The 68,126-nt window shown below is 50.5% G+C and overlaps 5 protein-coding genes across 8 annotated transcripts in view; 2 read left to right on the top strand and 3 right to left on the bottom strand.

Moving 5' to 3' along the window:
• Positions 1–15,576: 15,576 nt before the first annotated feature.
• LOC134053981 (omega-hydroxyceramide transacylase-like) lies at positions 15,577–20,879 on the top strand. Its single transcript, XM_062509358.1, has 7 exons — positions 15,577–15,674; positions 16,449–16,544; positions 17,196–17,261; positions 17,766–17,975; positions 18,056–18,116; positions 18,560–18,685; positions 20,806–20,879. Exons 1-7 carry the CDS (start codon positions 15,669–15,671, stop codon positions 20,877–20,879), a joined length of 639 nt encoding a protein of 212 aa, XP_062365342.1. The 5' UTR covers positions 15,577–15,668.
• Positions 20,880–21,198: 319 nt separating this feature from the next.
• Positions 21,199–31,028, bottom strand: PNPLA1 (patatin like phospholipase domain containing 1). Its single transcript, XM_062509357.1, has 12 exons — positions 30,827–31,028; positions 27,849–28,081; positions 26,660–26,725; positions 25,105–25,317; positions 24,618–24,678; positions 24,398–24,538; positions 24,044–24,137; positions 23,662–23,775; positions 23,241–23,293; positions 23,091–23,147; positions 21,546–21,550; positions 21,199–21,285 (listed from the first exon to the last, which is right to left on the bottom strand). The coding sequence occupies exons 1-12, from the start codon at positions 31,026–31,028 to the stop codon at positions 21,199–21,201; spliced, it is 1,326 nt and encodes a 441-aa protein (XP_062365341.1).
• Positions 31,029–35,125: 4,097 nt separating this feature from the next.
• On the bottom strand, positions 35,126–38,462 carry BCL2L14 (BCL2 like 14). 2 transcript variants are annotated; one of them, XM_062509498.1, is made up of 5 exons: positions 37,618–38,462; positions 36,882–37,013; positions 36,347–36,408; positions 35,830–36,087; positions 35,126–35,591 (listed from the first exon to the last, which is right to left on the bottom strand). In XM_062509498.1, the coding sequence occupies exons 1-5, from the start codon at positions 38,453–38,455 to the stop codon at positions 35,544–35,546; spliced, it is 1,338 nt and encodes a 445-aa protein (XP_062365482.1). In that variant the 5' UTR covers positions 38,456–38,462; the 3' UTR covers positions 35,126–35,543. The 2 variants fall into 2 exon arrangements, with proteins under 2 accessions (XP_062365482.1, XP_062365483.1); XM_062509499.1 differs by having other exon boundaries at positions 35,126–35,588.
• Positions 38,463–44,114: 5,652 nt separating this feature from the next.
• Positions 44,115–50,029, bottom strand: ETV7 (ETS variant transcription factor 7). Its single transcript, XM_062509533.1, has 8 exons — positions 49,965–50,029; positions 48,069–48,186; positions 47,643–47,807; positions 47,287–47,394; positions 46,217–46,405; positions 45,799–45,941; positions 45,346–45,446; positions 44,115–44,902 (listed from the first exon to the last, which is right to left on the bottom strand). Exons 1-8 carry the CDS (start codon positions 49,968–49,970, stop codon positions 44,791–44,793), a joined length of 942 nt encoding a protein of 313 aa, XP_062365517.1. The 5' UTR covers positions 49,971–50,029; the 3' UTR covers positions 44,115–44,790.
• Positions 50,030–51,173: 1,144 nt separating this feature from the next.
• KCTD20 (potassium channel tetramerization domain containing 20) overlaps positions 51,174–68,126 on the top strand; it is a 30,254-nt gene continuing 13,301 nt past the window's right edge. For 2 of the 3 annotated variants that reach the window (XM_062509390.1, XM_062509388.1), the window contains exon 1: positions 62,330–62,422. In XM_062509390.1, coding sequence (XP_062365374.1) covers positions 62,412–62,422 — 11 coding nt within the window. In that variant the 5' untranslated portion in view covers positions 62,330–62,411. Of the gene's footprint in view, positions 51,240–62,329; positions 62,423–68,126 lie in introns of those variants that run through there. The other variant, XM_062509389.1, reaches the window with a different exon arrangement.

Genomic DNA, 68,126 nt, shown 5'->3' with positions numbered 1-68,126 from the left:
GTGCCAGCACTGCCAGCTGTGCCTGCATCCCACAGGGCTCGTGCTTGGCTCTGCTCTGTGTATTTATGTCAAGGCCACGTTGGAAAGGGCTTGGAGCAACCGAGGATAATGGAGGTGTCCCTGCCCATGGCAGGAGTGGAGCAGGATGGGCTTTGACGTCCCTTCTAACCCAAACCATTCTGGCATTCTGTGACCTACTACGAAATAGATTTTGTGGTATAACAGGGCGATCCAAAGGGTCCACACAGGGTTAGGAATCTCTTCTAGGCTGAAATTAAGTTGTGCCTGCCCAAAGACTTTCCAGCTGGAGGTGATCTCCTCAAACATCTCCTTATCCTACCCTATAGGAAGAAGTGGGAGGAGATGAGCTTTGAGGTCCCTTCCAAACCAAATCCAGTCCCAGTCCGGGATTCTCTAAATCCTCCATGATTTGGGAGCACCAGCACAGTGGGTGTTCGTGACAACTGGCCAGGCTTCATCACATGCATCAGACACGGCCTGGGCGGTGCAGAGAGAATGTAACATCACTAAAAAACCCAAAATAAATTAATGACTACCGCCACAAATTAACTACCCACAAATTAACAAGCCTCACCCGCGTTTCCACAGGTTCCCACAGCGCATGCGCAGGCGCGGCCGCCATGTTGGTGAAGGGCAGGAGTGAGGGAAGGAGGGTCCGGGGGGCTGAGGGGGGGGGAACGGCCGAGCCCTGAGAGCACCGGGAACGGGAACAGGAACGGGATCGGGAACGGCCGAGCCCTGAGAGCACCGGGAACGGGAATGGGAATGGGATCGGGATCGGCCGAGCCCTGAGAGCACCGGGAACGGGAATGGGAATGGGATCGGGATCGGCCGAGCCCTGAGAGCACCGGGAACGGGAATGGGATCGGGATCGGCCGAGCCCTGAGAGCACCGGGAACGGGAATGGGATCGGGATCGGCCGAGCCCTGAGAGCACCGGGAATGGGAATGGGAATGGGATCGGGATCGGCCGAGCCCAGAGAGCACCGGGAACAGGATCGGCCGAGCCCTGAGAGCACTGGGGACGGGAACGGCTCAGCCTTCAGAGCACCGGGAATGGCCGAGCCCTGAGAGCACCGGGAGCAGCAAGCCCTGACTGGGGCAGCTAAACCCAGGGAATAGCAGTGAAATGGAGATTCACCACGGAGCACCTGGAGTGAGGCCAGGCTGAACGGGGCTTCAAGGAACCGGAGATAGTGGAAGGTGTCCCTGCCATGGACAGCAGATGGAATGAGATGAGCTTTAAGGTCCCTTCCAGGCCAAACCATTCCGTGCTCACACGGCTGCCCTGGGCAGTGACACCATCACCTCATGTCCCCGGGTGAGGTGTTTGTCACACAGAAACAGGGAAAAGGTTTCTCTCCTTAATGCAGAACGTAGGAGAGGCTGGAGGCTTGTGTGCCACACTCCTGGTAGAAGGAAAGCTAAGTGTGTTGGGACATGATCTAGGAGCTGCTAAAGCCACGGAAATGCCACTTAGTGAGGCAAGGTCAAGGGTGGATCATTCCCACTCTTTCCTTTCCTACTTAGAATAAAGGTTGTCAGTGACATCAGCAGCAAAAATATCACTTCTGTTGTCACCTCTGCTAAAGTCTGTGTCCTGGTCGGAGGGCAGGGATGGTGCTCCCGGGGCCAGTATCAGCCCTTCCTGATGAGGAGGCGACTGGGATGTGATGAGACACAGAGCAGCCAAGAGGCAGCTGAGGGACCCAGGTGAGCACACACAGGTGAGCAAGGCCCCAGCATGGGCAAGTTCAGAGCCCAGCCGAGCCACTCCTTTATTCTGCTGCTGTTCCAGTGCACTAAACTGGGGAAGTGCCATGGAAACTCCTTGATTCAGCAGGGACTGTTTAGACACAAATAATAAAACTCAACCTTGGTCACACCTACTCAGATCACCTGGATTTCTTCTTCCCAAGGCCCACCTTTTTGGAGCCCTGGGTAACTTGCTCTGACACAAGCTGCATCCAACTAAGATTTTTCTAACTCCTTGCTCCTTTTGGAAGACACCAGGGACGGTCCAAGGCCTTGAAAGCCAGGGAGACGTGGCACTACCTGCTAGGTGGGAATAAACGGGGGGAGTCTTGGCTTCCCTCTGCTTTTCCACAGTAAACACTGTTTACTTCTTGGCGCTGCAAGACTGGGTAAGAAGGTAAAACAAAGGGATTTACAAAGTATCCCAGTATTGCCGAGCTGCAATTCATGGGCTGTGTGGCGTGATCCATGGGTTTGGTTTGGGATTGGAGTGCCGGACTTGCCCAGCTGTATTGGGAAAGCAGTGCAGTAATGTGTCACCTTACCAGTTCCCTCTTGTGCTGCTAACTGAGGGCAGGAGGGCTTGCAGCCCAGGCTTGAAGCACTGGGAATGCTAGTGCTTCCAGGAGACGGGCTCTGGTATTTCCCCCAAGCCATGGAGTTGGGCATAAAGGTTTTCCTCAAGCTCAAGAGCTTTGTGTGCCTCCCCCATGGCTTCCAAATGCCACTTCCCTCCTGCTTCCAGCAGAAGCTGCTTCTGAAGTTGACTCTTGTAATTGCATTTAATGCTTAGGGAATCCTTGCACTAAAGAGTAAATGGAAAATTATTTCCAGTGCATTTGTCCTCTTGAGTAGGCATGCAATGATTTCTTCCTCTTGTGTCGAGACTTCAGGTTTATTTTGGTGCTCAGCAGCAGGACCTGCAAGGTGTGTGCAAGGAGCTCAGTGCCTTGGCTCCTGGGTGGTGGCAGACACTGCTCCCTTGTGGAATGGGGACTGGACCAATCCTGGGCTCATGCTTTGGGGTTAGTGGAGCCCACATGTCCAGCATGTCCAGCACAGCCACTCTATCATCCTCTGGGCTGTTTTGCAGCCCCCTCACAGAGATCGGGGCTGCATCCAAATCCCTCCAGCACTGCCCTGGCACACAGCAAGAGGGAGAGGAGCATCTCCTGGTGGCTTTGGAAGCATGTTGCCTGAAGATGTTGGCTCGATTTCCGTGTCTGTCACAAGAGGGGTGTCCAAGTTGTTATTGTTTGTGCTGGCCACTTGCCTCTGTCCTGCCCAGCTCTCAGTGCTGCTTTTCCCTCTAGCAGCTTCTCACCCAGAAATGTCCCACACAGCTGCAAATCTAAGAAGGCTTTGCATTTCTGCGTGGATAACCAAAAAAACCCCCTGTGTTTGTCAGGCTTTTTGCCTCCTTCTTTCCTTCTGTATCAAGCTGTCGCTCTACTGAGCCCTCAGCCATGTAGGAGGCAGGTGAAACCACAAGTTGTTACCTGGACCCTGTATCTTTAACCTTTTGCAAGCAAAGTCCGGCCCTGGAATTGTGAAACAAGGAAAACAACTTGGGGTTTGACTTCTTTAGTAACCCAGTCACCTTCTGCAAGTTCTGTTGTGATTTCTGTACTAATCCAGCCACCTTCTCCACTCCCTGTGGTGGGGTTTGGCAACTCACTGCAAATGGGGCAAGAGAGTTTTGAGCAGTGGCTTGCAAGACTCTTTCGTACCAGGGAATATTTGCATGTTCCTACCGCCCGAGAGGCTGGGATTTTGTGCTGGAACTCCAGGGTATCATTGAAGCTGTTTGCCACTTTGGGAAGCAGCTTTTGCTTGATAAAGACTCAGTCCTGGGACCCACGGGAGCCCTGGGCTACTCCCCCAACACACCAGTGTGACATGTGGCTGTCCCCATCGCCTGGGGCTGCCAGTGCTCACCTCAGACACCCTGCAATGCTGTAATCTTATTTTAATGAGCATGAGGACATCACATCATCCACTTCTGCTCACTGCCGCTGTGTCACTGGACGTTTGGCTCACAGATTTATATTTCACAGACGCATATAAGAGTGAAAGTGTGATTGGAAAGAGAACCACAGCTGAGGGTTGACTGGCTCTGGAAAACCCATTGAAGCTGTTGGACGGCTGTTCTCTTGTTGTTGGGGTACTTGCAGTTAGCAGAGATGTTGAAAATAAGTGGAAAGGAGGGAAGACCTTACTCTCTACTCTTTAGAGGTGTTAGTTTCTCGGTTCCGTACGAAGCTGGAGTGCTTTTTGCTTTGCAGAACTTGTCCCCTGATATACTGAAATCTGCATCCAGGGTCTATGGAGCATCATCGGGATCACTTGTAGCTACAGCTGGATTGTGTGGATGTGATGTGGGTAAGGGTTACAGATTTCTGTTTATTTTGTGTCTAAAGAGATGGAATATCTGGGAATTTTGGACTTGCAAAAGATTTTTGTTTCATTGCAGTTACGGTAGTTCCTGAGATTTTTTTTCTTTATTGGCTTCTTGAAGAGTGGAAAACGTGGGTAAATTGAGCAGCACAGAGAAAACAGAGTGGATATAATCATTGCATCTTATTAACTGGAATTAACAGTAACCCTATCTAATAAAAGTAACAGAGGTGCTCTCCCTGATAAGGCATTTGGGATTGTTGGTGGATTCCCAAAACAGTGAGGGCAATGAAAACACATTAGCAGGGCAGAGATGCAAAGCTTACAGGAGGAAATGTTATAAAAAGGCCTCCTGTCAATTTTCTCCCCTATGTCCAGAAACTTATAAGATGCCTTGTGCAGAAAATGGGGAGAAATGGGGAAAGAAAATAAAATACTTCTGTCTTCTGCAAGATTGAAAGTCATTGGAAAACTTAGGTCCACACATTGGATCTTTGGCCCTAATGAAATCAATGGCTCTAAATGAGCATTTAGCAGCGGGATGAAATCCTCCTTTCCCAGGAGGATGTGCAGCACAGAATGGACTTAAGTAACAATTTTAGAGATGTACAATGATTGCTTTGCTTTGCTTTGCTTTGCTTTGCTTTGCTTTGCTTTGCTTTGTTTTGCTTTGCTCTGCTTCAGGTGAGATAATTGAGTGTGCCCTCAGTCGTGTGAAAACGTATCTCTGGGGGCTGGTTCCTGGAGGACAGATACCTAGAATTTTAAGAGATGTCTTAAACAAATTCTTGCCTCCAAATGCCCACGAGCTGGTGTCTGGAAAGCTGCACATTATCCTCACCCGCCTGCACGACTGGAGAAGTGTGACCGTGTCCGAGTTTGCCTCGAAGGAGGAGCTGATTCAGGTGGGAGCAGTCACAGCCACCCCGTGAGGGAGGAGCTGGGTGACATTTGCTGCCTGGCCATGTCCCACAGCACAAAATCCCAAAAGGGTTTGGTCTGGATGGGACCTTAAAGCTCATCCAGTTCCAGCCCTGTCATGGGCAGGAACACCTTCCACTGTCCCAGGTTGGTGTCAGCCCCATCCAACGTGGCCTTGGATGCTTCCTGGGATCCAGGGACAGCCACAGCTGCTCTGGGCAACCTGTGCAGGGCCTCAACACCCTCATGGTCAATATTCCCAATATCTAAATCTGCCCCTTGTAGTTAGAAATCATCACCCCTTGTCTTATCCTAACAGGCCCTGCTCCTTTCCACTCCATGCCGTGATTTCTGTCCTTGTCATCCTCTGAATCCAGACAAGCTGAAATAATTTTTAAAAGTCAGCCCTTTTGATTGCTGAATTATCCCGAACATGCAGAGAGTGGATTGAAGCATTTCCCAGGTTCCCTTCCTACTTCTGTGCCCTGCCTGTGGGTATCAGACATGGTCTGGTGCCCATTAGTCAGGGGTGCACAATAACCCCTGTGTTGGCATTCACAGAAGAGCCACCCCTCCCAAAGGCAACAATTTCTGTGGCTCTTTGCTCACCCCTGTCCTTCTCATCTCACCCACAGGCTGTGATATGCAGCGGCTTCATCCCATTTTATTTTGGATTGTTCCCTCCAAGGTTCCGTGGGGTGGTGAGTAGCTTTGTGGTCTAGAGGCCCTATCCCACCTCAGGCCCTGGGCCCCTCCAGCCTCTGTCCTTTCTCCAGTGGTGGCATTAAGGATGTTTCTACCACTGTTTGCCACCAATTTAGCTTGAGGCTGCATTCCCCCAGTGTCTGCAGAGGGAAGAGCAGGGCCCCAAAACTCGAGCTCAGTGCAGACAGGACTGAGCTTCTCACAGAATTGTCCGTCTTCCCCTGTCCCTGGGGTTGTCTCAGCTCCCTTCTGCTGCACTTTGCTCCCAGTTTCATTTCAGTAGCTTTTGGCTGGAAGGGAGGAGGCCGGGTGTGGACCTGGAGCAGGGGAGCAGTGGGTGGAGCAGTTCCCTGGAAGGGGATCCTTGGAGCCCCAGAGCCTCAGCTTGCTGTGGGCCTTGGGGGGAAGGAGGCCCACATTTGTCCATGTGAACAGCTCTGCTCGCTCTGTCTTCTGAGGGGAAGGCTCAGGAGCCCAGGGCTCCCTGTTTTGTCTCCCAGTGCTACGTGGACGGGGAGCTGGCCATGTGGAGAGCTGACTTTGTGTCCCGCACCACCATCACCATCTCTGCCTTCGCCGGCGAATACGACATCTGCCCCAAGGACGGCCCTGCTGCCTTCTTGACCTTCCAGATCTCGGACTGTATCTTACTGATCTCAAAAATGAACATCTGCCGGTTATTGTACATATTTCTGCCTCCCTCGCATCAGGTGAGCTGCTCCTGCAGGTAGCCAGATCCCTGAGCTCCCTGCAGCAGCCCAGCTGCCCTGACTGCCTCCTCCCCCTGCAGGTCATGGAACACTTTTATATCCAGGGCTACCAGGACACGGTCTCCTTCCTACAAAGACTGAGTAAGTGACCGGGAGTGAGGCCAGCTAGGTTGGGTGCTTCCATTATTCCATTGGTTTGCTGGCACAAAGTAAGAGATGGTGCCCCAGAGTGACTGGGAGAGGGACATGCCTGCATTCCTGCCACTGCCAGGATTACTTGAGTCCTGGCCTCTCCTGAAGCTGCCCCTGGAGCCACACTCCCCTTTTCTCTGCCACACTGGGCATGACAGAGCTTTTTGCCAGGGAACATAGGGGCCAGGACCTGTAGACAGAAGCACAGGCTCAGGTGCCCTGTGTGGAGTTTGATCCGCCCCTGATGCACAGAGCAGCAATGTTTGGGAATCCCTGAGCCCTGGCGTCCTGACTGTGTCCCTGATTCCCACTCAGCCCAGGTCATGCCTCACACTGCTGCAGACCTGGCAGTTGAACAACAAGCAGTGAGAGCTGCAATCTCTTCCCACCAGGGGATCTTCAGGTGAATTACTTCGAGGGCTTCACGCTTTCCTTGGCCAAGGAATTAAATCAGAAAGCTGAGGAGACCCTGCACCTGAAGCCACAGTTGAGGTTTCTTCACTCCAGAGCCAGCGATGGTGAGGATGACACCAAAGAGAATCCAGGGTTCAGCCAGGCAGCAGGTGAAGAGCAATAGGAAGCCCCACACCACCTTGCCCACCCCCAGGAAGGTAAAGAACCAGCACTTCCTTTACCCCATCCGTTTTCAAGTGACACTTGCCCAGGGCTGTCAGTGCCCAAAGAGCCTCTGGGGCAGGTGAGAACATCAGGAATGGGAGAAAGTTCCCTCTCAGGCCAGGGGTTACAAGTGAGGCCTCAGACTGAGCCCTCACCCTTGATTTGGGTGAGCAGGGAGCACTTCATCTGTGGCAACACAAGGCAGGTTTAAATCCTAAACTTCATTGTCTGCAACCCTACACAAAATAATGCCCACTGCCATTTTAGTTTTGCATGGAAATCCAGCAAATCCTCAGCATTTCAGTTTCCAGTTTGTTGTCCCTAAACAATACAAAGAAGCACACGATGAAATGCAATCTTGCTTTCAATTTTACTCTTTATTTTCTCTTTCCTTCTGAGTCTTTCAACATTTCAGAATTTATCAACTTAAGAAAAGTTACATAGCCTTTTCAACATGATGATTATTTAAAATGTGCCACAGCAATGAAATGAAAAGTGGAAAATGACACAGTCTGCTGTATCTAGGAGGCCCACAACAAATGAGGAATGTCAAGGGGAAAGAATAGGACTGCTACCATTCCAGATCTCAAAAGAGAAGTTTGGAAAACATAAAATGGAAGCCAGAAAGATATTTCCTTTGAAAACAAACCAAATGCAGATCACTAAGAAATGCAGGACACAGTGCTGGGCTGTAGAAGTTGCTTCCCTGGTGGCTTTTTTTAAAGGTTCCACCAGTCTGAGCCATGTGGAGCTTTTGGAAGCAACAAGGTGGGAACGAGTTTTCTTCCGATGTTGGGCAGCTCTGGGCTATCAGCAATCTGTGTCTCAGGTTTGCAGCTGGGCTGCACCGTTTCTGACCAGCCTCAGGTGAAAACTTCCTCCTGTGGGAGGAATCCAGACTATTTGTTAGGCCAGAGAGCAATCAAGGGCTGAGTCCAGGCTCTCAGTCTCCAGAGCAGAAGCACACCAGATATGCCAGTCTGGGAAGGAAAAGCCCTAGTGGTGAAGGCCAGGAAAAGGCTCTTTTACTGTTTGTCTGTGCAATGCCACAATAGCATTGATGCTACCAAGGCAGCAGGGGGATAAACCTGTGAACAACTTGTACCTGATTTCCTGAACAAATGACATTTCCGGAGGACGAGTGTCTGGAGCCTGCAATCCCACAAGGCTCAGGCTGCACTGGCAGGTGATCCACAAGCACTTGCCTCTTATCCATGGTCTCAGCAGGACCACTGCACAAGGAATTGCACCCTCCTTAGTACCCAGACTGGAACCAGAGTTGGCCGTAAAGCACCTGCAGCCAACAGCCAGAGCTACAGGCAGGACTGGGCACATGCTTGGCTTTGTTGGGTTCAGTTTCATGGATCACACTCCAGGCAGGACTCATCCCTCTAGACCTGCTGTGGGATCCAGCTCCAGTGGGAGCTCTGCTCTCTTGGGTTGTCTCCAGATCCTCATCCCACCCACCTCAGGCTTCACATTTCCGCTGAGTTTGAAGCAGAATGAGACAAGCAACAGGACAGGCAAACAAGGGTAATATTTTGAGGATACCAAAACCTGCTGCCCTTTAGACCACAGGAGGAAGGCTAGCAGCTCTGCCCAGGCACTTGAATCCAGTTTGTCCCACAGGAACTGCCAGAGGTGTCTGTCAGACTGACCAATGTGGTTTTATTCCCTTTAGGGCCAGCTCAGCCACACGGGAGCATTTCTCACCCTGCTGCTGCCTTTGGCCCTGTTTGTGCTTTAAAGAGGCAATGAGCAACTTGGAGCCCAGCCTGAAGGCTGAGCCTGACCTGCCCCAAGGAGCACATGGACTGTGCCAGCAATGTCCCAGCACAGGCAGGGCCACAGCCCCCGGATGATTCCCATGATCCACCCCTAGGGGAGGCATTCCAGGCTGTTCTATCCTGACTGGCTGCAGCTGAGGTTTCCACTTGGCTTCCTTGTGGGGAAACAAGCTCCCGCACGAGAAGATTCCAATCAATGCCAATTTTGCCTCTGTCCATTGCCTCTGGCAAAGCCTCCGTTGCCATTGGCTCCAAGCTCCTGTCTCCAAGAGGAGACAGCATCAACTCTACCTGCTTGAAAAGATGAGGGATTAATAAAGCAAAACGCAGCTGATTTGGATACGGAATTGTTAAATACTTATTCCTTGCTCATTCCTGCAGGTTTGGAGCAGGAGGGTTCTGCGCTGAGACCATTCTCGTTTGGGGATTCCTTGCAGATTGATTTTTCTTCAAGTTCTCAAAGTTTTACTAATTGTTTATGATCAAGCACCACATGGGGCAGGTGGGATACACTGGGCAGTTCAAACTGTGCTCCTGTTTGTGGTTGAGGTTTGCAGATGCATTCCATGCATTTGGAAGTGAAATTTCTAGCTGAGAATTTTCTGTGGGGGATTTTGATGCCCATTTCAATAGGCAAAGTACCTCAGGCTGACTGAAATGGTGGAAGCCTGCCTGGAGGTGGGGATGGTGCTTGCAGCAGCCTGGAGAAGGAGCTGTTGGATAAGTGGGAGGGAGCAGAGGTGCAAAAGCAAATGATGGGCTGATTGTGCCTGCCTGGCAGACATGGGTGCCTCTGAGCCTTCCACTTTGCCACTTTGTGGCTGGAGCAGCTGGATTTGAGCAGCCTGGCTTTGGCTGCGGTGCTTGAGAGGTGTGAATCCATCCAGGATGGATGGAAGACAGGAGCAGACAGGATCCAAGGCAAATGGGCTCCATCCAAATGGGCCAGAAAGTTATAAGGGGACTGGAGTACCTTCCCTACGGAGACACACTGAGAAAGCTGGGCCTGTTGAGCCAGGAGAAGAGAGGGTTGTGTGGAGACCTCACAGCCCCTTCAAGGAGCTAAAGGGGCTACAGGGAGGCTGGAGAGGGACCCCTCATCAGGAACTGCAGGGACAGGACTGGGCTCAGTGGCTGCCCACTGCCAGAGGGCAGGGTTAGATGGATATTTGGAAGGAATTTGTGGGTGTGAGGGTGGGCAGGCCCTGGCAAAGGGTGCCCCCAGCAGCTGTGGCTGCCCCTGGATCCCTGGGAGTGTCCCAGGCCAGGTTGGACACTGGGGCTTGGAGCAACCTGGGACAGTGAACGGTGTCCCTGCCCATGGTGAGGGGTGGAACAAGGCGGTCTTTATGATGAACCCCTTTAAACCAAAACATTTTGGGATTCTGTGATGTATTTTTGAAGTGATTTTCTGGTATAACTGGGTGATCCTAAGTGACCACACAGGGTAAGGAATCTCTTCTAGGCTGAAATTAAGTTGTGCCTGCCCAAAGACTTTCCAGCTGGAGGTGATCTCCTCAAACATCTCCTTACCCTACCCTATAGGAAGAAGTGGGAGGAGATGAGCTTTGAGGTCCCTTCCAAACCAAATCCAGTCCCAGTCCGGGATTCTCTAAATCCTCCATGATTTGGGAGCACCAGCACAGTGGGTGTTCGTGACAACTGGCCAGGCTTCATCACATGCATCAGACACGGCCTGGGCGGTGCAGAGAGAATGTAACATCACTAAAAAACCCAAAATAAATTAATGACTACCGCCACAAATTAACTACCCACAAATTAACAAGCCTCACCCGCGTTTCCACAGGTTCCCACAGCGCATGCGCAGGCGCGGCCGCCATGTTGGTGAAGGGCAGGAGTGAGGGAAGGAGGGTCCGGGGGGCTGAGGGGGAGGAACGGCCGAGCCCTGAGAGCACCGGGAACGGGAACAGGAACGGGATCGGGATCGGCCGAGCCCTGAGAGCACGGGGAACGGGAATGGGATCGGGATCGGCCGAGCCCTGAGAGCACCGGGAACGGGAATGGGATCGGCCGAGCCCTGAGAGCACGGGGAACGGGAACAGGAACGGGATCGGGATCGGCCGAGCCCTTAGAGCACCGGGAACGGGAATGGGATCGGGATCGGCCGAGCCCTGAGAGCACGGGGAACGGGAACGGGATCGGCCGAGCCCTGAGAGCACGGGGAACGGGAATGGGATCGGGATCGGCCGAGCCCTGAGAGCACGGGGAACGGGAACAGGAACGGGATCGGGATCGGCCGAGCCCTGAGAGCACAGGGAACGAGAACAGGAACGGGATCGGGAGTGGGAATGGGATCGGGGTCGGCCGAGCCCTGAGAGCACCGGGAACGGGAATGGGATCGGGATCGACCGATCCCTGAGAGCACCGGGAATGGGAAGGTGATCGGCCTAGCCCTGAGAGCACCGGGAACGGGAACGGCTGGGCCCTCAAAGCCCCTGGAACAGGAATGGGAATTGCTGAGCCCTCAGAGCACCGGGAGTGGGGATGGGAACAGCTGGGCCCTCAGAGCACTAGATTTGGAATGGGAACGGCTCAGCCCTCAGCACCGGGAATGGGATCAGACAGGCCCTCATGGCACCAGGAACAGGCATGGGAATGGCCAAGTCCTCAAAGAACTGGGAATGGGAATGGGAACAGGAATGCAAACGGGAATAGGAATGGCCGAGCCTCCAGAATGCCAGGAATGGGAATGGGAATGGGAACGGCTTAGCCCTGAGAGCACCAGGAGCAGCAAGCCCTGACTAGGGCAGCTAAACCCAGGGAATAGCAGTGAAATGGAGATTCACCACGGAGCACCTGGAGTGAGGCCAGGCTGAACGGGGCTTCAAGGAACCGGAGATAGTGGAAGGTGTCCCTGCCATGGACAGCAGATGGAATGAGATGAGCTTTAAGGTCCCTTCCAGGCCAAACCATTCCGTGCTCACACGGCTGCCCTGGGCAGTGACACCATCACCTCATGTCCCCAGGTGAGGTGTTTGTCACACAGAAACAGGGAAAAGGTTTCTCTCCTTAATGCAGAACGTAGGAGAGGCTGGAGGCTTGTGTGCCACACTCCTGGTAGAAGGAAAGCTAAGTGTGTTGGGACATGATCTAGGAGCTGCTAAAGCCACGGAAATGCCACTTAGTGAGGCAAGGTCAAGGGTGGATCATTCCCACTCTTTCCTACTTAGAATAAAGGTTGTCAGTGACATCAGTGGCAAAAATATCACTTCTGTTGTCAACTCTGCTGAAGTCCTGGGGCTCTTACCTTGCTGCTGGACACTGCTCCAAGTGGCTGGAGGAAGAAATTTTGGAGAGGGCTCTGTGTGCAGCTTGAATGAGCTTGGCCCCTGCTGACTGCTGCCTTTGGTCCTGAGCCCTGGCCAGCTAAAGCTCCTTCAGCCAGGGAAGTGCATTTTGAGCAGCCAGACACTGTCTAAGGGGACCAAGGCTGTGGCTGCGTGTAAAAACATCCAGGGCATGGCTTTTCCTGTGTTTCTCAGGTGCAGGAGATTTGCGAGGGCAGCAGGACGTGCACAGCTCCCAGCTGTGATCCTGCCCACACAGCACCAGCTCTTCTTTGCCCATGTAGCTGTTGGTCAAGTCTGTGCCAGTGCTGGAAGTCTGACAGCTGCACCTTGGCTTCTGGGGTAATTCATTGTCCCACAGAAACAAATTCGTCCAAGTGTTTCTCCTGAAATGATTTGCACACCAGAAGTGGAAGTGGGTTAGCAACACACTGCATTCCCAGAACGGGGCAGCCCCGAAGTCACAGCTTTTTCATTGCAGCAGATCCCAGAGTGAAATGCTTTGGTGCCAGCTCACTGTTAAATATTCCACTTTGGGGAGATGAGAGAGCCTTCTGGTAAGTGCCAACCTGTCCCTGCTGTGTCCTGGCTGAGCAGCTGAGGTGGCTCCTGGTTCATTTGAATCCCACAGGAGGAAGATGTTATTTGGCTATTGCCCTGTATTGTCAGGCATGCAGATTCCTTTGTTTCACTTGCCTCATAGAGCTTTCAAAGTGGCCCAGACTGCATGGTCTCTTTGCCCAAGGCCAAGCATGGCTTTGTCCCCTAATCTGGGATGAAGAAATGAGGGACAGATGAGCAGGGTCCCTGGGCTCACAGCGGTTTCTGACCTGGATGGGGGGAAATGCCAAATGACACGAGGGTGTTTGACCTGGTAGAAAAACTGGTCTAAAAGCCAGGGCATCACTCAGGGGCACACACAGTCTGTGTCCCATCCTGGGGCAGGGCAGAGAGGGGCCATGAAACAACTACTTCATTTCCCAATTATTGGTTGTGCCACCTCGGTCACACCTACTCAGATCACCTGGATTTCTTCCTCCCAAGGCCCACCTTTTTGGAGCCCTGGGTAACTTGCTCTGACACAAGCTGCATCCAACTAAGATTTTTCTAACTCCTTGCTCCTTTTGGAAGACACCAGGGACGGTCCAAGGCCTTGAAAGCCAGGGAGACGTGGCACTACCTGCTAGGTGGGAATAAACGGGGGGAGTCTTGGCTTCCCTCTGCTTTTCCACAGTAAACACTGTTTACTTCTTGGCGCTGCAAGACTGGGTAAGAAGGTAAAACAAAGGGATTTACAAAGTATCCCAGTATTGCCGAGCTGCAATTCATGGGCTGTGTGGCGTGATCCATGGGTTTGGTTTGGGATTGGAGTGCCGGACTTGCCCAGCTGTATTGGGAAAGCAGTGCAGTAATGTGTCACCTTACCAGTTCCCTCTTGTGCTGCTAACTGAGGGCAGGAGGGCTTGCAGCCCAGGCTTGAAGCACTGGGAATGCTGGTGCTTCCAGGAGACGGGCTCTGGTATTTCCCCCAAGCCATGGAGTTGGGCATAAAGGTTTTCCTCAAGCTCAAGAGCTTTGTGTGCCTCCCCCATGGCTTCCAAATGCCACTTCCCTCCTGCTTCCAGCAGAAGCTGCTTCTGAAGTTGACTCTTGTAATTGCATTTAATGCTTAGGGAATCCTTGCACTAAAGAGTAAATGGAAAATTATTTCCAGTGCATTTGTCCTCTTGAGTAGGCATGCAATGATTTCTTCCTCTTGTGTCGAGACTTCAGGTTTATTTTGGTGCTCAGCAGCAGGACCTGCAAGGTGTGTGCAAGGAGCTCAGTGCCTTGGCTCCTGGGTGGTGGCAGACACTGCTCCCTTGTGGAATGGGGACTGGACCAATCCTGGGCTCATGCTTTGGGGTTAGTGGAGCCCACATGTCCAGCATGTCCAGCACAGCCACTCTATCATCCTCTGGGCTGTTTTGCAGCCCCCTCACAGAGATCGGGGCTGCATCCAAATCCCTCCAGCACTGCCCTGGCACACAGCAAGAGGGAGAGGAGCATCTCCTGGTGGCTTTGGAAGCATGTTGCCTGAAGATGTTGGCTCGATTTCCGTGTCTGTCACAAGAGGGGTGTCCAAGTTGTTATTGTTTGTGCTGGCCACTTGCCTCTGTCCTGCCCAGCTCTCAGTGCTGCTTTTCCCTCTAGCAGCTTCTCACCCAGAAATGTCCCACACAGCTGCAAATCTAAGAAGGCTTTGCATTTCTGCGTGGATAACCAAAAAACCCCCTGTGTTTGTCAGGCTTTTTGCCTCCTTCTTTCCTTCTGTATCAAGCTGTCGCTCTACTGAGCCCTCAGCCATGTAGGAGGCAGGTGAAACCACGAGTTGTTACCTGGACCCTGTATCTTTAACCTTTTGCAAGCAAAGTCCGGCCCTGGAATTGTGAAACAAGGAAAACAACTTGGGGTTTGACTTCTTTAGTAACCCAGTCACCTTCTGCAAGTTCTGTTGTGATTTCTGTACTAATCCAGCCACCTTCTCCACTCCCTGTGGTGGGGTTTGGCAACTCACTGCAAATGGGGCAAGAGAGTTTTGAGCAGTGGCTTGCAAGACTCTTTCGTACCAGGGAATATTTGCATGTTCCTACCGCCCGAGAGGCTGGGATTTTGTGCTGGAACTCCAGGGTATCATTGAAGCTGTTTGCCACTTTGGGAAGCAGCTTTTGCTTGATAAAGACTCAGTCCTGGGACCCACGGGAGCCCTGGGCTACTCCCCCAACACACCAGTGTGACATGTGGCTGTCCCCATCGCCTGGGGCTGCCAGTGCTCACCTCAGACACCCTGCAATGCTGTAATCTTATTTTAATGAGCATGAGGACATCACATCATCCACTTCTGCTCACTGCCGCTGTGTCACTGGACGTTTGGCTCACAGATTTATATTTCACAGACGCATATAAGAGTGAAAGTGTGATTGGAAAGAGAACCACAGCTGAGGGTTGACTGGCTCTGGAAAACCCATTGAAGCTGTTGGACGGCTGTTCTCTTGTTGTTGGGGTACTTGCAGTTAGCAGAGATGCTGAAAATAAGTGGAAAGGAGGGAAGACCTTACTCTCTACTCTTTAGAGGTGTTGGTTTCTCGATTCCGTACGAAGCTGGAGTGCTTTTTGCTTTGCAGAACTTGTCCCCTGATATACTGAAATCTGCATCCAGGATCTATGGATCATCTTCTGGATCAATTGTAGCTACAGCTGGATTGTGTGGATGTGATGTGGGTAAGGGTTACAGATTTCTGTTTATTTTGTGTCTAAAGAGATGGAATATCTGGGAATTTTGGACTTGCAAAAGATTTTTGTTTCATTGCAGTTACGGTAGTTCCTGAGATTTTTTTTCTTTATTGGCTTCTTGAAGAGTGGAAAACGTGGGTAAATTGAGCAGCACAGAGAAAACAGAGTGGATATAATCATTGCATCTTATTAACTGGAATTAACAGTAACCCTATCTAATAAAAGTAACAGAGGTGCTCTCCCTGATAAGGCATTTGGGATTGTTGGTGGATTCCCAAAACAGTGAGGGCAATGAAAACACATTAGCAGGGCAGAGATGCAAAGCTTACAGGAGGGAATGTTATAAAAAGGCCTCCTGTCAATTTTCTCCCCTATGTCCAGAAACTTATAAGATGCCTTGTGCAGAAAATGGGGAGAAATGGGGAAAGAAAATAAAATACTTCTGTCTTCTGCAAGATTGAAAGTCATTGGAAAACTTAGGTCCACACATTGGATCTTTGGCCCTAATGAAATCAATGGCTCTAAATGAGCATTTAGCAGCGGGATGAAATCCTCCTTTCCCAGGAGGATGTGCAGCACAGAATGGACTTAAGTAACAATTTTAGAGATGTACAATGATTGCTTTGCTTTGCTGCAGATGAGATGATGGAATATGCCCTCAGTCGTGTGAAAACGTATCTCTGGGGGCTGGTTCCTGGAGGACAGGTACCTAGACTCCTAAGAGATGTCTTAAACAAATTCTTGCCTCCAAATGCCCACAAGCTGGTGTCTGGAAAGCTGCACATTATCCTCACCCGCCTGCACGACTGGAGAAGTGTGACCGTGTCCGAGTTTGCCTCGAAGGAGGAGCTGATTCAGGTGGGAGCAGTCACAGCCACCCCGTGAGGGAGGAGCTGGGTGACATTTGCTGCCTGGCCATGTCCCACAGCACAAAATCCCAAAAGGGTTTGGTCTGGATGGGACCTTAAAGCTCATCCAGTTCCAGCCCTGTCATGGGCAGGAACACCTTCCACTGTCCCAGGTTGGTGTCAGCCCCATCCAACGTGGCCTTGGATGCTTCCTGGGATCCAGGGACAGCCACAGCTGCTCTGGGCAACCTGTGCAGGGCCTCAACACCCTCATGGTCAATATTCCCAATATCTAAATCTGCCCCTTGTAGTTAGAAATCATCACCCCTTGTCTTATCCTAACAGGCCCTGCTCCTTTCCACTCCATGCCGTGATTTCTGTCCTTGTCATCCTCTGAATCCAGACAAGCTGAAATAATTTTTAAAAGTCAGCCCTTTTGATTGCTGAATTATCCCGAACATGCAGAGAGTGGATTGAAGCATTTCCCAGGTTCCCTTCCTACTTCTGTGCCCTGCCTGTGGGTATCAGACATGGTCTGGTGCCCATTAGTCAGGGGTGCACAATAACCCCTGTGTTGGCATTCACAGAAGAGCCACCCCTCCCAAAGGCAACAATTTCTGTGGCTCTTTGCTCACCCCTGTCCTTCTCATCTCACCCACAGGCTGTGACATGCAGCTGCTTCATCCCATTTTATTTTGGATTGTTCCCTCCAAGGTTCCGTGGGGTGGTGAGTAGCTTTGTGGTCTAGAGGCCCTATCCCACCTCAGGCCCTGGGCCCCTCCAGCCTCTGTCCTTTCTCCAGTGGTGGCATTAAGGATGTTTCTACCACTGTTTGCCACCAATTTAGCTTGAGGCTGCATTCCCCCAGTGTCTGCAGAGGGAAGAGCAGGGCCCCAAAACTCGAGCTCAGTGCAGACAGGACTGAGCTTCTCACAGAATTGTCCATCTTCCCCTGTCCCTGGGGTTGTCTCAGCTCCCTTCTGCTGCACTTTGCTCCCAGTTTCATTTCAGTAGCTTTTGGCTGGAAGGGAGGAGGCCGGGTGTGGACCTGGAGCAGGGGAGCAGCGGGTGGAGCAGTTCCCTGGAAGGGGATCCTTGGAGCCCCAGAGCCTCAGCTTGCTGTGGGCCTTGGGGGGAAGGAGGCCCACATTTGTCCATGTGAACAGCTCTGCTCGCTCTGTCTTCTGAGGGGAAGGCTCAGGAGCCCAGGGCTCCCTGTTTTGTCTCCCAGTGCTACGTGGACGGGGAGCTGGCCATGTGGAGAGCTGACTTTGTGTCCCGCACCACCATCACCATCTCTGCCTTCGCCGGCGAATACGACATCTGCCCCAAGGACGGCCCTGCTGCCTTCTTGACCTTCCAGCTCGCCGATTCTATCTTACTGATCTCAAAAATGAACATCTGCCGTTTATTGTACATATTTCTGCCTCCCTCGCATCAGGTGAGCTGCTCCTGCAGGTAGCCAGATCCCTGAGCTCCCTGCAGCAGCCCAGCTGCCCTGACTGCCTCCTCCCCCTGCAGGTCATGGAACACTTTTATATCCAGGGCTACCAGGACACGGTCTCCTTCCTACAAAGACTGAGTAAGTGACCGGGAGTGAGGCCAGCTAGGTTGGGTGCTTCCATTATTCCATTGGTTTGCTGGCACAAAGTAAGAGATGGTGCCCCAGAGTGACTGGGGCAGGGAAATGCCTGCATTCCTGCCACTGCCAGGATTACTTGAGTCCTGGCCTCTCCTGAAGCTGCCCCTGGAGCCACACTCCCCTTTTCTCTGCCACACTGGGCATGACAGAGCTTTTTGCCAGGGAACACAGGGGCCAGGGCCTGTAGGCAGAAGCACAGGCTCAGGTGCCCTGTGTGGAGTTTGATCCGCCCCTGATGCACAGAGCAGCAATGTTTGGGAATCCCTGAGCCCTGGTGTCCTGACTGTGTCCCTGAGTCCCACTCAGCCCAGGTCATGCCTCACACTGCTGCAGACCTGGCAGTTGAACAACAAGCAGTGAGAGCTGCAATCTCTTCCCACCAGGGGATTTCCAGGTGAATTACTTCGTGGGCTTCACGCTTTCCTTGGCCAAGGAATTAAATCAGAAAGCTGAGGAGACCCTGCACCTGAAGCCACAGTTGAGGTTTCTTCACTCCAGAGCCAGCGATGGTGAGGATGACACCAAAGAGAATCCAGGGTTCAGCCAGGCAGCAGGTGAAGAGCAATAGGAAGCCCCACACCACCTTGCCCACCCCCAGGAAGGTAAAGAACCAGCACTTCCTTTACCCCATCCGTTTTCAAGTGACACTTGCCCAGGGCTGTCAGTGCCCAAAGAGCCTCTGGGGCAGGTGAGAACATCAGGAATGGGAGAAAGTTCCCTCTCAGGCCAGGGGTTACAAGTGAGGCCTCAGACTGAGCCCTCACCCTTGATTTGGGTGAGCAGGGAGCACTTCATCTGTGGCAACACAAGGCAGGTTTAAATCCTAAACTTCATTGTCTGCAACCCTACACAAAATAATGCCCACTGCCATTTTAGTTTTGCATGGAAATCCAGCAAATCCTCAGCATTTCAGTTTCCAGTTTGTTGTCCCTAAACAATACAAAGAAGCACACGATGAAATGCAATCTTGCTTTCAATTTTACTCTTTATTTTCTCTTTCCTTCTGAGTCTTTCAACATTTCAGAATTTATCAACTTAAGAAAAGTTACATAGCCTTTTCAACATGATGATTATTTAAAATGTGCCACAGCAATGAAATGAAAAGTGGAAAATGACACAGTCTGCTGTATCTAGGAGGCCCACAACAAATGAGGAATGTCAAGGGGAAAGAATAGGACTGCTACCATTCCAGATCTCAAAAGAGAAGTTTGGAAAACATAAAATGGAAGCCAGAAAGATATTTCCTTTGAAAACAAACCAAATGCAGATCACTAAGAAATGCAGGACACAGTGCTGGGCTGTAGAAGTTGCTTCCCTGGTGGCTTTTTTTAAAGGTTCCACCAGTCTGAGCCATGTGGAGCTTTTGGAAGCAACAAGGTGGGAACGAGTTTTCTTCCGATGTTGGGCAGCTCTGGGCTATCAGCAATCTGTGTCTCAGGTTTGCAGCTGGGCTGCACCGTTTCTGACCAGCCTCAGGTGAAAACTTCCTCCTGTGGGAGGAATCCAGACTATTTGTTAGGCCAGAGAGCAATCAAGGGCTGAGTCCAGGCTCTCAGTCTCCAGAGCAGAAGCACACCAGATATGCCAGTCTGGGAAGGAAAAGCCCTAGTGGTGAAGGCCAGGAAAAGGCTCTTTTACTGTTTGTCTGTGCAATGCCACAATAGCATTGATGCTACCAAGGCAGCAGGGGGATAAACCTGTGAACAACTTGTACCTGATTTCCTGAACAAATGACATTTCCGGAGGACGAGTGTCTGGAGCCTGCAATCCCACAAGGCTCAGGCTGCACTGGCAGGTGATCCACAAGCACATGCCTCTTATCCATGGTCTCAGCAGGACCACTGCACAAGGAATTGCACCCTCCTTAGTACCCAGACTGGAACCAGAGTTGGCCGTAAAGCACCTGCAGCCAACAGCCAGAGCTACAGGCAGGACTGGGCACATGCTTGGCTTTGTTGGGTTCAGTTTCATGGATCACACTCCAGGCAGGACTCATCCCTCTAGACCTGCTGTGGGATCCAGCTCCAGTGGGAGCTCTGCTCTCTTGGGTTGTCTCCAGATCCTCATCCCACCCACCTCAGGCTTCACATTTCCGCTGAGTTTGAAGCAGAATGAGACAAGCAACAGGACAGGCAAACAAGGGTAATATTTTGAGGATACCAAAACCTGCTGCCCTTTAGACCACAGGAGGAAGGCTAGCAGCTCTGCCCAGGCACTTGAATCCAGTTTGTCCCACAGGAACTGCCAGAGGTGTCTGTCAGACTGACCAATGTGGTTTTATTCCCTTTAGGGCCAGCTCAGCCACACGGGAGCATTTCTCACCCTGCTGCTGCCTTTGGCCCTGTTTGTGCTTTAAAGAGGCAATGAGCAACTTGGAGCCCAGCCTGAAGGCTGAGCCTGACCTGCCCCAAGGAGCACATGGACTGTGCCAGCAATGTCCCAGCACAGGCAGGGCCACAGCCCCCGGATGATTCCCATGATCCACCCCTAGGGGAGGCATTCCAGGCTGTTCTATCCTGACTGGCTGCAGCTGAGGTTTCCACTTGGCTTCCTTGTGGGGAAACAAGCTCCCGCACGAGAAGATTCCAATCAATGCCAATTTTGCCTCTGTCCATTGCCTCTGGCAAAGCCTCCGTTGCCATTGGCTCCAAGCTCCTGTCTCCAAGAGGAGACAGCATCAACTCTACCTGCTTGAAAAGATGAGGGATTAATAAAGCAAAACGCAGCTGATTTGGATACGGAATTGTTAAATACTTATTCCTTGCTCATTCCTGCAGGTTTGGAGCAGGAGGGTTCTGCGCTGAGACCATTCTCGTTTGGGGATTCCTTGCAGATTGATTTTTCTTCAAGTTCTCAAAGTTTTACTAATTGTTTATGATCAAGCACCACATGGGGCAGGTGGGATACACTGGGCAGTTCAAACTGTGCTCCTGTTTGTGGTTGAGGTTTGCAGATGCATTCCATGCATTTGGAAGTGAAATTTCTAGCTGAGAATTTTCTGTGGGGGATTTTGATGCCCATTTCAATAGGCAAAGTACCTCAGGCTGACTGAAATGGTGGAAGCCTGCCTGGAGGTGGGGATGGTGCTTGCAGCAGCCTGGAGAAGGAGCTGTTGGATAAGTGGGAGGGAGCAGAGGTGCAAAAGCAAATGATGGGCTGATTGTGCCTGCCTGGCAGACATGGGTGCCTCTGAGCCTTCCACTTTGCCACTTTGTGGCTGGAGCAGCTGGATTTGAGCAGCCTGGCTTTGGCTGCGGTGCTTGAGAGGTGTGAATCCATCCAGGATGGATGGAAGACAGGAGCAGACAGGATCCAAGGCAAATGGGCTCCATCCAAATGGGCCAGAAAGTTATAAGGGGACTGGAGTACCTTCCCTACGGAGACACACTGAGAAAGCTGGGCCTGTTGAGCCAGGAGAAGAGAGGGTTGTGTGGAGACCTCACAGCCCCTTCAAGGAGCTAAAGGGGCTACAGGGAGGCTGGAGAGGGACCCCTCATCAGGAACTGCAGGGACAGGACTGGGCTCAGTGGCTGCCCACTGCCAGAGGGCAGGGTTAGATGGATATTTGGAAGGAATTTGTGGGTGTGAGGGTGGGCAGGCCCTGGCAAAGGGTGCCCCCAGCAGCTGTGGCTGCCCCTGGATCCCTGGGAGTGTCCCAGGCCAGGTTGGACACTGGGGCTTGGAGCAACCTGGGACAGTGAACGGTGTCCCTGCCCATGGTGAGGGGTGGAACAAGGTGGTCTTTAAGGTGATCTCTTTTAACCCAAACCCTTTCATATTTCTGTGAAATAAGCATCCAGGTTTCTTTTAACAAACCCATTCCAGATAAAGTATTCTAGGTCATTGATTTGAGGAAAATATGGCAGATCACCAGATATTATTCCTTCACACTGCATTCCTAGTTAACTTTGAGTCTTGTTATATCAAAGCTCCCTTCATCTGCTTCCCACATTCATTCCTGCAGTCTTCACAGCCCTTTGGATGAAACTTCCCTCTGTTCCGTTTCCCTTTTGCGATTAAACAGGCTATTTTCTCTAATTAACAGCTGCTGCTGTTGTGATCCATTTGTTGCCTGTTGGGAACCAACAAACAGTGGAGTCACAGTTGGGGCAAAGCCAATCCACGGCTTCTGATATGCAGCATGGATTTTGAGATAATTAAGAGCACTGCCAATTAATTCTGTGAGCAGACCATTGACTCAGGGTGCTTTTGCCTGGGCCATGGTCTGTGTGTGGCCTTGAATTACAGACAATTGCAGGAGAAGAACTCATGTATTGTGAAATGTCAGGAGATGCAGCCTGCAGGACTTGGAAGTAGATCTTCAGGTTTCTCCATCCTTCTGCACAGCTGCATGTTGCAGGGGGATCCAAATACCCTCCCACCTCTGTAGGCAGGAGAAGCAGGGCTATGGGCAGGTGTGAAGCTCAAGAATTGATAACTGGTAAAAAAAACTTCAGGGAACTGTAGAAAAATTAGTTCCTGCCCAGTATGATGCTCTTTAAGGCTCCCCCCTCTCTCTCTCACTCTCGCTCTCTGAGGAATCTCTCTGGAAGTTTTGAGTTGGAGGAAGACACTTAAAACATGGCATTTCCTGGCAACTGCCTGCCCTGTAATCTGCATTAAAGCAGGGAAGGGATGCTGCTGGTGGGGAGGAGATGGAGTAGGCAGGGAAAGGGCTGGGCTGTGAGATCTTCAGGTGAGGGCTGCCCCGTGGCCCCTGCAGCCTGGGGTGGGTCCCAGAAGCAGCACTGGAGCTTTGCCTTGGCCATCATGGAAAAGCAGGTGAGGCCTGAGCAGGGGCACTACAGTGGCAACACTGCAGACAGAACCAGACAGGCTCTGAAGAAAAAAAATACTCCCTAAAAATTCCCTCGAGGTCCAGCAGCTGTGCTGGTGTGTGCTGGTGTTGCCCACCACATTCCGAGGCAGCGCTGGAGATTCCCAGGGCCCAGCTGGGACAATCCTTGTTACCTGTGGGAACAAGGTGAGAGCTGAGGCAGGGTTCAGATACTGACAGGGATGATCAGCCCCAGGAATGTTTGACTCCAAAGGACTTTCTCACACCTGAGGAGTTTGCAGCTGCCTCAGGGTGAAATAATTGTGCGTCTCTTGGGCAGCTGCACAGGAGGGAGCTCACAAGCAGATTTTGAGGGGATATGCCTTAAATCCCTGAGAGCTTAGTGCCAGAACATCTCTCGGGATCTTGGTGAATGTGCCTGGTGTCCTGCCAGGACAGAGCCCAGCAGATAAATGTCTGGAACACGGATGTATTGCAGTAGAGAGGCGGCGCTAAGCTGGTTTGTAGCTTCTTTGAGATATCAAAATAATATCCCAGGGATAAAAAAATAGCTACTTTTAATGTGGGCTACCCCAGCTTTTAGCCACATTCTGTATCAGTGACTCAGTGGGTGAGGTTCCCAGAGGTTTCCCTGCTCTGCACCCTGCTCTCTTTATGCTGAGTGTCTGCAGCCCCCCAGGCCCTCACCTCCTCCTGTCCACAGCTGTCTTAGGCAAACCAGGCACCAAGGTTTGGAGGAGCTTGTGGAGTCGTCGTACCAGGGAGCTGACACCTTCCAGCAGCCCCCACACCTTCTTCACCCTGCAAAAGCAAAGTACCCAGGCTGAGTTTAATGATGGCTAAAGGTAGCAGAAGGGGATGGTGTCCATGGTAAATGCACACTGTAATAATCTTTTCCATAACCAAGAGATCCTGTGGCATTCCTGTCAGCTGTACCCGCTCTCCCTCGGATCTTGCCTTCAGGGAACACCAAATCCCTCCCTGTGTCCCTTCAGCTGCCCCGCCACTGCTAAAGGCACAGCCCTGGCTTGTGTGTCATTCCCAAATGCCTCTGTTGGGATGTTCTTACCCCTTCCTGAGCAAGGCTGGCAGCCTGTACGGCTGCAGCAGGACCTTGGCCAGTGGGTCCTGCAGTCCATTCACCTGCTCCTTCTTCCATAAGCCTGCGCCCAGGAATGACAGCACAGAAAGCAATAAAGACCAGAAATTACACGCAATGAAATAAATGCAATAACTCCTCTTGCCCAGCTCAGGTAGGTACTGAAGCCCAGCCCAGAGTCCAGCTGGAGCCACTCTTACAAAGTCTCTTCTCAATTGAAATATTTACTCTAATAAATAACTCAATCATGTCTTAAATATAACACTGCTGCTCTTGAAAGCTGCAGCAGCCCTAAACCCAAGCTGAGCACCCCAAATCCTCTACCTGGCAGGAAATAAGGGGTCAGGCACTGAGGGACCCTTTTGTACAGGCCGGGGTGTGTCTCGTTGGATTTTCCAGAGTCATTCTTCCCACAGGTGCTGCCGAAGCGGAAATTGCCATCGAAGTAGTTAAAGCCAAAGGCATCTGGGAGACACGGAGAGAAAGGGATGGTGTTTGTCTGTGTCACACCGAGGTGCCCCTCGGGTCCTGGGGTGCCACTTACTGTTCCTGTACAGGAAAAGGGCAGTGTCCTGGTACCCCTGGGAGAAAATGTCATTCAAGACCTGCAAGGAGAAACACTTGAGGTCACTGAAGAGCCCTGCCCCCAGTACTACAGGATCTATCCAAAGCTGTTTGACCGTGGAGGGTTGGGATGGCCCATTTGGGAAGGCAGCAAGCACTGGTTGGTTTCCAACCACCACACCACCAGTCAGAGAAACACAGAATGGTTTGGGTTGGAAGGGACCTTGGAGATCACCTGGTTTTGTCTGGTCCTTTGCAGGTTGTGGACCCCATCCCAAACTGGCCACCCATCAGCAGTGTCCCCTCCCCAAAATGAAAAAACTGAGAAAACAGTGGGTGGTGCCCCCTCCCTGTGAAATCACATTAGTTAACAGTGGAGATTGAGCTGAACCTTAAATCTTGAGCAGGCAGGAGCAGCATTAATCTTTTCACCAAACCTAAGCTGGGAGAAGTCCTGGTGGGCTCACCATGGTGCTGGGCGGAAAGAGAGCGTAGCTGATCCTGCACAGGTTCTCTATGGAGATCTGGATGCTGCCGTTGAAGATCTGGAAGCAGAAGAAGATGGCAGGGCAGTCGCGGGGGCAGATGTCCAGCTCGCCGGTGAACGGGGACACGGTGATCACGGGCTCCTCCAGGCTGGACACGGGCTGCAGGCCTGTGAAGCCTCCGTCCACGTAGCGCTGGGGGAGGAGCAGAGGGAGGCTTTGCTTTGGGGACCTTTGCAGCGTCACTGAGTTGGGAGACAGCAGCTGCACTGGTGACGCTCCTGTCGTGAGCCCGTCCCAATCCTCCCCACTTTCGACAGCGTCTTGTCCCACCTATGCTCTTTATCTCTTTTCCAGCTCCTTCCCCTGCCCTGCCTGTGACACCCAGCCAGCTCCTTGACCAGGCGCTGTAATCCACAGCAGTTAGTAAAATGGAAATACAATTATTTTCATTCACAAAGCTTTGTACAGCAATTTTTTGCAGTCAAGAGCCAATTCAGACATCACTGAATGCATAGTGTTGTGTAACTTTCAAGTCCTGAACTCCAGCAGTAGGGCCCCCATGTTTAGTAATTGCCTGCAGATTAATGGGGGATTAATCACTGGAAAACGTCAATCGCTCTATTTCAAAAGGAGTCTGGATTATCATCCACCCCAGTGGGACTGGAAGGTGCAGCTGGTGGAATTAAATGTTGATGAAATAACAGTGCAGAGGGGCCTCACAGAGCAATCACAGACCTGAGGATGGGTTGGGTGGGAAGGGACATCCAGTGCCACCCCCTGCCATAGTCAGGGACACCTTCCACTATCCCAGGTTGCTCCAAGCCACGTCCAACCTGGCCTTGGACGCTTCCAGGGACTTTAGAGACCCTTCCAGTGTCTGAAGGGGCTCCAAGAGAGCTGGAGAGGGACTTTGGACAAGGGATGGAGTGACAGGACAAGGGGCAGTGGCTTCCCTCTGCCATTAGGGTTAGATGAGATATTGGGAAGAAATCCTTCCCTGTAAGGGCGGTGAGTACAGAACCTGTACAGGTTGTCCAGAGGAGCTGTGGTTGCCCTAACCCTGGAATGCATGCACTGGAAAACACTGCTGAGCTCCTCCTTCCCTTCCCTCAGACAAGCAGAGCACGGAAATGCTCAGGGCTGGGGGAGGATCCTTCCACACACTCTCCATGTCTCAGCTGTGCAAGTCAGCACCCGAGTCAAGGGATGAGCCTGCACTGCAGACAGGCCCTGCCCAGGATAACTGGATTGTGTCTCAAGGTCCCTACCGTGGGTGTACTCTTGTCTCACTCAGACATCTGCAGGGTCACCCACGCTCTGTCTGTGGGCAAAGCAGGAGAGGGCTCTCCAGATGGCAATTCCACCCAACTGTCATCTTAGGATGCAGTGAAGGATTAACTGAAGGGCTTTATCATCCTCCATCAACTAAAGGAAAAGCCTGGACACGCCTATCCCTCCCTGGTCAGAGGAATGTAAAGTTCCAAACCAAGAACACCCTGGTGGGAAGACATGTTTTAGTGGAAATAACACTCACCACTCCTCGGTAGGATGGAGGGATGAATCCACAGTAAATTGGAAGAAAGCAGCTGCAGAGGAGAGCCTGGGAAGAAGGATTGCAGAAGTCAAAGTTCCTGTCAAAGTTCTTCTAGACAAAAGCTGTTGACCTGGTGCCTGAAAATTCAGCCTTGACAAAGTCTGGAACCAGGCTGTTGGTGCCACCTGGACTTTGCTGGGGACTGTAGCAAGAAAGGCTTCAATAAAGGAAAAACATTTTATTTCAGTGAAGTGGAAACACTTCTCTGGAGCAGGGCACAACACTGTGTTTTTTAATTTTATAGCTGCCAGAATTAATAGTTGCAAATCTACATGTCCGTGTCCCAACACTGCCCTTTGATGGTGGCAAGCTGAAGCTTTGGGGCCATCATTTCCATCTTTGAGGGGTTTTGGACAAAACCAAGGCATCCTCACTCTGCTTTGATTTTTCAGTGGTAAAGACACTGCTGGGGCATTTGTAACTATATCCCACCAATCTCATCAGCTGGGAATGAGTGCCCCGAGCTCCTGACCTACCTAAAGGAGGCACCACGGGGCGAACTCCAGCATCCCCATGGAGCTGCCATCCTTTACTGTCTCCCTGGGACAAGGGATCCAGGACCTCACAGTCAGCTCTGTTAGGACTTTACCCTGTGATTCTCCCCCTAGCAGATAATTTAATGGTTAATGAGCTGCTCATTGTTCAGCAGCAGCTTTGTCCAGCTCTTTGCTCCCAGGAAAGTGCTGAGGCAACAAGGACAACCATTGCCAGATGGCTGAGGAGAGACCTGTGGGGAGAGCTGAGAGGTCACATCAGCACTGACAGGACTCTTTGCAAAGTCATTATTAGAGCTGTAATATATATTATATATATAATAAATATATAATATATATTACATATATATTTTATATATATATATATATAGCTGTATATCAGCTGTATGAGGCTGGAAACAAACCTGCTGCTTTTTTAGCGTGATTTGTTACATCTGATCCTAGAACTCAAACCTTCCTCGCTGCCCCCAAGCTCATGGAGCCCACTGTGGTGGGACCACAGCTCTGGCAGAGCCTCCTGACTCTCTCCATCTCGGGTAGGAAACAGAGCAGTTAAAGCCACCACCACTCGAGGCATGTCCATCCCAGGCAGTGAGTGGAGACCTTCCTAGAGCAGCAGAGGAAGGGCTCTGTACCTGAATGAGCTCCTCCTTGGAGCTGAACTCCGAGGCCATGACGTTCTGGCCATCCACCACCCGTGTCAGTGAGATGTGCAGCCGCCCCGAGGCCAGCAGGTAGGAATCCTCCGGCAGCATCCGCTGCAGGACAGCCCTGAGATTGGCCAGCAAGCTGCACTTGGGAGAGAGGGGGCCCAGGATGGTTTTCCTGACTTCTGCTGCCAGTGCAAAGAAAAACTCCTTTAGATCATCTGAAACAGAGGCAAGGGAAAGATGGAGAGAAAGTCAATACCCCTGCTGCACTAATAGTTATATTTTAAATCCTATTTTTAACATTCCTCACAAACAAAGCTTCTTGCAGCCCCTCTGTTTTACCCCAGGATGATACTGCTGCTACAGAGGGGGATGTTGTGGCAAGGCAGAAAGGGGGCCATGACCCCAATAAATGTCCTCAAAGGAGGTCCCCACTGGTGAAATCCCCACCTGCAGCAGAGATAGGGCCTCAAGAAGTTCCTGGTTGGGATTAGGGAAAGGCTTCAGGGAGCCCCAGGAAGGGGGGCACTGAGTTATCCATGACAATTTGACTCGTACATTCCTGCCTTCCACCTCCAGTGTTCCAGTGGGAAGCCCCAGGCTTTACAGGGAGCAGGGCTGGCTCCCAGGTGAGGATGAAGGGCACCTCTTCTTCTGCTCAGTGCTTTCCTGCAAGCCAGGTGTCCTGGCTCCACATGGCTGGGATTCCTGGCTCAGGGGAGGTGTTGATTGCCATGACTTGTGTCTGAACATCCCAGGAGCTGCATTAAAGCAGCAGAGCCCTGGAGCCCCAGCTGAGGGCTCAGGAGGCTCCAGGTTTCAAAGGTTCCACAGTAATGGGGAGGAAGGAGTGCAGCAAAACCTGCAGGCAGCCTGATCACATCGAGGGAATTTGATGCCTTTGCTGACATGGGGAGCTCACCTGGGGGAATATCCCACCTGGGGGTTAAACTCTTGCCATGAAAGCTTGTCCAGCACCGAAGCTGCAAAGAGCTGTCCTTGCACCTGGGGGGAGGGGGGGTCCCTGGGACCCTGCACCAGCACGAGGCACAAGGCTCAGCACCAAGGCTTTGTAGGGGCAGAGGTTTCCATGAGGTCTCATGGGATTGTGTGGATGGACAGACGGATTAGGTGGAGTGTTCCCAAGGCAACTGGAGCAGCACAGGCATTAGGAGGGGTTATGTGTGCTTGAGAGGATGCCGAGGCCACGCGGGACAATGATTAACACTGGGTGGGCTTTCACAGAGGGGATGAGGGAAGAGCTGGACCTGCAGGGACGTGGGGCGTGCCCAGGTCACTGTCTGGCTGCTCTGTGTCCTGGAAACAGGGAAAAACATGGGAAAAACTTCCCACAAGCTGCCGGGAAGAGGTGAGAGCTGAGCCCAGCTTTGCAGGCTTTGGCTCTGTACAGTAAAGGATGAGCCTGGCAGCAATGTGACTGTCCCTGCCTGCACCAGCCTGGTGACAAGCATGTCCCCACAGGGTGACCGGTGGGGTCACAGAGGGCAGCCTGGCTCTGGGAGCTCAGAGCTCCTCACCCAGCCTGGGGCAGGGAACAGGCACCTGGCTGCAGCCACCCCATGGGACACCAAACACACCTTTCACCTTCTTTTTTCCCCTATTGTCCCCAGTACAAATATGACAGACCTTGTGCTGTGTTCATTTTCCTTGTTAGAAACCTGACCAGAGCCATCACTATCCAAAGTGTCTTTTCTTCCTCTGGGGAAGATATTTTGGGCACAAGATCATCTCAGCCCCTCTAAGTGGATGGTGCCTTCCACCTCCAGGGAAGCAGATGCCCAGTTCAGGACTGGTGCCCCCAGCAAGAGCAGTTCCCAAATATGTATTTACTGCTGGACAGCCACAGATCCATCCATTATATCAGCAGGAGGAATCAGAAATTTTGGGGCCCTTGTTTATTTGTGGAGGAGTTCATCCCCACACAGGCAGAAATGTCCCTTTCTGTCTTGTCTAAACATATTTGCCAATGTTTTGAATTATTTTTAGCTGCAGAAAAACAGTTCCAGCATCCACAAAAGGTTTCAGGAGCTGTATGTTCCCTCCCAGCTTCCTCCATCATTATTTGGTGCCTAAACCCTTCTCTTCCTCCTAAATGTCCCCATTACTTGAAGCAGAACTTGGATCAGGTTTTAGAGTCTTAAATCTTGTGTACGCTTGTTTACACATGGGCACTAATTGGAAATATGGGAGGATGTGATTATTAAAAGTGGATTAACTACTCTGAATTAATTCTACACATGGAGGATCTTGTTGCTAGAGGGGCCTGTTCCCACACTGTTGAAAGAGGGTCAGAGGAAAACCCCTTCAGCAGCAATAAAAGAAATCCCAACCCTGGGCTGGAGAAGACTGCTGCTCCTTCAGGAATATCCTGCTGACAAGCCCTTGAGCTTTAGTCACAGGGAAAGGTGCACCTGGACTTGGGAATCACACAACATCTCCCCTTGTTCCGGGAAGGCTGAGATGCATGTTCTGGGATAACTGACATGCAAACAAGGCTGTCAGCTCTGGAGATACCTGTGTGACAACCACTCGTGTCCCTTCATAGCAACACATCCCAAGAAACCTGATCCATGGGGTAAAGAGAGCTTTACATGGGCAAATGCAGCCCTCAGACCTCAGAGCAGAAGGGCAGGAGATTTGTTTCTCCAGCAAGAGCAGAAAAAGGAGCCAGTGGAATACAAGTCCATCCAGACTTCCCCCTCTAATTTCTGCCTGAGCTGAGCCAGGGAGCACTCGGGCTGTAAGAACTGGATTTTCAGCTGCACCTCCCAAAACTGCACCACGCTGGCTGCCAAGCATGGCAACACCTCAGGTTTCTGTAACACCTCGTGAGCCAGGAGAGTTTCACCAGCCCCACCACCCCACCAGCCCCCCGAGGCATCGCCCCTGGCTCCATGGAGCCAAAGAGCTCCGGGGAGGACCCGAGGCCGTGGTTTTCTTACCCAGCCCGACGCCGCACACGACGGCGGCAGCGATGAGCGAGCCGGCCGAGGAGCCGTAGACCTTGCAGGCAGACCTGAGGAGCTCGGGAGCCAACTCCAGCAAGGACTGCACCACCCCAACCTGGTACAGGGCCAGGAAGCCGCTGCCCGAAAAGGAGAGTGAGAAAGGGGTGCTGGAAGCCCGGAGATCCTCCACAGCCATCTCGGGATCAGAGCGGCAGATCTGGCTCTGGGAATCGCCTTGTCCTTTTTCCCCAGGTGAACCTCAGGCTCTCTTCTCCTCTGCTGTCTCCAGGCTCATCTCTGGCTGCAGAGGAGTCCAGAAGACGGATTTTCTGCCTCCTTTTATGACAGCTCCCCGAGGCGTTGAGATCCACGAGCTATTTTAATTGCTGCCTGTGCTAAAAACAGAAATTTTCCCCTGATCAAAACAGCTCTTATAATCCTCAACCACAGCCAGCTCCAACGGGCTGAATCAGGGCTCTCCTCTCATGCCAGCAGGTGTGCAGTGCTCCAGGAGCCCTCCCAGAGAGGGTCCCGGTGTTACTGTGCCCATCACACTTGGAAACGTCTGTGCAAAAATTCCTCTTTGCTTCATGCTTTCTTCATCAAAAGTGTTTTCCTAAATTGGATTCTCCATCAATCCCAGCTTAGGCACAGCTCAGTACTGAGTGAGTAAAGGCTTGTATAAGACACTTAAAGGCAGAGGGTGTTACACAAGGGGTGGATGCAGGGTGTTACATTGGGTTAGGTTTGGAAATATTCTTTATATTTGCTCCCTGTTGGAAGGGTTTTGCCCTTGCCTGATCCTTGGACATTGTTCACATGGGGCAAAATCCAAAGGCTTGGATTTGTTTTTCTCTCCCCTCTCAATAAGGCCCTACAGCAGCACCATTTTGCCCAAACCTGTGGTTATTGAACCAGAATCAATCTGCCTTTGAACTGTCTGCATTGCCTGGGGGATAGTTATAAAAACAGGGAAAAATGCCTTGTCTTGTCTTTTCATGAAGATCCAATGCTGCTGCCAACATACAGAACAAAAATTGCCATTTTAACAGATGTATTTATTAAATACTGGTAAATATTGTGTCGTTTCTGTTGTCCAAATCCACAGAGCTGTACACTGAGAGGAAACATTCTGTGGGTTAGAACTGGGGCTATGTCTACAACACAACATGTGGATGAGGAACAAGGCTCTCCGTCCTCATGCCCATGCACCAGCCTGGCTGGGACAGTGCAGGGAAGCACAGCATGGTGCCAGCATCCTGATATCACCTTTGCAGTGCTGTTTCACCCCAAATTTTCACACATTTTTCCCTGCCTTCTCCAGCTATGACTGTGTCCCCAAGACAGGAATTGGAGCAGAGGCCCCACGTTGAGATGCAAAATGTCCCTAGGTTGAAGTGTCAGCAGGAGCTGCCCATCAGCAGGTGGACATTGCCTGGAACCCCCAGGTAAATGTCACAGCATGGCCAGGGCTGGTCTCTGGTGCTCCCTAATGTCAGGACACACAGGAGGAGGTTGCCAGCTCCAAGATATATTTAATAGTGAATGGAATTATCCTGGAGGTGAGCAACTGCCTGAATTAGGGCTTTTAGATCCACAGCCTTACTGGAGCTTCTAATTTTTTGTCTTTGTCTGATCAGTGTCAGATGTTTCTCATGATCCCCTCGCTGGGTTAGTCTCCCACAGACCCCAGCCTCTCCACCACCCTCCCAGAGATATCAAAGCTTTGATCTGTGTGATTCATGCCACTGGCTCCTCCAGCCCTTGGGAAAGCAAATTCCTTCATTTAAAGGATTTTCTTCCAGCCCTGAGGAAGCTCACGAAGGACAAAACTATCGCCTGTTGCTGTGACTGGTCCAGACCTGCCAGGGCACTGGAAGTGCAGAGGGTTTGTATGATGGAATGAGTTGTTCCCATGTTCCCTGTGCATTAACTGCTCCTGCTGTTTGCTTCAGGCCCCCAGGGACTCCAACAGGCTCTGCATAAAGAGGTGTAGGATGCTCCTGCTTCACTCAGCCCTTGCGCCTCCTCAGCCGTGCCCAGCCCTGACTGCCGGGGTTTAGGAAAGGTATAAAGGAGCCCGTGGGAGCTGTGGGAACACACACAGCTCTGTCCTGCACTCAGTTGCAGGGGCTTCTCCAGGAGGGCCAAGGTGCCAAATCCCCCCCTGTACCCTCCCCATCTCCAAACACCACGGCCCGGGACGGCATCCAGGAGGCATCATCCTGCCTGGCTCAGTTCCACACTCCCGTGAGGTGAAGCCTTGTCATCATCCTCTTAGTGGCAGCAAGTTTTGGATTAATTGGCTCATTAAGTGCCAGGCTGATTTTCTAAGCTGCCCTCCCCCCCACCCCCAGCACTCCAAAGCAGGATTAGTGGGCACTGCCTACTTTGGAGATGCAGGATCTCTGAGCAGCCTGGGATGGTTGGGAGACAAAGCCCCTGGCTCACATGAGCACTGGGTGGGCTGGGGCTGTGCAGGGCTGTGCTTTGCCCTGTGTGCAGGGCAGGATCAGAGCCCAGATGGCCGCTGCCTGTGATCCAGGGATTTTCGTGCGAGGCGATTGTCTTTGCTGTGGGAAGCCCCAGCCGGGTGTTTAGGGCAGCATGAAGGTAATGCCGAGAGCTGGAAACAGATCAAACCCCCAGGACTTACAAGTTGCCCTTCTTTAAAACCTTCTTAATATCTTCAGAGGCCACAGGCAGCCAGGTCTCAATTTTATAACCAGGAGATTAATCCGAGGTGATGGAATTGCTCATGGGAAGGGACCTGAGCTCCAAAAGCCACCAGCCCTGGGGTGCTGCACTAAGGCAGCTCCCGACCTCATCCCACCATGCCCATCTGGAGCAGCATCCCTGCACACTGGGTTGGGATTTTTGGGAGCAGGAGCCTCTTGTGCAAGGGGCTAGGCAGGTTTGGCTCCTTGTTCCCCCAGCGTGGCTGCCCTGATGGGTGGAAAAAGCTCCAGGGGGCAGAGGAGAGTGTTTGGTTCAGCTGTGGTGCTGGGAATAGCACAGGAGTGGGAGTTTTCCTTTCTGATGTTTCACCTGGCAGGTGCATCCCACGTGCTGATGGAAGATGATGCCCTCTGGGACAGAGGATATTTGACTTTCCGCTGGGAAGTCAGTGAGGAGACAGAGCCCCTTTCTACTGCATGCAAATCCCAACCCATCCCTGGCACTTCACGAGCTTAAATGCAAAACAAATTGGGGCATCCTGTGACTCTCTAACCACATCCCCAGCACATCCCTACCACCAGTTCATCCAGCCCTGGTCCCAGCCCAGGGAACGGGAATGTCGGGACTGCTGCAAACAGACGAGGGTGGTTTCAGTCCCTCCCACAGTAAAATCTCCTGGCTTGGCTCCCAGGCAAAATGAATCGTGGTACTGACGCTACGCTGTTGTTGGCAGGACCCAGAAGAGGGATTTATTGTTTTCCACACTCCTAATTACCCCAGTCTGAATTAGATGGAGCCCTGCAAGGTGTCCCCCTCCCTCGGCAGCTGGTGACTCAATCCTGTGTCTGTCAAACACAGCCCTGAAGGCTTTGGGGACTTGGATCTGGGTGGGGAAGAGCTGCTTCTGTCCTGCGAGGGCTCTGCTTTCCCACTTTCATTACAAGGACCAAGAGGGTCAGATCCTCCAGGAGAGGAGGTGCTGGGCAGACCTGGGCTGTCACCAGTGGCCCATGGGGGATTGTCACCTCAAATGTGGCAGTGACACAGACCCACACATTTGTTTGCTGCCACTATCACCTTCAACCCACTAGAACATCCCTCCTGCACAATGCAAACCCCAAAACTTCATCTCCTTCACCCCAAGCCATGTCCAACCTTGCAGAGATGTTCCTGCTGGTGCCACCACACTGAGCCCTGGACATCCCCCCCGAGCTGCCTTAATCCATGGCCCTACTTAGGGTCGGGGCAAAGATTAGCTGGAAACGTTCCCAGTGGTTAGAATTTAAATCACTTTGGCATTTCACATCTTCTTAGAGCTCATAGGTGACACCCCAACAGCTGTAAATCCTCAAGGATGTTACAGCTCCTGCATCATTTGGGAATGAGCTTTACCCAGCTCTTGGTGTCAGATCAAGCTGTTCTGGGTAGTAAATTTTCTGTGGAAAGCAAAGACTTATAAATTGTAAAAATGGCAGGACAACACTGTCTATCTACTCTCAGAGTCCCTCATACTACTTGGAATTTGGCTGGAAAGGAGCAGCCCACAGCAGCTGGAGCAAAGCAAACATTACTTCATCTATAACACAACTCCCAGCAGACGAGCCTGGCTGGCATTTAGGCACCAATTTATTTGAGTTTTAGATTTTTTTCCAAACTGGATTCTTGGCTGGTAGCAGCAACTACAAAAATTATGCTGTACATTCACAAATACATTTAGAAAAGCAGGTAAATAAATACATGTGCACAAACAGCAACAACCCCTGAGGTTCAACACAAAGACTTGGCAAGAGCTAAAATACAAATACAGGGTGACATTTGGGCTCTGTTTGATTTACAGACTCTTCATCCCCAGACAGGTGGGGTCCAAGCTTTCACACAGCTGGCGCTGTCCTGGCAGTTTTCCTTAAAAGATTTTAAATCCACAGCTCAGAAGTTTACCCCACATCCAGGTCACCATCAGGGGTTGTCTTCCCACCACTAAATGTTGGTCCTTGGGTTCCCAGGCACCACAGGCCCCTCGCAGCAGCTGCTGTCAGTCTGGGCTGTCACAGTGGTCTGTCCTGAGCTTTTCTGTCTTCTGCTGAGACAAAAGGAAACATTCTTAGAATCATGGAATACTTTGGATTGGAAAGGGATCTTTAAAACTCATCCAGTTCCACCCCCCGCTACGGGCAGGGACACCTTCCACTACCCCCGGGTTGCTCCAAGTCCCATCCAACCTGTCCTGGAACACTTCCACACATGGGCAACCACAGCATCCTGGGCCACTTGCCCTAACTTGCTGCTGGGAGCTCATCCCAGCTCATCCTCCTCCTTACCTGGAGAATTTTGCCGTAGGGTGCAAAGGAATCGTCCAGGTAGCGTGTGCCAAAGCCCATGATCCTGTTCACTGCCTGGCTGCAGATCCCTGCCACCGTGGCAGTGAGATGGACCGTGTAGGCAAACTGGATCTCCTGGGGGCTGGCATTGGGCCTGCTGGCTGTCAGCTCCTTCTGGATGTAGGCATCAGCCAGGCTCTTGAAGGAGCTGTAGGACATGTCCCTGAAGAACAGCTGCAGCCGTGCATCCTCCCTCACCTGGGTGGGAGACAAGTGAGTGCACGTCCTGAGGGAATGGCTCCATGTGCCACCCTTCACCCTTCACTGCAGCTGGGGCAGGACCGACAGCCAGGCACCATCGCACCCAGGCAGGGAGTTAAAAGTTGCCGTTTCCTTGACTTTCCCGAGGGTTTTCTTGCCCCAGGGAAATTGATGGTGTTGCTGTATTTATTTTACAGCAGTGCAGAGCTTGGCCCAGGTTCCCTCAGCCCCATCCAGCTGTCCCCAGCTCTCTCACCTGCCTGTCCAGCTCATCTCCTGCGCTCCGGAGCAGGGCAACGATTCTCTTGATGGCTTCATCTGCAGAGAGAGACACCAGGTTATCTCCAGACCTTTCTCCAAGCCTCACACATCCAGATGTCCTGTTTAGTCCCCAGGAAAAATTCCTTGAGCAATGTTTTTCCACCTCCATCCTTCCAAAACCCATTTCAGCCTATTGCCAAGTGCCTTGTTATCGTTGTTACCCTCAGCCAGCAAAAATACTCTCTTACCTCTGAATTTTGTGTTTTGTGTGGTCTAGTGGAAGGTGTCTCTGCCCATGGCAGGGCAGCTGGAATGAGGTATTCTTTAAAGTCCTCCCAGCCCACAAACCATTCTGGGATTCTGTGAATCTCGCCCTCCCCCAGCCAAGCCCCAATGCTGAAAATCTCCTTCAAAATCTTTGTCCAGCTCTCGGGATCACGAAAGCCCCGGGATCAGGACTGGAGCAGGCTTGGATCCCACGCAGGCTCTGCAGGAGACAAGTCCCTTTTGTTTCCAAGACCAGCACTCACCGACCCCGTCGGTGCCGGGGGGCTCTGGGGGCTCCCCACGTTCTCCTGCTCTGCCCCCCCGGCTCTCGCTGCCCTGCGCGATCAGCCCGACATCCTCGGACTCCCGTGTGTGGTACCCATAGGGCTCCGCCTCTGCCGGACACAAGCACAGACCAGGGGTGAGGATGGGTTTGCTCAGCACGGAGGGATGGGACAAAGCCGGGGGCCGGTGCCCACCCCGGATCAGCGCATTCCGAAGATGAAGGAAGAAACCGAGCAGCTGCGACCTGCCCCGAATACCCCGAATAAAGCTGCTCAGAGCCCCCTCGGCAGAGTTTGGGCACGGGAAGGGCTGGGCTGGGACCGGAGTCCCCCGGGCTCTGCCGCGCCCGCTGCCCTCTCCTGTCCCCAGGGCAAGACTCAAGCAGTTTTCCATTGGCCCTAGATTAGCTCAGCATCTCATCTCAGGTCTCAAATGCAGGTTTTAACTAAACCACCATCACCCTTGCTTGCCAGAGAGGGAAAGATCAGGCTTGGGTGATGACAGCTGACTTGGGGTGGCTGTGCTCAAAGCAGGAGCAGAACGACCCTTCCTGGGGCAGCAGGTCGGGATTGGAGTCTCCAAAACCTACCCCAGGCCCCCCCAAAACGCTGGGAAGGGGTTGAAACCAGCATGGAACACGGTGGCTTTCCCCAGAAAAGCCCAGCAGGGTCTGGCTGGCAGCAGGGGTGGGTCAGGGTTTGGGGAGGGTCTCACCTGGCTGGGCTGGGGCCAGGACATGCCGCAGGGGAAGGCAGCTGGGGCGCTTGCTCCTCACCCCAGGTCCCGGCTCTCCCCGCTCCTCCTCCCCGTGCTTCTTCAGGGAGAAAACCTTCTTGAGGCTGGGCTTCTTCTTCAGGGCTCTGCCCATCACTGGGGACGTGCCTGAATCTACTTTGTGTTTTTTGACTCCTTCTGGTTTGGAGCCCTGAGGAGCTTTGACATCTTTCTCCTTGGGTTTTTGCCCTGTGTTTTCCTTCTGGTCTTCAGGGCTCTTCTTGAGGAAGAGATTTAAGAAACCTTTTAGCCAGGTTGTTTTTGAACACGAATGCTGTGTTTTGCCCTGGGAGGAGTTTTTTGTGCTTTTCCTCTTGGCCTTCAGCTCCTCTTTAGGCATTTCCTGGGAAGCTTTGCTGTCATCACCCAAAGCCTCCTCCAGGTCTGGTGCTCTGAGTCTCTCCTCCTGGTCCTTCCTAGGGCTGGGTTTGGCATATGAGTACATGAAGAAATCGCTTTCTGACCGTTGTAGCCCATCCGCTTTCCTCCCTCTCCCTCTGTCTTTCTCCAGAAGGGCTTTTTTGGCCACCAGTGAGTTTTCATGGCAGCTCAGTGAGCGCTTGACATAAATCTCCAGCACTTTCTTGGCCTCTAGCCTGTCCAGAGAGAGGATCTTGCCCAAAGGCTGCCCCCCCACATCCGACTGAGGCATCTCCTCAGCTGCAGCCCACGTGTTGCTGTGGAGAAAAACAGCATTTTCAGTCTGGCTTTTGCCTTCCCCAGGCCACTGCACAGTCAGGTTGGACCAGATGGAGACCTCCCTCTTGCTGGCACCCATGGGTGCTGTGGGTGTCTGGGGTTGTTTATGCTCCTGGTTAATGATCAGTCAGTTTTTTATGGTCGTTATCTAAGTGCTCCTCATGCCCACATGGGGTTTTACAACCACAGACTCGTGATAAAGGAACTGAAACTGTGGAGAGGGGGGAGATGGGCTGCCCATATCCTAGAGGAGGAGCCTGATCGTCAGCCAGGGGTTTTTATCCAGCAAGGACAACACCCAGACACCATCCCATTATCCCATGGCAATGTGTTCCCACACTACAATGAAAAACACCCCAGGAGCACCCAGTGAGCCACAGAACCCAAAATTCAGAGTATTTCCCCTTAAAGTATTGGCTGCTAAAAATCAATCTAGCCCCTGGAGAGGCTCTTGCAAATGGCCTTGGTCACCTTGTGATGACACAGCCCCTCCGTGAGCTCCCACCAGTGCAGGGCTGGGAATGGAGCTTGCAGCACCAGTCCCTGCCTTTCTCACCACCCTTTTTCTCTGCACTTACAAGCAAAATTCAACCAAAGACGCTGCTACTGGGAAACCACAGAACCATGATGGTGCCTCATGCTGGTTTTACCTCCAAAACCAATTTCACACTTCGAAGAACCAGACCCAAACCAGACTTCTCCACCCCTGAACAGCACACGGGGAAACAGCACTGAAATCTGGCACTCTTGGCTGTACAAAGCACCCTGGAGTTGGGAATCAGCCTCTGCTCAGACCCACCATCACAACACACCCCACTTCAGCCTGCTTTTGGGATCAGAAAGGCAAGTTATTTTCATCCAAGCCAACACCAAAGCCCACCAAAGAAACAATAAAAAATCATTCCACTGATTTTAATCATGGCAAAGCCACGACCCCCATCCTACTTTGATTGATTCCAACACATTGACCTCAGCATTGGTTGTTTGCTGGTTTGGCTTTTACCTTTCCATCGGTATTTCTGTTCCTTTGGACATAGTTCAAGACGAGCTCCTGGGCCACGGGCGCTGAGGGATCACAGGCTCTCCCGGGAGGTGCCTTTATATACCCAAGCTGGTGGCTGAGTTAAGTCCTATTTTTAGCAGCCATTCAGGTAAGAGAGCAGCCAAGACTTCCGCCTGGGATCCCCGCTATCACCAGCCTCGTGGTGGAGATCAATGGGCGTGAGTTTCACTGGAGGAGAAAACAATTTCCTTGTGGCAAGTAGCAGCAAAACAACATAAAATCACCTGTCAGGTGGTGTAAGCACTGCCCTTTGAGACCAGCTATCTCAGGCAGCTGTTTGACGTTGGGTTTGGTTTACTTTCTACTGGGTGTGATGCCTGAAATAGGCTCTTCTGGGTTGTTTCTGTGAGGGGAAGTCACAACTTTCTCAGATGAGTGGGGTTTCAGTGCAGGAAGGAGAGTGCTCTGCTGTCATCCCTGGAGCTCCCAGGCATCTCCTGTGGAACCACAGACATTCTGGGACACTTCACTGTCAGGTTCTTGCACACCACTGGGCACAGCTGGACTGAAATATCCCTGAAACCCACCCTGGGGTCCTTCAGACAGCTCGTGATTCCACCCTAAAGCATGAACCAGCTCTTGCCCCAAATCCTTCCCACTCCCGTGGCTCCTACTCAGCCTCACCCAGGGATGGGTGAAATCTCCCAGCAGGCAGATCTGCCCTTCCCAACACCTACAAACTGTACCCGGGCAGAGCAAATCTGGCACCAAAGCTCCGTTTGGCCCCACGTCCACCCCAGCGCCCCCTCCCGTGGCTGTGGCATCCTCCGGCAGGTGCTTCCCACCATTCCCCATCGCTGCTTTGCCATCTGATGGCAAAATTCCGCACTGCAGCTCGCAGGGATGCGGCCGGAGCGGGCTGCAGCTGCAGACAAGCAGGCTTTGGAAAACCCTTTTTGGAAAACCCCTCGGGAAGATTTCCGCGGGAGAAGCGCTGCTTTCAGCTGCAATGATGTTCAAGGTGTCTCCTGGATAAAAATTGTCTTTTTGTAATATGGAGTTCAGCTTGCAATCAGAACACTTCGGGACTATTTTGTTTCTCTTTCTATAAACTCTCCATGCCATAATTTCCTGTGACTGGGAGAGATCCACATCCCTCCGTTTGTCCTGAGCCCACACGGCTGAATCAGTCTGGTATTGATCAGGAATTACCTGGCAGAGTTTTTCAGCACCTCTGTCTCCTGACAAATGGGTGAGGAGCTTCCAGGCTGCTTCCCAGCTCTTGCCCACATCCTCCCACAAGCAAGTTGATTCCAGGGGGTGAGGAGGAGTTTCACAATCTATTTTGTTCCATAAAACAAAAAGGCACATCCACTCTGGCCATGGGGGTCAGTTTGGCCATCTCCAGTTTGGAGATTTTTCTACTGGAGGCTACCCAAGGCTGAGTCCAAACACCACCTCTGCTCATGAGTCAGCATTGATGTATGGTCTCCTCCAGGCACTGAAGAGCCTGATTTTCTTTTTTCTGAATTTCCAGCTCTGAATTTCACACATCTTTGGGAGGTTACTCCTTGTGTGCCCAGCACTGTCAATAAACATAGCACTTTCTAACTTTCATACTTGGGGAGTTCTTTCCACTTATCACAGCCAGAAGATGGAAGAGCCAAACTCCAGGAAAAATCTTCACCTGAAATGTGATTCAGGACCTTTATTTAAGCTCATATCCCTTCTGGGATTTGGGACATGTTCAAACCTAATGGGATAGAGGCAAAAGAAAAAAAAATGTATGAGACTGAGATAAACCAAAATCCCAAGAGATCTGGACCCAGATTTTTCATCCACTTTTGTTTTCAGTGCAGGGAGAGAAAGAAGAAGCTGGCAGGAAATGCAGTCATGGGGGGAGGAGCACCCAGTGCTGGAGTTGGTATCTTCAGGCCAGTGATGTTGGGGAGAAAAGCAGAACTAAACCCATGAGAACACAGCAGGGGACAACGGGCTTCTGCGCCAGAAACTGCTTCGTAAAATGGGAAAATACCAAGGGAGAGGCATCCCCCACGTGAAACTGCAAGGTGCAGAGGGCAACAGGTTCAGAAGGCAGGGGTCAAAGCACCTGAATTCTTTGGGAAGACATCAGGAAAACTACTCTGCAGGAGGCTGGGCCAATCTCAAATGGGTGTCTAGAGGGGTTGGGAATCACCCTACTTGGAGGCTTTCTAGGCTTGGCCAGCCAAAGTCACAGCCAACCTGAGCTGGTGTTGGAGACCACTGTGTTTTATGTCGACCACAAAGGTCCCTTCGAGCCATCAACCAGCCACGAGACATCAAGCTGGGCACCCAAACACAGCAGCTGCAGATCTGATCCATGATGGTGATGTTGAGGGGAGGACCTGGACCATGGTAGGGGCATTGAGGAGAACACCTGGACCATGGCAGAGGCATTGAGGAGAACACCTGGACCATGGCAGGGGCATTGAGGGGAACACCTGGACCATGGCAGGGGTGCTGAAGAGAACACCTGGACCATGGCAGGGGCATTGAGGGGAACACCTGGACCATGGCAGGGGTGCTGAGGAGAGCACCTGGACCATGGCAGGGGCATTGAGGGGAACACCTGGACCATGGCAGGGGTGCTGAGGAGAGCACCTGGACCATGGCAGGGGCATTGAGGGGAACACCTGGACCATGGCAGGGGTGCTGAAGAGAACACCTGGACCATGGCAGGGGCATTGAGGGGAACACCTGGACCATGGCAGGGGCATTGAGGGGAACACCTGGACCATGGCAGGGGTGCTGAGGAGAACATCTGGACCATGGCAGGGGCATTGAGGGGAACACCTGGACCATGGCAGGGGCATTGAGGGGAACACCTGGACCATGGCAGGGGTGCTGAGGGCAGCCACTGCTCCCTGCCCCAGCCAACACATGACCTCAGTGGAAACCTCTCAGCCCAGTTCTGCAGTTCCTCTGATCCAAGAGGGTGGTGGCCACCAGCCCCCAAAGCAAATCCTCTTTTCCTCCAGCCCTGGGTGTAGTTTTAGCTGCTTCCCCCAGCAGATGAGCAATGTGCAGTGCCCTGCCCCAAACACCAGCAGATGTGGGGCTGCTGAAGGGTGGCTGATGTTCTCCAGGGAATGAAGCACCTGGAAACCTCTGGGAAAGCCCACATGAGGCACCTCGCTGTGTTTCATAGCCCCTGAACTCCAGCCATGCCAAAAGTCACCAGCAGCCGTGTGCTGTCCCTCCCCACACCCCCAGACCAAACTCCCTGGCACAAGCAGCAGTTGCTGCGTTGTTTGCTGACAGGGATGGGTACCTGTTCCAGGAAAGCTGCAGGTTTACAGCCCTCCTGCCTCTGTTTGTCACAGGGAAAGGCAGGTGTTTCTCCAGGAGGCACACAAAAGCTTCCTAGGAGCATGGACAAAGCTCATCATTCCAACCCATCCTTGCAAAGGTGCCTTGGACTGTCACCCCCCAAGACCCCTCTGGAGCTGCTCAAGGAGGCACGAGGGGGTTGAGGGCTTTTGGCAGCTTCCCAGCCAGGAAAGGAAATCCCCAGCCAAGCCCAGAGTGATCTTTAGTCATGACGGGTGAAACAGATGAAGAGAGGTCACTCCCTGCAAGCACAGCACAAGAACCAGGGCCACCAAGTGCCACCTGCTCCAACAAAACAAACACACAGGTTTGATCCTCAGGAGCCATCAGGGCTGTTTCTGTTGCAAGAAAGTGAAGTGGAAGGAGGAGATCAGGAAAAATGCATCCATGGGTGTGTATCCCAGGAGTGGTACAGGGCACAGATGTTACAGTTCCCAAGGAAGGAGATCTGCTGTCCCACCAAAAATGAAGGATTTCACTCCAAGAAAGATTTGGTTTGACTGTTCTCTGGGATAAAAAACATCCATTGGGAAGGGAAGGACAAGGTTTGGGTGCTTCAGTGCACCTTCCTGCCATGGAGCATTCCCAGGCTGCAGCTGGGTGGGTGTTGGGGAATCTTTAGCCACCTCTCTTAGCAGGGACTGTGGTCTCCCTTCCTAGCCAGGATCTGCCCCAGGCTGTGACCTCACATTCATTTGCCCCACTAGAGCTCCTCGTTTTCTTCTCGTCCACCACTCAAATTTTCAAACACCTCTGTTCTGCCAATGAGCTGGTCATTTTTTTCTGGAAGTGAAACTCCTCAGCCAGTTTTCCAGAGATGCTGTACTGCTGAAGCTTTGCCATCCAGCCACCACCCACCCCGCCACTGTCTCTTACTGGCTACTGCCCACCTAGCATCTCCAGGCTGAAGCTGTAAAGTTGTTTTGCAGGACCAAGACCAGTTACAGCCAAAGGAGCTGTAGTTTCAGGTTGGCAGTAAACAGTTTTGCTGGAAACGTCATGGTGCAAGCACGTGTTTGTGCTGTGCTCACCCATCAGCTGCTGAGCAGCTCAGACTGGTGACCTCTGGCTTAGGAGCTGCCAAAAGATGGGGATGAGATCTGGGTGCCCACAAGAGCTGGTTTGAAATGAGGACAGCTTGGATTTCCCAGTTTCAGAACTTCAAACAACAAGAAGTGAGATTTTCAACCTTACAGACACAGTATTTTATTTCCTCTGTTGAAAGCAAAGTGAAAACAGCAGTGGGTACTTTCTGTTTCCATACACACACGCTCACACACAAACACTCTGTTCACTTCAGGTATTCCTGCTTCAAACTCAAAGCAAATAATCACACATCTGACCATGGCTTTATTTCTTTTCACATTATTTAATCACAAAAGTAATTACAAAAAAAAAATTTCCCGGAGGGAAAGGAGTTTAAGTGAACACCAGCTATGGGCAGCCATGGAGCCTGGACCTTGTGCCAGGCCTAAACCAGGCAGGTATTTCAGCTCACTCCTAACCTTAATCCCAGGAGCAAGCTCACAGGAGGCAGTGGAATTCCATCATGCACCACATTTGCAATACCAGTCCATGTTGAAGCTGGGGAAATGGCTCAGGTGCAGAGCAGGACACTCACAGCTGGGGACAGCACTCACTGCCAAAGCAGAGCAGCAGCTGCTCAGCCCAGAGCTCGTGCTTTGCTCTGCTCAGCACATCTCGCTGGAAGAACGGAGGGATCTTTTCCACAGGTTTAGAACTCAGAGATAAGCATCAAAATTTCAGAGCAAAAATATCACATTCCCTCCCAAAGGGCAGGAGAGGAACCAGCAGAAGACCAGCCCACACATCCACCTGTGCTTTTGGGGCTGGGGAACAGCTTCTGGGTGTGTTTTGCTAATGACACCCCAGAGATGTCCCAGCTTTGGTTCACAGCAGGGTTTGGAATCCAGGCCAGCTCTGTGGCCTTCTGTCCAGGAGAGGCAAGAGACACCAGCACTGCTCAGCAAAGCACAAGTCTCTCTGTGATGCACTGAAGTGAAACCTCCAAAAATTTACTATGGTGAAACCTCCAGTGGGTCTTCCTGCAAATCCTCATGGTCCTCATTCTCCAGCTGCTCCAGTCTGCTGGATTTCTCATGGACAACCTCCCCAGGAGTCTTCAAAAACCTGAAATACGTTTTTGGGATGATTTTAAGGGCACATCCAAGCCCAGCCCCAAACCAGGCTGTAAATGCTGCAGCCTTTGCCCTCAAGGCCAGGGGCTTGGAGCAACCTGGGATAGTGAAGGTGCCCCTGCCCATGGCAGGGGGTGGAATGGGATGAGCTTTAAGGTCCCTTCCAACCCAAACCCTTCCATGATTCTGTGATCAGCTGAGCTCTGGAGCTCAGAGGGGATTTGCCATCCTTGGGCTTTGCTGAGGATCCCAGGAAGCACGGAGGGCCCAGCAGGCACAGGACAGAGCCTGGGCACAAACCCACTGGGGTATGTGGGGGGGAGGATGTTGCTTCATGAAGCAGCTGCCAACACTTGGAGCTCATCACCTTTCCATGCCCCATTCATGCTGCCCCAGGCAGCTCATTTCTCATTTCTCTGTTCTGCTTCACCTCACCTGAACAACAGCTTCTGCCCTGGCTCCTTTTTGATGATGTTGAGTTTGTAGTAGTGTCTGAGCGCTCGTGACATCTTCTCATAGGTCATGTTCATCCGGTTCTGGAGGGAGAAAAGAATTGTGGGGTGTTGAGCAAAAGCTAACAACAACACTTGGTGTGGGTCTGTGTGCAGCAGGGCCACACATGGGACATTTGAGGTGGTTTGAGGCACTATGGGTCTGTAGTATGGGTCCCTAATCCAGACTGTCTTCACGTTTTGCTTTCTAGGGGATGAGAAAGTGCCTCTTTAACCACCAGGCTGGCACCTCTCACCAACCCTGCACCCCCTGTGCCCCCCTCCCGAGCCCCTGGGCCAGCAGCTCTAGGGAGCAGATCATGAAAGGGACATGCAGAAGCCTAGTGACGACAAATTTGCACTCAGGGATGACAAATTCACTCTCATTTGCATTTACCTTGTGGTTGCCCCAGAGCTGGGCAAGCCCATTTGGGTTGACAACACGGAAGACCTTGGCTTCCCTGTCCTCCCACCTGATGTAGGGCTCGTAGCGGCGGTCGGACAGGAGCTGGTACACGTATTCCCAGAGCAGCCTGCAGTCTGAGCACGGGGGAATTGGTGGTCACAGAGCTCCCACTGTGCTCCAGCGAGGCTGGCTCAGCAGCAGGATTGCACGTTTAGCAGCGACAATAAATATGAGAGGAACCCAGAGCTCACACGCAGCGCTCTACTGCTAGATCTCAGAGCAATTAAATTCTTCAGGTGGGGAAAATGAGGTGGAAAAGCATGGAATGAGGGGAAGGGAGACAGATGGGCAGGCAGGACAAAGCACCATCTCATTTCCCCAAGGAACAAGGCTATAAATTCATAATTACCTGCAATTTTCCCATCCACTGGGGCCGACAGGGTAGCAGGAAAAGAGCAGATGGCACCTGGCCTGCAGCTACTCTTTGAGCTGTGGTGGGAGAGGTTCAGTGGCTGCGTGTAGCCATGGAGCAGGGGCTGCTCTGCACAGCCCAGCCACGAGGAAACAACTGGGGCAGCCTCAGCACTGCAGTCTGCATCTGCAAAAGAAAAACCTAATAAGCACCCTGTAGTTCACTAGGGCAGGTCCCAGACCTTGCAAAGCCCTGAAACAGGAGGGGAGGGACAGCCCAGGGTGGTTATCAGCCTGGGACCAGCCCAGGCAGAGGAGGAGGGTGCTGGGGAAAACCTGGGATTTTCCTAAGGCTGGAGCAGCAAAGTCCAGTGGGGTTAGAGGAGATTCCAGGTAGGGTAAGGGTCAGATACAGAAGAAAAACTGGAATAGGAAAAATGCCCCAGAGCACAGGCACCCCCTGGTAAATTGTTATGGGGACTTAATATGTTAATTACCTTGCATTTGAACCAGCAGAAGAGCCCAGGAAAGTTCTCCCAGATCCACCTCCACACACATCCAGCCTCTGACACCAAACCGACCTCATCCTAACTCCTACCTGGGTCCAAAGGCATGAAGAAGCCTCACTGGCCCCCACCAACCTCACCTGGGCCCTCTCCCCACTCCACCCACTGACCCAGAAGCTCTGTGTAAGCTCAGCCCTGGCTCCTCAGCCCTGTCCCAGCTATGTTGCAGGACTAGTCTCCAGCAAGGCTGTGCCTCTGCCTGGCTTTGACCCTCCCTGATCCAAATCTCAATCTGCAGGCAAACTTCTTAGGGAAGTCATAGCCTTGCCAGTTTGCCATGGACCCCCTGGTGCTGCCTAGCACTGGCTCTGACCTGCTGCATCACTACAAACTTCCCAGATGACCTGGACTTTGCTGGGCCTGGTTGCCTCTCTCAGCTGGTATGGGATGGTTTCAGCAGGCTGAGCTCCAAGCCCCAGGTGTGTGAAACCCACTGGGGCTGCAGGCAGGTTCTGCCTGCTGGACGCTGCCGTTCCCCCAGGATATTTTCCTCCCATCATACCTTCCTCCGTGCTCCTGGCTTTCCTGAAGGGTGAGCTCAGCAAGGGGCTGCACACCAGAGCTCTTCTCTGAGTCTTAATGAACTGGAGTATTTCATAAAGCACGTCCCCTGCAGGGAAGGAAACTGCTCAGAAGACTTTGGATAATGGTCCCTCTTAGGTAATGTTGCTGAGATTCTGAACTACACAGTGTGGGGTTATTCCCCATCCCAAAGGATTTGCAATTCAGATGGACCAGAGAAAGGAATTGTCCTCACCTCCAGCACAAGAGCTGGTCTGCTGGGAGCCATGGAGCCCTCTCAGCAGAGCACACCTTGTGCTGGGATGATGCTCACAAATCCCTTGCCCTGGGTCTAACCTGAGCTCGGAGCTCGGTGTCTGAAGTCATCCTTGGTGAGGATGCACAAGGCTTTGCCGTTCATTTCAAACTTGCTCTCATCAGTGGGCCGCAGGGAATATTCCTTCTCAGCCCATCGTAGCCAGTGGATCACATCGTCCTTGCTCCACAGTGAGGGCTGGATTCCTGAAAGCAGGAGCAGTGTCTGAAACAACTCTGTCTCCATCCTCAAAAGGGCTGAGTGACAGGGTGGGGCTTCTCCATCACCAAACTTTCCCTCTATATTAAGCACTCACGGGTCAAAAACACCATAAAATAGAAAATTAACCCTGAGGAAGCCTTGTCCCCCTTGCGTGAATGGTCCCTGTACCATGGCTGTACCCACCCTGTCCCACCCCATGGGAACTCCCTTTTTGAGAAGCATTGACTTGCTTAACCTCTACTCACTCAGCCTCCCTGGAAGCCTGAAGATCTCCCCAGTGCTGATGGGTGAGGGTCTGGCCTGGGATGGGAATGGTAATGGCTCTGCCACCACGGGGCTGGAAGAGCTGATGGCCACTTTGCCCTGGGGAAGAGATCAGATACATGGCGGGGGGAAATTCCCAGCTCTGGTCCTGCCTTTGCTTTGGAGATGCCTCCACCTGCTCCAGTGTTTCCTAACAGGTTTCTCGTAGCAGTGTGATGTGATGTGATGTGATGATGTGATGTGATGTGATGTGATGTGATGTGATGATGTGATGTGCTGTCTGCAGCTCTTCCTCACACTTTTCCTCATCCCAGCCCCAGGATGAGTCCCTGGTTGCCCAAGTCAGCATTAGTAGCCAAAGATTCCTCTCTTTCTCCAGCTCTTTAGCAGAGGAACCTGCTCTCATTCAGGCTCTGGATGGGGATTATCCATCCCTACTCCTCATGGCTGTAGGGAAGTAGAAGATGGAGCTAAGACTGGCAGAGCCTGCAGTGCCTTGTGCTGTCTCCCTGCTCCTGCAAGGATCCTCCGATGCTCGATGGATACTCAAGGTTTTAGGAGAGCACTTCAGTTCTTTAGAGCTGTGAAAATAAAGCTGGCAGTAGTGCTTTGATTTTGTCTGGAAAACACCGGATGGAGAGAGGTCTCTCTATCCATTTGGGCATAAGTGGAAATGGCCATCCCATGGTTTAGGGAAATGCAAGCTCCTCTTGCTCACTGTCCTCAAGAATTACTTTTCTCCCTCAGCCAGGGCATGTGAGCCAGAAGGGAGCTCAGATCCTGCTTCCAGCCACATCTAGATCTTGAAACATTACTGGCAGCCAAGCAGATAATGTTTCCCCTTAAAAACCTATTAATGTGAATCCCAGCCATTTCTCAGCTTCACTCACTGGAAAATTACCAATTTTGCTGTCAAATGGTATTTTCCGAAGCAGTTACCAGCTCTGAGCACTTCAGGCTCAGGCAGGCTTTTGCAGGTGATTTAGAGCAGCCACCCCTCAACTGTGCGTGCTTCTGAAAATGAGGGGTGAGGAGATGGGAGTTGGACATATCTTAAATGCAAAGCTGAAGCTCCCAAATTCAGGAGAACAGGAGACAGGAGCAGTACAGTGAATCACTCCAAGGAAAAATGCTTCCCTGGGAGTTACAGCAGGAGGAAGGCAGCAGGCTGGTGAGGGGGTTTCTTCAGCAGAAGGACAATTTGGTGGTCACTGGCTGTCACTGGGCTGGATTTAGCAAAGCAGACAGCTACATGACACTGCATGAGGAGAACAGTGAAACTCTGGAATAAACTCTGAGCAGATTTGGCAGCAATGCAAACTGTCTTTCAGATTCGCTCTAAGCAATAAGCTATGGGGAAAATAAAAGTGAAAGAAATTAGCAGTGTATTTTGTCTAGAACTATCTAAAAGTTATTTTAATTTTCTCCCATCAATGTGACTCTCTTAAAAACCAGAACAAATCGGGTATTATTTTTTTGTTCCTAAAGATTTCTAGGCCTTGAGATACATTCTGAGTTTTTATTGTATTATACTGATTTTATGTTCTTGGGTTTATCCCTGCTTAGCTGCTTTCAGACTTTCCCGAGACGGCTTTTCTTTGCTTCAAGAGGAAATACTGTCCTTGGCAGTGTTTGAGTGGGAACGTGAGAAAAGGGGGATGGAAAAGGAAAAGGAACCCCCAGATGTGTGAGAGCAGCTTTTTGCTCAGAACCAAATGTGGGGAACAGAGGCTGCTCCGGGCTTTGTGAGGCGGTTTGGAGGTGAGGTAGGGGGGTCACCCCCCAGGGCATGAACTTCCAGCCCTTCCAGAGGAGGAGAAATCCCGAGGGGGGCCGGGGAGAAGGGAGGGCAAGGGCCCGGGCCGGGCGGCTCCTACCTGCATGGCCGCTGGAGCCGGAGCCCGGCGCTGCCGCCGCGTCCGGAGCGCTCCGGTCCCGTCCCCGCGGCCGCTGCGCCGCGATCCTCGCGAAAAACGAAATCGAAACGAGCCGGAGCCCCGGGAGGCCGGAGAGAGCCGGGGGCAGCGCCCGGGGCCGGGTCGTGCTCCCCCCGCCCCTACCGGGGCCGTGACCCGCGGCTCGCCCCGCTCCACCCGGTACCGGGACAGCACCGGGAAAGCTCCGGGGTCCGGGGGGGACACGCGGCCGGAGGGATCCCGGGACACGCCGGGAGCGGCTCCGGTACCGGCGTTCATCCTTTTTGTCCGCCAGGCGCGGCCGGAGCAGCGAGGGACCCGGGAGAAGGGGGGGAAGCTGCGCACGGCACCCGGAGCGAGGGAAGGTGGGAGCACACCTGAGGGGGCTCACCTGTCCCCGCGCACACGCTGTGATGTGAGACACGCTTTGTGGGGTTCTACGGGTAACTGGGAGGGGGTTGGATGGGTTTGGAAGGGACTGGGAGGGACAAAAACTACACTTTGAGGAACAAAAGTTGCACTGGAAGAGGACTGGGAGCGACTGGGGGGTAATGGGATAGACTGGGATAGAATGGGAGTGACTGGAATAGACAAGGAGGGCACTGGGATAGACTGGGATGAGCTGAGAGTGACTGAGATAGACTTGGAGGGGATTTAATGGGATTTGGGAGGGATTGAACAGGACTGGGAAGGACTGTGAGGCAATTTTTAGGACTAAAAGGGCACGGGGAGTGGACTGTTGAGGCACTGGGATAGACTGGAGGCGCTAGGATTGGATGGGAGTGGGAGTGACGAGAAGAGTGCTTTTAGGAACAAAAGGGGCACTAAAAGGGCTCTGGGAACCAGTGGATATCCTCTCATAGACTGGGATATACGGAGATGGACTGGGAGGGGACTGGGATAGACTTGGAAGGGACTGGCCCGCACATTTAGGGACAAAAAAGGGTTGCGGGAGGTGACTGGGAGGAGACTGGGCTGAACTGGGAGGAGACTGGGCTGGACTGGGAGGAGACTGGGCTGGACTGGGAGGAGACTGGGCTGGACTGGGAGGGCTCCGCTCTCCGCGGGCGCCAACCCCTAGTGGCCCGCCCCCAATGCTCTCTCGGTTTATATTGGTCAAGGTGGATGCCAATCATGTACTTGGTCCAATCACGTGGCGGCGTTGGTGATGGGCGGGCCTAAACGGCGGGGCCCCGCCCACCGCCCGCCTGAGGGAGCGGCCGCGGCGGAGACGCGGTGAGTGAGGCCTCGGCGGGCGGGGGGCTGGCCCGGGGCCCTGCGGGGCTTTGGGGGCCTCTTCCCGCTCTCCTCTGAGCTTCTGAGGTTCTTCTCCGTCCTCTCTGTGTTTTGAGGGCTGTTACGGGCCTGGGGGCGCCGGCAGTGCGCTATGTGTCCGGAAAAGGAGGTTGGGGGTGGGCTTTCCCGGCCCAGCGGGCATAGAGGGGGTTGCGGGGCCGAGAGGGGTCTGGGGGTCACAGGGAACGTGGGGGACGGAGCTGAGGGGCTCTCTGGGGGTCACAGGGAGCTCCGTTGTTGTGAATGGGCTTTGGAGGTGGCTCGGGGATAGTCTGGGGATCACAGGGGACATGGACGAGGGTGTCAGAGGTGATGAACGAGGGGGTTGGGGGGTGTCTGGCCATTACAGGGGATGTGGGGCTGAAGGGGTGTCTGGGGGTCACAGCGAGCTCTGTTATTGTCAATGTGCTTTGGAGGGGCCTGGGGAGCTTTGGGGGCTGCTCTGAGGGTGTTTGGGGACAGCACCTTGTGTGCACTGATGGGGAGCATACATGAGGATGGTGGTGCTGCGACCTTTGTAGTGTTTATTTGCAAAGGGGGTCTTCGGAGTGTTTCCTGTATTGTTATCCCTAGGTTAGCATTGCATCCTTGTGTCCCTGACATGGTCACGTTTTCCTGGGCTGTGCCCGGTGTCCTGTGGAGAGGCTGCTGCTGTGCCTACCACCCCCAGAATGGAACCAGCCTCCCCTTGGGGTGCTGGTTGGTCACACACCACCGTCCTTCGGGGGCTGTAGGCTGGTGCAGTGTTACTCTTAAACGTGTTTTTACACTTGAGTTAACCTTCCTTATCCTCCCTCCTTTCTGGCCCCACTGTGCTTTGAAAGGAACAGGAGTTTGTAAGGGGTTTTCCCCTAAATGGATGAGTGGGTTAGACCTAGGCCATGTCTGCTCATAGGCACATTTTTGTGTCAGCTGTGATCCTGCCTGTCTCTGTACTGCCATCTCAGTGACCTGACGCTCTTCAGGGAAGGGATGATAATAATGCAGTCTTGGGTATGAGGTTTAATAAGACCAAGGTTCAGGTGCTGCATCAGGGTCAATCCAAGCAGGGAATGAAGAGCTGGAGAACAGCCCTGGGTGAAAGACTTGGCCATGAGTTGCCCTGGTCACATGTGTTGGACTCAGAAACCCCAGAGCCCTGGGCTGAGCCCCAGTGTGGGCAGCAGGGGAGGGGGATTCTGCCCCTCTTCCCTGCTCAGGTGAGACTCCACCTGCAGAGCTGCCTCCAACACTGGGGTCCAGCACAGGAAAGACATAAAGCTGTTAGAGGAGACCACCGAGATGATCAGAGGGATGGAGCAGCTCTGCTGTGAGGAAAGGCTGGGATTTGGGATTGTTCAGGCTGGAAAAGAGGTTTGGAGTGACCTTATTGTGGCCTTCTAGGAGCTGAGGGGAGCCTGCAGAAAGACAGAAATAAACTGTTTTCAAGGGCATGGTGTGATAGGACAAGGGGGAAGGGCTTCACCCTGACAGTAGATTTGGATGGGATATTAGGAAGAAGTTCTTCCCTGTGAGGGTGGGCAGGCCCTGGCACAGGGTGCCCAGAGCAGCTGTGGCTGCCCCTGGATCCCTGGAAGTGTCCAAGGCCAGGCTGGACAGGGCTTGGAGCAGCCTGGGATAGTGGAAGGTGTCCCTGCCTGTGGCAGGGGCTGGAACAGGATGAGCTTTAAGGCCTCTTCCCACCCAAAGCATTCTGAGATTCTGTAAAACTGGGAGGTTGAGAACCTCAGTAAGGGAGAGCGTTTTGAATTGTTTTGCCAGGGTTGGTGCAACCTAAATCCTGTTGTAGCTGTAGATTATGGCTTTAAGGCAGAAAGTTCACCTGTGGTCCCTGTGAGAGCCCTATCCTCACCTCAGTCCCAGTCCTTCCTGCTGGCATTAGCAGCAGTCACAAACAGCTCCTTGGAAGGAAGCTGTGTCTGGGAATCAACAGGAAGGCTGAGCTTTCCCTGTTCACGTGTTGTTTACCCTGTGCAGGGGCTGTGAGGCTGCACTGCTCCCAGTCACCTGGCTTTGAGCGTTATAAATACCTCAGTGCTCAGTTCTCACATGTGTTTTCAGTGATCTGAGCACAAAAACAGTGAATTATTGGGGTCAAGAACTGTGGCTTAGTGTGTAGCCAAAGCTGCTTGTGAGAGTTATTATCCTCCAGACTGGATATCCATGTGCCTTTATTACAAATCTGTTTAGGGAAGCAGTCAGTTTCTGCTAAAATAAGTACACTGTTTATAGCATAACTCTGTATTTACATCACTAACAAATGCTCTTCTGCAAAGCAGCCTGTACAACAATTGTCTTTATTTTCCATAATAAAATCCATGTTCTGATCTTACGGCTGAAATGTAACAGTTTATGTAAACCAAATGAAGCCTGTGCAGACTGTGTCTAGACTTATTTCAGCTTATTTTAAAGCAGTTAAGGACAGGTTAAAGTAAGTTCTGCTGTCATGGAAATAGGTGTGTGTGGATTTATTGGTGTTCATTTCAAGACAGACTAATTTGCGGCACATGAAATACTTCTTGATATCTTTTGATGATGTCTTCTGCTGCCAGAATTAAAGGGATGAATTTTGTGTTTGATTTGGGCTTGAAAGGAATGACCTTTCTGGTAGGAGTTCATTACATCATTTTATTTTGGGGGAGCTTTCTGTTTTGTAGTCTCTCTCTATAAATGAGTGGAGTTCAGTGAGCTCAGTCAAGTTGCAGCGGCAGCTGCAAGAAGTTGTAGATGAAAGAACCAAACTGGTTATTTCTATCCTTCTTAACAGTGGTGAGAACCAAGCAGCAAAATCATTTGAGCTGTTTGATGTAAAGTGCATGTGCCTACAGGCAGGGAAAGTGAATATGGGGTTTTCTTGGGGCTGTTTATTTTCTAGGAAGGTTTTGAGACAGTTCTTGTAGTGGCAGATAAGATAGTAATGCCAGAAGCCTCATCACTGGTTGTGCTAACAGAAATTGAGGGTTGTTGGATGTGTCCAGTATAAAAATCACTCCAAGTTACACTTTGTTTTCCTGTGCTCCAGAGGTGGCCTTACCTGAGCTCTGCAAACCAGTAATTGGTATTTGCATCCCCAAAGTATTTTTAACCATCAGACTTGAGAAACTCTCTTACTTCAACTGATTTGATCATAAATCTGATCCTACCTCAGTCTGTTTGAAGTAGCTTCATGTTTTGGCATGCTCAGTCCTGCCTTCTCAGAATCCAGGAGGTTTCATAACCACTTGCTTGGAGTTTTCTCCAACAGCAGTACATTTTATGTGTGGTGGCTTAGTCTGTCTTTACAGGTCATGAGAAGTAAGAATCATGGTCTTATTTTATTAGTTGATGCTTTCAGCCCCGAGTTTGGGCAATGCCAGGATGTGTTTGTCACTCGACCTCATCTTGAACTTGTTCCATGTGCCCATGACAGCCAGCCAAGTGTTCAGTTCACTGTGTAGCAGTGCAGTGCAGTCAGGAGAATCAAAGTATAATATCGTGTAAAAGTGTTGCTATTAATTCTACTTTAAACACCTGAAAACCCATAAGCAGAAAATTTGGGTGTAGAGAAAAACAGATAACATTTCACTCTGTGTAATGAATTTGCTGTAAGGCTCCAGTGCTGTAGTTAACAACGTCTTTGTCCTCCTTTGCCAAAAGCTGTGATCATCAAGGGACATTGGCCAGGCAGTGGGACTGGATTAATAATTGCATCACAGAGTTGCAGAGTGTGTTTGGAAAGTCACTGCACGATGGGAGGTCAACTCATCCAAATAAATCATCCAAGTAACTGGGGGAAGGAGCCTTGCAGCACTCCTGAAATAGCACCTGTGTGCTCTCTCTTTGGTGCCTGTGCTTGCCAAAGTCAGTGTTGGGAGCTCTTCCTCCTTCTAGAAAGTCAAATCCTGCTTGATAAATGCAAAGTGAGTCTCCTGAAAGCTTCAGCTTGGGATGGACTCTGGAACTGCTGTGTTCTGCTTGGAGATCCCAGAGGAGTGTGTGGATAATGAGCTCTTTCTTGACAAGAAATATGCTGAGTTGCTGCCTGCTGGTAAAGGTCACTTGAGCTGTCTAAAGGATCTCCTGATTTTTAAGTGAGTTTCTTAATAAAAAGTTAATTTATCCAGAGGATCAGTGCATTAGTGGCTAATAACCCACATCCAGACAAGCAGCACAATAAACACCTTTGCTTTGGGGGAAGATGTAAAAGGATGGGAAGCCATCAGCATTTCTCTTTTCACTTTATTCATAAATAGCATAACCAGAGCTAACATAAAGTTTAGAAATTACCAATTTGGTGTCATTAACATTTTTGCAGAAACAGTTTGATTGCAATATCTGTTTTCTGGGGAGGCCTGGCCAGGCTGCTGATGAAAGGCAGTCTTGATTTCAGGTTTCTGATCCCAGTGTCCTCTCCCATTCCAACATGACAGTCGGGTAGCACTGCTGGACCACCTTTGCCAAGGTCAGTACAGTTTTGGGTCTCTGGCTTTTGGATGGCCTTGCCATGTGAATTGTTCATTGAACACCTCCCTGCTCTGAGCCATGGCAGAGCAGAGAAGCTGGGACTTGTAATGCAGGCAGTGGGGAGGGGATGTGTTTTGGGAGTGTTACAGGGCAGTAATTACAGGTACTGAAGTAGCTAAAGTCCTGGGACCTGCCTTCCCTGTGTTATTCCATCCGTTTTCACAACCATTTCTCTTCCCATGTCTTGCTCCACTTCTAATTTGCAGTCACAATGTGTCCTCCAGCTTCAGCAGAGACTTCATACTGGGCCCTGTGCGCTTTGGATCTACTTTTTGGAGTACAAAAGAGAACTAAGGACTTTTGAAGGGCAGCTGGTCCATAACCATAGGCCTGGAATTGAGAGGGAAAATCAATGTCTGTTAATCTTGGAAACACTGAACATGGGCTTTAGTTGCTGAAGCTCAACATTCAGTCTTTTCTTCTGCAATTTGTGGTTGTTTTCTTTTTGTTGTTGTTGTTGCCCTCAGAACAAGCTCAAATGTGTTATGTGCAGCTATTAAAAATGGTTTTAATCCATGGATTGCTCCCGGGAGCAGGAATGTTTAGCCATTGCTTTGGTTTTGCTACTGAACACACAAAATATAGAAGTACCCTTGTGAACTATAAAATGGAACAGTCATATGTATTCCACTGTCAGAGTGACTGAGAATTACTCAGCTTTTACTGCAAGAATAAAAAGCTGCCTGAAATTCAATACAGAAATAGCCAAAAGAAGCAATAAAAAGAGGTGATGGGAATGGACTAAAGATAGTGAAATGAGAGTATAGCTCTGTGTCAGGTCTGCCTCTGCAGTTTGTGGACAGATAGTCTAGATTAGGATGTGTTAGTCAGTCCTGCTTTCAGTGGCAGCAGTGTGTGTTGCAAGAACTGGGAAAAGAATGCATTTCCCAACCAGCTCCCATAAAACAGTGCTCTGTCCCTGACCTGTGTTGGGTGTCAGAGTTGAGTCCAGTGAATCAGGAAGTTTTCAGAAGGAAGCAGAGCTTGGCAGCCATAAAAACAGGACAAGTGATCCTTGTGACAGCAGTGAGAAGTGGTGTGTAGCAGTTAATGATTGCTGCTGCCACATGGCTTGTATGCAAAGTTTTGGCTATATAGCTTTGCAAAACAGATGAGGAAGATGTAAATAAGAAGGCCATGTTCAGTAAAAGAGAGGTTTTCAGTAAATGTAATTCCTGGACTAGAAAGCATAGCTGAGTTCCTCAGAGCCCAACTGTGCAGCTCGCTGTGCTGGGACAGCAGCTGGTCACATTTCCTGAGTCCACGTGAGGCCACTGGATGTCCTGTAAACTGTCAGGATTAAGCATCTGCCCCAGTCTGAGTGATATGCTCAGTTTAATAACCATTCACATAATTTTCCTAGAAGTGGTGCCTGTTTTATGACTGAATGACTGCATTTCTCAGGTTATTCTGGTAACTCGGATAAATTGGAGTGAGAAGTCCACAAAAGATGTGAGTAGGGAAAAAGCAAGAAGAGAGAAACTGATGGCAGCAGCAGCGGAGTTTCTGGATGGGCTGGAGATGAGCGGGGTGGATTTTCCAAGTCCCTCAGTTCATGTGCTCAGTTCAACATGACTGGATCAAACAGAGAAAAACAGAATGAGGAAGCTTTAACCTCCGTGAAAGTGAGCTCATTTCTTCTTCCTCTGAGCAAGTGGATTAAAAATCGTGGTGTTACATAATCTCTCCCCACAGAAAAGCTTCCGTCTGTCTGGAATGTTATCTGCTGTGGCAGTTGGTGGTTATGAATGAGTTCCCTAATCCATTGACAGAAATGTTCCAGCAGGCACTTGCAGACTTCCCTGTAGTCTAATGCTTGCTGAGAAGCCCTTGGTCAGATGTCAGGGGCTGATACAGCCTCAGGAGATGGACATGTACATAGCAAAGGCCTTTAAAGTGATAAAGGTTTTGGAAAAAAAAAAGACTTTGCTGCCTGTATAGGGAAAGGAATCCAAGTAAGAAACAGAAAAGAAATAGAGATTATTAAAATCTCAGGTTTTTATTTGCTGTTAAAATTTGATTTCTTAAATCCATGGAGTTTCTCTCGTATATATGAGCACAACCTGGCCTTTTTCTGTAGGATCTAATTTTTCTTTTTCCTTTCAGACTCACCAAGTTACAAATATGAAAAATCCTAGGATTATTCAGTCATGTGCAAATTAGATGATTCAGGTGTAATTGAGAAGTGGTTCAGCTTTAATGCAAAGCACCTAAAGATCCTAAGGTTTTGCCCATATCCAGGCTTTGCTGAGATCCATCCTAAGCATGTGTGAATTAGCTAATGTTTGAGTCACTTGGGACAGGCAGGTTTTACCTTTTACTCTAAATGCTGCTCATCTCTGGACTCAGCTGTGCTGCCCAGCGATTTCAAAGCTCTCTTTGAGTGCAGTCGAAGCCATCGATTTGGATGCTGCACTAATGGAGAATAATATTGATCATGAGCATTGCTTGGGCACGTGGGAGTGGAGCTTTCTCATTCCCAGGACTCTCTCCTGTTTCACGTCCAGTAATGGGGCTGGAGCGTGTCTGTCCCTGTTGCAGCTCGGGGTGAGGCCGTGGTGAGATGTGCTGGGTGGGGTGGGAAGGGCTCTGGGACAGCTCTGTCCCTGCTCCCGGTGTTCTGGGGGTGGAAATCCCCTCCCAGGGCTGAACAAGGCTCTCAGAAAGACCAGAATGAATGTATTTGATGCAAGGAGCTGTGTTCATGTGCAGCTTTGCTGTCAGGCCCAAGGAGTGATAAATGGCTGGGTTAGAGGAGGCCAGCTGGGGATGCTCTGCACAAGATACTGAAGTGAAACCAGTCTAATGATTTCTGTTACCTTCTGCTGGCAGAGCAAGGGGGAAACTAGCTTTGTTTATTGATAATTATAAAGCTTTGTGCATTAGCACTGTGCTATCTTTAAATGGTGTCCTGGCTGTCAAATGTCCCTGTTACAAAATGTTCTTTGCTAAGATCATGGGCCTCTCCTTTTTGAAGTTGGTTTTGAAAATAAATTTTTTTCAGAAAATTCGTTCGTATGCCATGGCTGTGGTACCTCTATGTATCTTGCCTTTGTGCTGTTATGTCATTCCAAGAGCATTTTAAAGGTGTTATGAGCAGCTATGGGAAATGCCACTTCATCAGCTGGAGAGTGGAATGGTTGCATTTCTGAGAGATGAAACCATTCTTAATGCAGAAAATAAAGTGTTCTCTAGCCTCTCACCCTGTGTGCTGTAGACACTTTGTGCTATCTTTAATTAGAAGGCTGTCACAGCTAAAGTAAAAATAACAACTCAAACCCTCCTGTGAATCAGACTGAGAGCCATGAGCCTTAAAGGCTTTACCTCTGGAGCAGCTGGAGCCCTGGCAAGGAAGGAGCACTCCAGCCCCTGGTGCTGTGTCTGGCACATGGGGCTGGAGGAAATGTTCCCTGCTGGGAGAGGTGCTCCAGCTTGAGCAGTGAGAGGTGACTGATGGCTTGTGTCTTCAGCCAGGCTGGCAAAAGCCACCTCGTTTCATGCAGGCCATGTAAAGAGCTCTAAAATGTCACAATGTGGTCACCTCTGGTCAGGTCTGAGTTGAAGTGCTCAGGTTAGAGGGAGCTGCTTTTGGGACATTTATAGACCCTTTAATTAGCAGGCTCTGCAGGAAAACCTATCTTCTTGTTAAGGATTTATTAAAATCACACATAAACTCTACTGCTGGAAGATGCTAATTAATTTGAGAATCTCTTGGATTATTCAGCAGAAGAGTGAATGTTCTTCACAAGGACGGGCTTTGAAGATAATTTCCTTGAAATAAGTAACTTTTAAAAAGTCCTGGCATTCCTTTTGCATGTTATCTCTGAGACAGACAGGAAACCAGCTCCAGTTTTGGTTAGAATATTGCTTGTCAAGGTAAAAACAAACCAGAGAGGCCTGCTCTGGAGTACACTTCAATTTTAGAACTTTCCCCTTTCAAGAGTGACCTTATCCAGTACCCAAATGGGCACCTTCCCTCAGCATGAAAAGCTCATTTTATGTATGTTGAAATAGGCATCTTCTCTGCCTTTTCAGTTAAATATATTTTTTGTGGTTATTTTCCTTTTTATTTTACTCCCTCAAAATACAGCTCCAGTTCCTGGCTAATTTTGCTGTACTGCAGCACTAGCCAAGTATTTTTGTGGAAGAATTATTAGTCATAGAAAAAAAACGTAATGGAATGTTCTTAGAAAGTGTTATAACTATGCTTGACATGTAAAATATTTATCCAGGCATGTAAACAAAGCAAGAGGTTTCTTGCCAATGTCCCCTTGTAAACCTTGGCTGGTTTGAAATCATGAACTGTTTTTCAGTTCTTGAAAATAAGGTATCAGGTTCTCTGCTGATATGAATTGCCAGAGTGCTAATGGTTGGCCTCACCTAGATGAAATTGTAGCCCCTGCTCTTGCCTTCCTCAAAATAAACCAGGAGGTGTTTTCCAAAGAGCTGTAATTGTGCTAAATAAAACTCCTGTGTTTATTTTGGTTTCATATTACTCAGTACTACTTGCAGTTACTAATGCAAGTGGAAGGAGCTTTATGTTTGTTTTGCTTTTTCTTATTGTTTATCTTAATGAGAATTACGTTTCGGAGAACTCTGTTCTAAGGACAACACTGATAATGTTCCCTTTGTGCCTCAGCTCAAGGAGCGTCTCTGCCCTTCCACAGGAAGATTCAGCTGTGGCTTTATCAGAAGAGGCTTCCAGTGTTGTGGTGAGATAGGGCAGTGCCCCATGGGGATGGCAGTGCCCCTGGCAGGGACCCCATGCCAGCCTGAACCATCCCAGACGTGGGGCGAGATCCCCAGTGCTGCCTGAGGACACCTGACTTTTGCCCAGCCTGCTTCTGCCCTTCCACACTGGACACAAACTGCTGCAAACCTCTTAACAGATCCTTGCAAATTTACTTGCATGCCATTGCAGCCTCCCTGGGTTTTTTTTTCTTGGGTTTGCTTTGAGTTTTGTCGTTGTTAATACTTTGAAAGCTCCTGTAATTGCAGCCAACTTTCAGAAACGTGCCACCTATTGTTAGTTTGCGGAGCTGTTGCCATGTCTTTGGTTAGAAATGAATGGCAGCTGGAGTTGTGGTGGATGAGCTGGGACTGAGGGAGCAGTTCCTTGTTGGGATCCCTTCCAGAGGAGGAAGGTGGAGTTTAGAGCTGCTCACTTTGTAAAATAAGAGCCTTTGTAAAATAAGAGTCAGAACAAGTAGGTGCTTTTTGCCGTGGGTGGACTATTAGAAAACTTTTTGTAGCAAATTAAAAGCTCTGTAAATGAGGAATTTTGGTTTAGGATATTGTCTCTGCTGAATTTTTAATTTTTACTTAAATGAATTAAAACTTGTGTAGTTCACAACACACTGGTAATACACCAGTGCTCATCTCAAGAGATCCACACTGGACAGTTGCTGTGCCAAAAACAAATAGGGTAATTATAAAACCTAATTTATAAATTATACACATACAAATTGTGATATATAAAAATATCTAAATCTATTCTATCTCCTGATGATGGCCACCAGCCTCACTTGGTGTGGGACACCTCTTGGTGATTAGAGGTTCTTGCTGTTTACATTCCCCCAGCCTCCTGAACAGGCCACAGGTGCTTTATAGCACCTGTATCCGGACAGATGAGAGAATTGGACATTAAAGAAATAAAATCTTGCCCCCAAACCAAAAGTAATAACAATTGTTTGCATACTACACTTAGTAATTCCCCCCCCCCCCCCGTTTTATTGCTTGGTTTTGTTTTAATGAAGAGCTCTCTAAAGGAATCTTTTCATTCAGGCTTGTTGGGACACATGTGCTTTATCACTGGCATTAGTCAGGTGGAAATAGTTTCCTGCTTGTTTAGACTCTTTGTATTAAAAATTATATATTATTGATGATATGTGATATACTTAATTCTGTTGTTTTTTGAAATTGTGTTTGGAGCAGTCTCTGAGCAATCCAGCTGTATCTTAGAGGAAAGCAGTAGGAAATAGAATCAATTGATTTAATAGTTGAGCTGTCAGAGGGCAATATTTCCAGGTGATAAACACATGCATTGCCTTGCCCGTGGTGCCAGAGCACTTAAGGGAAAGTGGTGGTTCTTATGGAGGCTCTTCAGCATTGCCCTGATAAAATAACTCATTTTATCTGCAGTTACTGTAAATTTGTTTGGCCCCAAGTCTTAGGGCTCCTGGGCTAGGGAATCCATTTGCACATATTTATGTACATAACCAAAGATTCTGCTGGCTAATTCCTCTCTGCAGTGTGTGGCAGGAGAGTGTTTTACCAAATAGCATCAAGGGGCTGACAGAATTGAGCCTTTTCTACTACACAATTCCTGCAAAAAACTGAATGAGGAATCTGGAGAGAGAACGATATTGGGGAGGCTTTTACTGAAAAGAGAAGACTCAAAGCTGTTACAGCACTGATAATATTCAAACTTTCCATGAATCAGCTGCAGGGACTTTTAACCTGAAATATTTACATGAATCAGCCGCCCGGCCTTTGGGGGAGTGACCAGTGCTGCTCAGAGGGTTTAAACTGCGGTGCTTTGCTGTGCCCTGGTGCTTCCCTGTGCTCCAGCAGGATTTCGGATCGTGGTGCAGGGAGCACCGAGCACGGATGAGCCGGCAGTAAGTGAGGGGTGCTTGGCAGAGGGTTACACCAGTTACACCAAGAAATGGGGGTGAGCAGGTCTGCTCAGGACTTCTGGTGGTGCTTGCAGGTGGATTAGATGCTCTGTTAGAACTCCAGCAGAAATATTCCTGTCCTTATGCTGCTTATAACTGAAAAATGGGACTTCTCGTCGTATAAATGCAGGAATTGAAATCCTGGGAATTTGGAATTAAGTTTGATAAAACTGCATAAGAACAAAATTCGAGAAATAAAAGTTTTGGTTTTTTTTTTTTTTTTAATCCAAAGGGATAAGGCAGCTCTTGCTGTCATGCTTTGCTGAAGTGTGTCGGATTTTCTGAAAGCTTTATAAGTACTTTGCAGCAAGTGGTTGAACAGAGAATACAACCAGACTGTTGTCAGCAGCACTTACTCTTGTTACAGGCTTTCACCTGAGTATTTGTAGCTTAGTTTAACCCAGGTGAAGAGAAGGTGTAACTCTCTGGCTTGAAACTTTATTTAGCTCAGTATTGTTTATTTTAGCAGGGAACATTTGTTTTTCCTGTCTCTAGACAAAAATATCTGGCTTCTATTTGCAACAGCTCATCTTTTGCCACATATTTTTTTCCATTTTCCCTGTTCAGATCTGTACACTCCAACCTTCTGCCAAGGAAGGAGGTGTTTGTTCTATATGGGCATGGCCAGCTTTATTAGAAGTGCTGAATTTAATCAGATAGCACTGGGAAAGATTCCACTGCCGTAGTGGTAAGAAGCTCTTCATGAGGATCAAATATAATTTTTCAGATGACTGTCTTTATTCCAGTATTGTGAGGAAATACCCTTTACAGTTCATTTAGGTTTGCTCTCTAACATGAGTACCCTGGGCCTCAGAGGGAGAGAAATAAAAAAGCAGGAACTTGTTGCTGTGGTGAGGAATTTTTCTCCTGTGGTGGAACACTGCTGGATGCATTTCATCTGTTCTGTTGATGAGGCTGCCACGGTGTGACCTTTCTATTTTGGGAGAGTCTGTAATAGGTTACATCCAGTTCATAAATCTCCATTATTTTTCTGCAGGTGTCAGTCTTGGTGATTGTAAGTTGGCAAAAGAAAAGCTGCCATGAGCATTGGGCACTGGTGAAGGGTCAGCTCAGAGCATAAACTGAGCACCGGTGGTGACAGAAGGACCTGGTGACCCCCCGGGTCATAAATCAAGGTGTGCAAGAGCAGTGTTAAAAACCCATATTGCCAACTGTAGTTTTGAATTGCATTTGTAGAAACAGTAGATTTTTGTTGAGCTTCAAGTAAATGAGTAAGTCAGTAAACTTTGCTAACAGTGCAGCACTATGCACAGAATGGGAGAAACAATCAGGCATTTCATCAGCCTCCTTGCTGTCTCTTGCCAACATTTTCAGGCTGTCCTGCATTGCATCAGTCAGGCCTACTGGACATTATTTTCCATCTATCATTTGAAGCCAGATGGAAAATGAATCCTCTGTATATTGATAGAGTTACTTCATAACAAGGGAAGAGCTTTTTGTCATGTGCCTGTGCTGGTCCAACCTATAAATCAGCTTTTACTGTCTGCTCGTGTTTGTGTTGGGAAAATGAAATGAGGATCAGTAGGAGGTTTGTGAAAAGCACATGAAGGTTGCAGTTAGATGTTTTCTCTCTGCTGCACCCAGGTGAATGCACTTCCATGTTGTGCTCCAGGTGTATCTACAGGTGCCAGGGAGTGGCAACCCCACACTGGCCAAGTCTCACCTTGCCCTGAGCATCTCTGTTGGTTCAGGTGCACAGGGCAGTGCCTGGGGCTCAGCCTGGAAATGCCCATTTTCCTGGCTGGGAGGGACCTGAGGAGCCAGGCTGGGAGAGTTGGGGGTGTCCAGCCTGGACAGAAGAAGGCTCCAGGGAGATCTTAGACCCCCTCCCAGTGCCTAAAGGGACCCTAAGAGAACTGGAGAGGGATTTGAGACCAGAAGTGACAGGACAAGGAGAATGGCTTCCCACTGCCAAAGGGACAGATGGGATATTGGGAAGGAATTGTTCCCTGGGAGGGTACTGAGGCCTTGGCACAGGGTGCCCCCAGCAGCTGTGGCTGCCCCTGGATCCCTGGGAGTGTCCCAGGCCAGGTTGGACACTGGGGCTTGGAGCAGCCTGGGACAGTGCAAGGTGTCCCTGCCCATGGTGAGGGGTGACACCAAGGGGTCTTTAAGGTCCTTCTTAGTTACAGAATGAGCCATCATGTCTGATCTATTTTTTTAATAAAGGAGAACATTTCATTTTTTGCCTTTCTTTCTACTGGATGAGTTCCTGTCACTCTGCACAGCCCTCTGGAATGCCTCCCTGGAACTGGGAAGTTTTTATTGCAGGGGAACTGAGATGACAGGCAGAATCCTTGTTTTCTTTTTTTCTTCTCTCTCAGAAAGTCTTGATGATCAGAAACAAAGTTATTATGAAAATTAGAAGTTGGATTGCTACTTATTTGCCAATATTACAATTTTTCATATCAAGTTTGATGACTGCTTTTTTACTTAACCAATATTACCCAGCCACGAGGAGATCATTATCTCGGAGCTGTATTCCCTGCTGTGGTTTATACCTGACAGGGATTCCCCTAATCCTTAGGTACAGGAAACACTTCTTATGTATCTCAAGGCCATGAGATTGCCACTTTTCTCTCGAAGTAGAAAGTCAATCATCGCTAATTTGTTTCTCTGCTTTTGTGTTTAGAGAAACTTTTGGCATATTCTAAGGAGACCTTTTAAGAATTTATGCTGGGTTTGGCTGATACAAAATTTGTTTTCTTCCTAGTATCTTATAAGGGGGCTGTGGTTTGGATTTTTGCTGGAAAAGAGGTTGATAAGGCAGAGGTGTTTTAGTTACTGCTGAGCAGGGCTCACCCAGAGCCAAGGCTGTGTTCTGCTCCCCACTCATCAGTGGGCTGGGCATGCACAGGAGCTGGGGGGCACAGCCAGGCCAGCTGACCCAGGGATGGATATTGCACTCCTTATGGCATCATGCTCCGTGTATAGAGCTGGGGGAAGAAGGAACAGAGGGAGTGTTAGGAATGATGGTGCTTTTCTTCCCAGGTGGTGGAGCCCTGCTTTCCTGGGCATGGCTGAACACATTCCTGCCCATGGAAAGTGGGGAAGGAATTCTTTTTTTTTGTTTTACTTGCATGCACAGCTTTTAGAGTTATAGAATGCCAGACTGGCTTAGGTTAGAACGAACATTAAAATTCATCATATTCCACCCCTGCCATAGGCAAGGACACCTTCCACTGTCCCAGATTGCTCCAAGCCCCAGTGTCCAACCTGGCCTTGGACACTCCCAGGGATGGGGCAGCCACAGCTTCTCTGGGCACCCTGTGCCAGGGCCTTCCCACTCTGACAGGGAACAATAAATTCCCAATATCCCATGTAACCCTGCCCTCTGGCAGTGGGAAGCCACTCCCCTTTGTCCTGTTACACCAGTTCATTATGAGCAGTCCCTCTATGGCTTCCTTGGAGCCCCTTCAGATCCGGGTAGGTGCTGTGAGGTCTCACATAACCTTATCTTTACCTCTTAAAATATCTGGATCTCAAGCCACAAGTTGCTCTCCCCATCCCACAGGGAGCAGTGAGCACGTGGCTGTTTGGGGCTCAGTTGCCATTTGGGGTTAAACCAGGACACAAATTAAAGCCAGGCTTTAGGCAGTGTGGAAGGACGTGCAGTTCCATTAGAAATCCATCTTGTTCTCAGTGTAGGACTGTGGAATTAGGTCAGGCACGCCTTGTGTACGCGTGTTTCCTGCTTGCTCATATTTCTGAGAATAATTGTACATGGGAATGTTTTTGTAGACTTAAAGGAGTGTTGTCACCTTAAAAATGAGTTGTTTGGAGTTTTATTTCAGTCATGATGGTTAGGCTGTGGTTTAGGAAGAGGGGAGGATTGTTCACCAGCTGATTCACTCACTGCTGGTCCTTCCTCACCGTTTGCAAACCAAATGGTGAAGTAAAGCCACTTGTTTCTGCTATTTTTACTTTCTTACACCTTCTCTCTTGCCATGCCAGATGATAGTGAGACCCTGTATGAGCTGTCAGGTCTTACAGCAAGGGCTTTACTCCTCAATGGATTTTGGCAGCTCGGTTTCTCATTATTTTTCTTTGAAGTTTCTGTGAAGTTCTTCATACCTAAAATTTTCTATAATGGCTCTTTTAAAAAATTCTAATGATAAGTAGTGTATATTTATAAATATTGTATTTATGTAATACAATAAATAAAAAGTAGAAACCAGCATGTTTGTACTGATGCTTTTGTATTCTCTTGCTCAATAAATGTGCTGTATCTAGATGGGTTTTCTCTGCTGGCCACGTTGCAGTATTTGAGGTTTTTTTTCATGGCACACATCACCTTGTTCATAGTGCTCTGTGCAAGTGAATCCATTCAGCTCTTCCAGGAATTGGGTGAGAGCTGTGTGCCTTGGGAAGTGGCTTTGGATGTGTTTTGGACTCCTCAGGGTGGGGAAGGATAATGTGCTGGAGATGTCACAGCCTCTTTACATTCCAGAACACTTCCTTAAGGATTGCAAAGAACAGGGATCAGCCTCTTTATCTCTGCAAAGCATTTGCAGCATGAATTGTTTGTACCGCTGGTGCATTGCAAAATTAAAGTGTTTCCACTTCGTGACTAAAAACAGTTTAAATATGACTTCCATGTTTTTGCCTTAACAAAAGACAAGGCTCTAGACAAGTTCAAATAGAGATGATTTCAGTGGGGCCACCAGCACGGGGTCTGGAGAACAGAGATATTCATGATGTTCTTGACATTGTTGTGTTCCAGAGGAAGGAGGGGCCCACATGTTCCAAGTATGGCAAAACCAGCGGCCAGAGCCAGATGGGAATTTTGATTTTTGATTCTGATACTGATTCCCTTTAAAAATTTTAAATCCTAGCCTTTCTCTGGCTGTGGGAGCTCTTTCTCTGGCCTTTAGTGCTGAATGTGACGTGGGGGCTTTTGCAGCTGCTGAGTGCCCAGCTCCCACAGTCCAGCTGTGAGGCTTCAGCTCCTCTCTGGACTGGTCCTTACCTAATCCTTCAGGATCTGAGCACGCCAACAAGTCACAGACAAGTGAGGAAAGACATCAGGGTGCCTGTTCACTGCTCCTGAGCCATTCAGTGGTACCTGGCAATTTACACTTCCCAGAGGGTGGAAGGAAACGTGCATGGAAGGAGCCTCTAAGGAGGGAGGTAACCTGGGAGTGTTTGTCCTGCTAGCACAGGGGAACTGCTGGTGCAGGGCCAGGGAGCTGAGCAGTGAACGTGCTCCAAGTCAGAGTAACACCTGAGTAGGCAGTGGGCCTGCTGCTCTGATCCTGAGGATTAGGTCTCTGCCTCTGTCCCTGTTTTCTCTCATAAAACACTTCCCTGCAGTGCTTCCCAGGGCTCTTAGAAGCAATGAGCAGTTAATATTTGTAAAAAGCTTTGAAGCTGAATGGTGCTAATTATTATTTATAGGCATTCATTCTCACCACGGGTAGTTCTCCTTGATCCTGGGCATGAAAGGGAACCAGGACATTTGTAAGCTGGTCAGGCAGGAGTTCACCATTGAAGTCTTTATGTACTTGTTTCCCCACTGGGTTCTGCATGTGTTTGCAATATATTTGTCACGTTAAATGACTCGTTTGGGGATTTATTGTACCAGCCAGATGTGCCAAAAGATCTTTCCTCATTTCCCTTGATTCTG

The sequence above is a fragment of the Cinclus cinclus genome, chromosome 27, assembly GCF_963662255.1.
Source record: "Cinclus cinclus chromosome 27, bCinCin1.1, whole genome shotgun sequence".
Classification (NCBI taxonomy): domain Eukaryota; kingdom Metazoa; phylum Chordata; class Aves; order Passeriformes; family Cinclidae; genus Cinclus; species Cinclus cinclus.
The sequence above is the reverse complement of the archived record's forward strand: the minus strand, read 5'-3'. Positions and strand labels throughout refer to the sequence as shown.

Excerpts from the sequence above, each read along its gene's own strand:
- PNPLA1 (XM_062509357.1), bottom strand. The coding sequence starts at position 31,028 with ATGGCTGTGGAGGATCTCCGGGCTTCCAGCACCCCTTTCTCACTCTCC. Across the intron at positions 24,679-25,104 it reads TCTTTCCGCCCAGCACCATG|GTCTTGAATGACATTTTCTC; the intron begins GTGAGCCCACCA and ends TTCTCCTTGCAG. Across the intron at positions 23,776-24,043 it reads CCAGCCTTGCTCAGGAAGGG|GGTGAAGAAGGTGTGGGGGC; the intron begins GTAAGAACATCC and ends TTGCTTTTGCAG.
- LOC134053981 (XM_062509358.1), top strand. Across the intron at positions 17,262-17,765 it reads CTCCAAGGTTCCGTGGGGTG|TGCTACGTGGACGGGGAGCT; the intron begins GTGAGTAGCTTT and ends TTTGTCTCCCAG. Across the intron at positions 18,117-18,559 it reads CTCCTTCCTACAAAGACTGA|GGGATTTCCAGGTGAATTAC; the intron begins GTAAGTGACCGG and ends TCTTCCCACCAG.
- ETV7 (XM_062509533.1), bottom strand. Across the intron at positions 47,808-48,068 it reads CAGGCTTCCAGGGAGGCTGA|GAATCCAGCCCTCACTGTGG; the intron begins GTGAGTAGAGGT and ends TCCTGCTTTCAG. Across the intron at positions 46,406-47,286 it reads AGCCAGGAGCACGGAGGAAG|ATGCAGACTGCAGTGCTGAG; the intron begins GTATGATGGGAG and ends TTTCTTTTGCAG.
- BCL2L14 (XM_062509498.1), bottom strand. The coding sequence starts at position 38,455 with ATGGGTGCCAGCAAGAGGGAGGTCTCCATCTGGTCCAACCTGACTGTG. Across the intron at positions 37,014-37,617 it reads CCTGGCCCCAGCCCAGCCAG|AGGCGGAGCCCTATGGGTAC; the intron begins GTGAGACCCTCC and ends TGTGTCCGGCAG. Across the intron at positions 35,592-35,829 it reads CCTACGGCAAAATTCTCCAG|CAGAAGACAGAAAAGCTCAG; the intron begins GTAAGGAGGAGG and ends CTTTTGTCTCAG.